This window comes from Cibotium barometz, chromosome 19 (genome assembly GCF_041138505.1).
Source record: "Cibotium barometz isolate CiBa-2024 chromosome 19, ASM4113850v1, whole genome shotgun sequence".
Taxonomy (NCBI): Eukaryota; Viridiplantae; Streptophyta; class Polypodiopsida; order Cyatheales; family Cibotiaceae; genus Cibotium; species Cibotium barometz.
This window is the reverse complement of record NC_141064.1, coordinates 45,145,972-45,218,060: the sequence shown is the minus strand read 5'-3', so window position 1 is coordinate 45,218,060 and position 72,089 is coordinate 45,145,972. Positions and strand designations below refer to the sequence as shown.

General features: G+C 44.4%; 1 protein-coding gene across 4 annotated transcripts; it reads left to right on the top strand.

The window, feature by feature from the left end:
* The first annotated feature begins 17,552 nt into the window (after nt 1-17,552).
* LOC147628654 (pre-mRNA-splicing factor ATP-dependent RNA helicase DEAH1-like) lies at nt 17,553-63,818 on the top strand. 4 transcript variants are annotated; one of them, XM_086813858.1, is made up of 4 exons: nt 17,553-21,193; nt 21,341-21,386; nt 31,108-31,236; nt 63,549-63,818. In XM_086813858.1, exon 1 carries the CDS (start codon nt 17,871-17,873, stop codon nt 21,030-21,032), a length of 3,162 nt encoding a protein of 1,053 aa, XP_086669984.1. In that variant the 5' UTR covers nt 17,553-17,870; the 3' UTR covers nt 21,033-21,193; nt 21,341-21,386; nt 31,108-31,236; nt 63,549-63,818. The 4 variants fall into 4 exon arrangements, with proteins under 4 accessions (XP_086669984.1, XP_086669986.1, XP_086669985.1 ...); XM_086813860.1 differs by lacking the exon at nt 21,341-21,386; XM_086813859.1 differs by lacking the exon at nt 31,108-31,236.
* Nucleotides 63,819-72,089: the final 8,271 nt, after the last annotated feature.

The window sequence follows — 72,089 nt, the reverse complement described above, 5'->3', positions numbered from 1 at the left end:
CGTGGATGAAGATAGAGAAAGACTTTTCTAGAGAAAGATCCATGGTGTTCCTCACCCCTTTTAGCTCTACAAAAAGTGTTGTATTAAGCCTTTGAGCCCATATGATGAACTCAAGCTGAAATTTGTAAGCCAAAAGTAGCTATAGGGCCAAAGTAGCCTAGCACAAGGGGAGAGAGAGGAAGAGTGAATTGTATCCAATCTAGTTTGGAGGTGGGTATGGCATTGGTAGTGGTTAATAGTAAGGGGTTTTGATAAAAACGAGCACTAGATTATGTACCAGTTAAGGAGAACTGGATTATGTGTCACCGAATTTTATAAATGAGCACTGGATTATGTGTCACCAATTTTGATAAACGAGCATTGGATTATGTGTCGGTTTGAGGGACATTTGGTATATGGCTAGTGTTGAAATATACAAGTGAATAGGGTGTGTGAGGGAACAAGCCCTTATAGCAAGAGGCTATAAAAGAGAATCTGTAAATGTGAGAGAACCTGTGAAAAGGTAAGAAGTATCTACTGGAGAGAATAAAGGGTAGCATGAGGAGATTTAGGAGGTGTGGAGATATTCTGGGAAGAGGTGGAGAGAATCAAGCAGCAAAAGAGGTGGAGTGAATCAAGGAGAAATCAGTGGGATTAGATGACTGGATGTAAACTCTATAAATTGAGGCATTGGCCTAATGAGAATTTGCTATTTTTTATCATCCATGCCTACATTAAGCTATCAATTAATTGCTCACTAATCACGTCTTAATTATCGTTTAATCTCTTTGTTAATGATGTTGATTCTAGCATTTGATCCACCATAGCTCATCACATTGCTGCAAATTTAACATGGTATCAGAGCCTAGCCTAGAATCCATCAAATTTATGAGCCCATTATCTTGCTAATCACCTAGCTAATCAAGATTAGTAGATAATCAAATTTTACCTCTTCTTTTCAAAGAGCTTCTGTACCCCCAGCTAGTGGAGGGGCTTGATCTCCCTCCAGGCTTAACAATAGTCTCTAAGCTCTTAGCCATACATAGTCATACTCCCAAGGCTTCAGCCCATTCAAACAAATCGCCAAACCACCGCCTACAACTGCAAAAATTCGCTAATTTGCTGGCGCCTGTTTTTTGAGGGAAAATGAGATCTTGTCTACTCCAGATAAAATGGCTCTAATTCCTCTTGGCCCTAGGGGTTTTCAAGGGTTCTCTACAAGCTGGTGAAGATAGATTTTGATTTGATCAAGTCTACAATGAGATCCAAGCTCTTCATCAAATCTGCACAGCAGGTGAATTTGGTAAAACAGAGATTAAGCATTCAATGTTTGGTCCAATCTTGTGTTTCTTGGCTTAATCCTCTACTACACTAATTGCTATTGACTTCAAAGGATTTGAGCTCATTTGAACTCTAAGGCCTCAGATCTAGACTCCCCGCATACTCTGTTTTTTGTATATAAAATAGAGGATTAATTTGCTAATCAATGATTAACAGCACTAATCACTATATTTTAGTGCAATTGAGGGTTCAAATTAACCATTACGTATCTGATACAGATCCCTATAACTTCAGATTGCAATTCAGAGATGGTTTGATACTCCACCCATTTCGTACAGATTTGTTACCCTTGATTTAATGTAATTTTTTGTAAAATTATGCTGATAAATTTGTGGTAATCATCATCTTGCATTTAACCCACACACAAATTCAAGTTATTCACAGCCAGAGTTACATTTGGGAATGTGCATAAGAATGAATGCTATATGCATTATGTATTGGGCACATTACATCATTGTAAAAATGGGATCAGACACTACCCTTGTCCAGAATAAGGCAAGACCTCCCGCATAGATCAGACACTACCCTTGTCCAGAATAAGGCAAGAGGCAAGACCTCCCGCATAGATTTGGGTTTGCATTGCATAATGACACAAGATAAACATCAAAAGCCCAAAAGAACTGTCAACAATACATTAAAACATGTTGCTCACATGGAGCAAGAACTGCGGTCAAGCTCTCATGGCCCCAGCCCCATGACCATGAAAGAAGATGAACATCTCTTTCCAAGAGGAGGATCAACACTGAGAAGAAGAGCTAGAGGAAGCATTGAAGGAAGACATGGACGCGTGAAGAAAATCTACCACAACAAGAAGACTGAAAGAAGAGGAAGACATGGACGCGTGAAGAGAAGCTGCCACGACAAGAAGACTGAAAACAAGAGACGATGTGAGGCTCCAAGAAGTGAGGAGCCATGTGAAAATCTTTGAGAGAGAGAGAGACCCCACAACCCAATGTAACCTGCCCCAACAGAGTAAAACCACCTCTAAGCCACCGATGATGTAGGCCATGTGGTAGATGTATGTGTGAGCACTTTAGTCAAGGCCATGGGCACTTGTAGTAGCCTTGGACACACATAGAGAGAGAGTGTCAAGGACTATGAGTTTAGGGACTTGAGGCACTGGTCACGGACTATCAAGTAAGAAGGAAACTTGTTATAGGGTCCATGTGTGCTAGGATTATTCACTTGAGGGGACGTGTGCTAGGCACTATATCCAAGTAAGAGGGAAACTTGGTATAGGGTCCAGGTGTGCTAGGAGTATTCACTTGAGGGGAGGTGTTGAAATATACAAGTGAATAAGGTGTGTGCAAGAACAAGCCCTTAACAAGAGGCTGTGTAAAAGAGAATCTGTAAATGTGAGAGAACCTGTGAAAAGGTGAGAAGTATCTACTGGGAGAGAATAAAGGGTAGCATAAGGAGATTTAGGAGGTGTGGAGATATTCTAGGAAGAGGTGGAGAGAATCAAGAAAAGAGGTGGATTAAATCAAGAAAAGAGGTGGATTGAATCAAGGAGAAATCAGTGGGATTAGATGCTTGGATGTAAACTCTATAAATTGAGGCATTGGCCTAATGAGAATTTGCTGGTTTTTTATTACCCATGCCTACATTAAGCTATCAGTTAATTGCTCACTAATCACATCTTAATTATCATCTAATCTCTTTGTTAATGATGTTGATTCTAAAGCTGCCATAGTAGTATCCCTGTACTCTGCCGCCTCAGTACTCAAAATTATAGCAGGTAATTGTTGGGCTACTTCTTACTGCTCAAAATCATAGCAGCACTCCTAAATGATAACATAAAGCCACTAATAGATCTCATGTCTGCAACGTTACCAGCCCAATCAGCATCTGTGTACCCATGTAGCTGTATCTCTATACTAGTCTCATAGAAAAGTCCATAGTCAATTGTGGACTTTATGTACCTGAGAATTTGTCTAGCCGCATCCAAGTGTGGCTTCCCTGCATAAACTAACTCACAAGTCCAACAACATAGCTCAAGTCTAGCTTAGTAATGGTTATGTAGATCAAGCTACCCACTATGCACTTGTACGTAGTGGGGTCCTCCAAAAGCTCACCTGTATCTTTGAAAAGCTTTGTGTTCTACTCCAATGGCACTAAAATAGGCTTACAACCTGTCATACCGTACTTGGACAACATGTCCAAGCCATATTACCTCTACAATAAAACAAAATTCCATGAGAGGTGATCTCACCACCTCTATGCCCAAGAAATACCGCAACTCACCCAAATCCTTCATCTCAAACTTTTACTTCAAAAGCCTCCTAACATCATGTATGTCAGCATCACTATCACGAGTGATAATCAAGTCATCCACATAGACGACTAATAGCATGATCCCTCTATTTGTCTATTTAACATAAAGTGAAAAATCTACATTGGATATATGAAATCCAATGGTAACAAGATCCACGATCTTGTTTGACCATGCTATGGGTGCCTGCTTCAAGCCATACAAGGCTTTGCATAACCTGCACACAAAATTTGGGTGTGATCACTCTCATAACAACCTGCTGGTGGCTACACCGTGTATACTTCTTCTTGCAAATCACCATGCAAGAAGGCATTATTAACATCCATATAATGTAAAGACAAACCCTTTGCTACAGCCATAGCAATGACAGCTCTCACGATTGCCATTCTTGCAACCGGGCTAAATGTCTCCTCGTAGTCAATGCCATAAGTCTGTGCATAGCCCTTGGCACAACCAATTTTGCTTTATACCTGATCACTGAACCATCGGCATTATGATTGACTTTATACACCAACCTACATCCAATTTTCTTCTTTTCCTTAGGCAAAGGCACTAACTCCCATGTTGCATTTGCATCCAATGCTGCCATCTCCTCATTCATGGCATCTTCTTATTTCTTATTTCTAAGTGTCTGCTCAAAACAAGTGGGCTCTAACTCTTGTATTTCTTTAACCATGTAAGCATAATGATGGGCTATATATCCATTATATCTCAATATGTCAAATGGGTACCTAACCCTCGTAGACATGCGTACACCTGGATCACTGCTAGGTGTCCTCAAAACAACCCTAGTTTTCCTTACACCAGGAGTAACCACAGATGAAATGTCAAGCTCCTCATCAAGGCTCTGCTCAGAGCCGCTAGAATAACCATCCACATATGAGTGACTTGCTGATAGATTAGCCACAAAATGTTGATCTACCTTTTTCTTCCCTTTGCGTGATACATATGTACTTACATATATCCTCAACCTGCCTGACCACCATGGACTAACATTGGATCCATTACTAAAAGACTCTCCAAGTCCACTAAGCACCCATGATTGCTACTCTATATGTGGTGCAGCATCGACACTTCTTACATCTGTATCTTCTGTTGCCTTCACCACTGGTGCATAACATCTCCTCATCTCGTCAAAGACAACATCTTTGCTCACTCGCATCTCATGAGTGGTAGGGTTATAACCTTTATTCTCCATATCATAACCAATAAAGATGCATTTTGCTGCCTTTGGATCCAACTTTGTTCTTACTTCATCAGGAACATGCACATATAAAATACACCCAAACACTTTCAAGTGAGACACATCTAGTCTTATGCCTATAAACTTCTATTCAGGTGTCATACCATGAACATCTGCAGTGGGTGTCTTATTCATAATGTACACATCAGTTTTACTATTGCTTTTGCCCAAAAATAATGTGGCATTTTCTTTTCAGCCATTAGGGCACGTGCCACTTCCGTAATGTGCAATGTGCCTATTTTTTCTTTCTGCAACACCATTCTGTTGTTGTGGAGTGTACCTACATGTAAACTGTCTCTTGATTCCTTACTTTCTCACGAAATCATTGAACTCATTGGATAAATATTCTCCCCCACCATTTGATCTCATGCACTTTATCGGCATGCAATTTTCCTTCTCGGCCAAGACTTTAAATCTTTGAAAGTGAGCAAACACTTCACTTTTCTCCTTCATGAAGTAAACCCACACTTTCCTAGTGTGGTCATCAATGAATGTAACATAATACCTGTAGCCTACAATTGCTGCAATCTTGGTCGGGACCCATACATCTGAATGTATAACATCTAATGGCCTTGCATTGATATGCTTTTCATGTGGGAAAGCATGTTTGGCCTGCTTACCAAGCTGGCATGCTTCACATACTTTATGCATACCATCAAACTTAAAATTTGGCAAACCTACAATAATATTTTGGGCCTCTATAGACTTCTGTATATTCACATGATCAATGCGCTTGTGCCATATATCAATATTTGCAAAAATGACACTTGTCCCATGCAAAAACATGGCTCCCTTTACCTCTGTCATATTCACATCCAAAGTAAACATCCTGACATTTATTTTACCCTTTATAACCAAGCGACACTGATTTTTGAAGTGTTGCACAAAATATCCTTCAGGATTAAACCTCACTTACAAACCCTGCTCAACCATCTGTCCAACAAAAACCAGTTTCTTTTTAATATTTGGAACATGAAGTACATCTACCAAGTACTTCATTTTGCCATCTTGCATAGACAATGGCACTTTACTAACATGCGCAATGGGATGCACAGTATCATCACCTGTTTCTACATAACTTCGTTTTTCCATTTTTTGCATATCTCTAAGTCACTCACCATGACTGGTCATGTGGTTAGAGGTGCTAGAATCCATATACCATATATCTTGAGATCTTGACATGGTCTTGAGTGGCTTGTACTCTTTGCCAAGCCCATTCAAATAGACACTCACCGAATCATCATCTTCTAGAAATATATCGATAGACCCAATGGATTCAACAATGCCCTTAACCTTTAAAGCATACTCATTAATAGACATGCTTTTCTTTTCCACAGTATGTAGCTCTTGTTTTAGCTATAGTTCCTTGCCTTTGTATTGGTTTGAAACATCTACACTAGGTTCTGCCATGCAAGTGCTAGAGTGTTAGCATCCTGTAGTATGTGTCCTATCCTTGTGTCTGTGACACTGATCTTGAAATCCAATACATGACTTTCCTTGCACCCTCATTCCAATCCTTTAATGCCTTTATATCTACTAGAGTGGCATTCTCTTGAGACAACTCTAGAGGCCCCTCATTGTCTCCTTCGACATAGTCCCAAAATCCTTTACCCATCAGGATCAGAAACCTGCAAAACAGATAATTCCTGTATGCAACATGTAACACATCAGTATCTTCTATAATTGCTACATTGGTTCTTCAACACAACCTGTATGTCACCAGATTTAACCAGAGTACATGTACATACACCCAATATCAACAATACATGAGATTTCGACCAAAGACAGTTCTCTACTAGAACTTCCCGCCAAAACTGTCAAAAATACCTTGCAGTGACCGAACGAAAATCGAAATGCACCTGAAACGCGAATCTGGCTGCAAAGCTGTAGTACAAAGTATTACGTACCACACAGGCACCTCCAAGTCCATGTACCGCTTCTTTGCTTGCTTGTTCTTTCCTCTTGCTTGCCTCCTTAGCTCTCACACGAACCAGAGCTTTGATACCATAAAGAGAATGTGGGGGAGAGGGAGAGCTGAGTTCCTTGCAAAAGCAAACACACACACACAAGAGAGTTCAAGACACAAGAGAGATGGATGGCTGAATTTTCTTCTATCTTCTTCTCTTCTCTACAACCATATAACTAAAAGATAAGAGTACATACATAAAGGGAAAGTACTCTCTTACAATAAGATACAATGGTCAGTCCATAGTGTGAACCTGACTATATGAGCTGGCGCTATAACTATGCCATAACTCTAGCACTCCAAAGTGGCTGTCACATAGCCTGTTATCCACTGACAGCATATTAACCATTAACTCACCAACCATGCCAGTGTTATAAGTGCAAACACTATCACCCAGGCGGGTCATCAATGTCTGCTAGTAGCACTAGTTCTCAACATGATCATCATATGTGCAAGTGTAAATAAATTATGATACACACAGAGTTAAGAAGTCCAGTTATCAACAAACCCATTCCATCTTATTTACAATATAGAGATATTAACGATTCTAAATTGTATAAGTATAAAAAGTGTCTGTATGGAACAAAGCTCCCAAGAGGCTCCCCTTATGCCTAGGGACTCTCTCAAGGCTCAAGGGGAAATCCTCTGGAATTTGGAGATAAATAGGAGGAAACGGATGGGAGTATATCCAAAGAAGGACGCCATGCCATATGCATTTGGAAAGAGCTATGGATGTTCTGGTGGCAAATTCATAGATCTCTTTGACAAAAATGATATGGGAGGATGTGGATTCCTCTGGACCTTGTAAACAAAGTGATCGCATAGTTATTGTAAACATGGGGGAGATGTGGATAAAAAATGATATGGGGGGATGTGGATTCCTATAGACCTTGTAAACAAAGTGACTGCATAGTTATTGTAAACAATGGGGGAGATGCGGATAACTTTGGGGCCTTGTAAATACAGTGATTGCATAGTTCTTATAAATGATGCATTTGTAACTTATGCATATAATGTGAAAAGATTTGTAAAGCATGATATAGCATGATTTGATGTTGCATAATAAGATGACTCTAAGAGGTCAAATTTGTTTTTTTCCACTCCATTATGGTGGGTGATGGGCTCTCTACTCTACTGCTGCTATGGTAGATCATGTGCTTTTTGCAGACGTCCATTATGGACAACCATGTTACCATTGCGGTGGGAGACCTATTTCATAAGTCACTAGTAGTCACTAGTGTTGAGATTTATGGTGCCTTGTACACTAGAAGAGGCAACGAGTGAGTATGCCTAGCATTAAGCCACATCATCAAAGCTATTATCCCCTAAAGCAAAGCAAGTCCATGTTGTACTCACCTCATATAAAAGGGGGTCTTTCCAAGCAATGAATCAATCAATCACATCTCAAGCTTCTCTATGATTACAAGTCTTAATCTTGTAACCTAATTAACTTGAGTGCATTTTCAACTAGCGCACGCACACACACACACACACACACACACTCACTCATGAGATAAGTTCCCTTCGTTTCTATCCACCTTATCTCACGTTCTTCATCATCACCTCCATGGCTATGGAGAGTTCTACGTCCATGTGTTCTAACGTGGTATCAAATCTAGGGTGAGGCTGTCCATTAGCTTAGGTTTAGCTCTCATCAATCTCCCCTCAACTATACCTACATCAATCTCCCCTCAGCTACACACACTCATAATGATGAGTTCCCTTCATTTTTATCCACCTTAGCTCACCCTCTTCATCATCACTTCCATGGCTATGGAGAGCTCTTGATCCATGTTTTCTAACATGGTATCAAAGCTAGGGTGAGGCTCTCCTTTAGCTTAGGTTTAGCTCTTATTAATCTCCCATTGGCTACACATACATTAATCTCAATATTAGGCTCACTAATCCACCCTTATCCACTAGTAGTTCAAAATCACTAAGCTTTATTCTCCTCATTTCCTCCATCATTAGCCAAGCCATTTTGGGGTTAGCTCCCCTCCACTACAAGATTTGATCAAAATCCTCGACATCTGTGTGAATCGATGCTACAGTCCCGATAGGTCTTTCAGTTTGTTTTTTTTCCTTTCTCACAATTAGCCCAAATCCTCTTAGGAGTGTTTTAGTCATGCTATGAGTTATCCACAAAACAAGCCTTGAAGCATTTGGTTCAGCAAGAGAAGTAAAAAACCTGTTTTGCAAAATCAATGCATTCTAAGCTGCATTTTTAGGCTAGGGAAAGTTATTCTCATCACCCTATGTAAAAAGCCCCATCATCAAAATCATTTTTTATTTGCTCAACTAAGCCCTCCAAATTTGCAGCTTACGAATGTTTGTTTACAACTCTTAATCACAATCATTAAGTAAGGATTAGCAAAATTTGAGCCAAAGTGACTTCAAAATTGGACCATTGGGGTTGTATTCAAGTCAGAGAAGCCCTCTTTCATACTCAAATCCACTATAACTAGTTGCATCAGTCAATTTAGGCAAAAATTCCTCGTATCTAAGCACTATTTAGCTAGTTAATTTAGGCATAAATTTATCGTATGGGTCAAGGCACAATAGGGTGTCTAAAGAAGTACTATTTTGGCCAAAAATAAATGGTACTCTTTTGGTACTAATGTTGTACTTATGAGTAATTTGATAGATTTTCATTTCAAACCAAAGTATTATTCGAATTTGGCTATGTTGAATGAAGATTTGGCTATGTTGAATGAAGATATGTATAAGATAAAAGACTTAAAATTCCTTTTTTACATGGAGCTGTTAAACTTTTGTACTTTCTTGGTAAAGAGTATATACACCTTAACATGCTTTGACTTGTATTTAGGCACTTTTAGCTACTTTTAGCTCATTTCTTTTCATTGTTTTTTCCACTACATTAAGCATATGTCGTTGCATTAAGAGACGACACTGCCTAAGTGTAAAATTGGGTAAGACCTTTGCAAAATGGCATCAAGCATAATGAGTCAAGTTGAAAGATTCATTGGGAAAGGGTTCCATACTTGGGCTACACAAATGAAGTATCTTTTCATGCACAAAAAGCTATAGAAACTCATTAAAGAGAATGCACATGCTAATCCTAATGATGAGTGGGTAGAAAATGATGAGTGGGTAGAAAATGATGAGCAAGCACTTTCACTCATCAGGTTACACCTAGGGCCACACCTTATCAATCACATAGACTCCAAGGAGCACACTGAAGATGCATGGGATGAGTTGAGTCAAGTGTTTGGGGCTAAAGCCAAGAATAAAGGAATCCATCTCAAAATAGAATTTAATGGGCTAGAAATTAACTTTAGTGAGTCACTAGCTAATTTGTTAGCAAGATAAAAAGTTTAATGACACAACTAGATGGCATAAATGTTAAGATAGGATAAAGATTCTCTTAAAAAGCATGCTAAAGAGTACAATGCATTGGTAACTACACTAAAGAATTTTCTAGAACCAACCTTTGAAGGATGTGTCTCCTCTCTTCTTGAAGAAGAAAAGTAGCTAAAGCAAGGAAGCACAACTGTGGAACAAGCACTCTCCAACAAAACCACCAAGAAATGCTTCCACTGTGGAAGGATGGGACACTACCAAAGCGAATGTAGACTCAAGCACAAGCAAAGTGCAACCATTGAAAGAAGCTGGGACATAAAGAAGAGGAGTGCAGATTTAAGAACCAAGAAGACAATGACGTGGAGTCTTCATCAAGCAAAGAGGAGATCTCCAACTATAGATTCTTCTAAGAGCTACATCAACAAAACCTCACTACCCCAGCCATTGTTAAAAAGATTACCAAATGAGTAGACCTAAATTTTATTATTTCCACCACACCTCACCATCCTAAGTAGCCATGTTGGCACTAAGGGGGGTGTAGGCATTCACACCTTACCACCTTAAGTAGCTATGTTGGCACTAGGGGGGTGATGACATGTAACACCTCACATCCAACCACCTTGCAGTAGCCTATCCATCAAGGCACTAAGGGGGTGTGTTGAGATTTGTGCTGCCTTGTGCACAGAAGAGGTAGGAAGTGCGTATGCCTAGCATTGAGCCACATATCAAAGATGTTATCCCATAAAGCAAAGCAAGCCCATGTTGTACTCACCTTATATAAAATGGGGTCTTTCCAAGCAATAAATCAATGAATCACATCTCAAGTTTCTCTATGAGTATAAATCACAATCTTATAACCTAATTAACTTGAGTGCATTTTTAATTAGTGCACACACACACACACACACACACACTCATGATGAGTTCCCTTCATTTCTATCCACCTTAGCTCACCTTCATCTCATCATCATCTCCATGGCTATGGAGAGCTCTAGGTCCATGTATTCTAACAACTAGTACTCAATACATTTAGGGATCTGCAGATTCTTGTCACACACCATTGCTGGGATGATGTGATTGAAACTCGAGGGTGGTGGAATTATAGAATGGAGTCTTCTTATTTATTAACATGTAACTTTGGGTGCATTTGAGAATGAACATTGTGTATTGTGAATCATAGTCTCTAGTGTGTTTTAGAGTGGTTGTTTTGATCATATCATCATGATTGTGTTATGTGTTGACATGCTATTTTTATATTTTTGTGGATATTGCACATGGTCTTATGTGTGACAAGGCTTCAAGGATGTTGAAAGCTTTGCTTATGTATTTTCATTTTGTGAATTTTCTTTCGCTACTAATAACAAAGGTTAAGTGCAATTTCTATAAATGAGTAATTTGGAGCCTCACTTAGAGTAAAGCTTAAGCTTCATCTTCCATGGTGGATGCTACTTCCTACAACAACTCTCTCTCTCTCTCTCTCTCTCTCTCTCTCTCTCTCTCTCTCTCTCTCTCTCTCTCTCTCTCTCTCTCTCTCTCTTGCTGCGCTTATGTGCTGTGTGTCCGCCCCCCTTTTCCCACCCGGCCCTTGCTCAGGCCCCCAAGGTAGCAACTAGGGGGAAATAGCCACAATGGACCTATAAGAGTTGGAGGCATACATCAAAACAGTGGAGAACAACACCAAGAAGTTATTGGGCGAACAAAAGAAGGTGCTGGGCAGGGTTCTGAACCAACACGAAAAATAATTGGAAGCCCAAGTGAACCACCAAGAAGAGGTGATTTAGATGTTGAAAGCGACCCGGCTACAACAAACAGGAATGCCAGAGAGGCTGCCCCAATAATAGGAGAACTTCGGGCAGAAATGGAAGCCCTAAAGGCTACGGTCAAGGACCATACAGTGGAGGAAGGGGAACTGAATATTCAGGAGGGTTTAAGAAGGGCACAAAGGTGTACATGGGAGATGATCTCACTCCAGCACCAGCATAGGTGGCACACCGGCATGAGGCGATGGGTGGCAACTGTTCATGAGGCCCACAGAGCAGGCAAGTGGGCTATCTACAGAGAGAGTAGAGTAATTATCACTCAGCGCCGTCCCAAATAGGGCCGCGGGGTCAATGAGACCAAACACCTGAGGTTGGTAGTATGGAACTGCAACGGCATGCTGTGGTCAAATCCAGGAGGCTTGAGCGAGATTCTCACAGGCAGGGATGTTATTTTTTATACAGAGACTCATCAGAGCCCTGAGAAGGGCTTACCATACATAGCCGGGTATGAGTGGGAGTTAGCTTTTCGAGGCGAGACCCGCACATCAGGAGGAGTACATGGCTCTGGGGGGTAGCTGTCCTTTTTAGATCCCATCTCCGACAGATTCTCGGCATCGTTCGGACGGATGAGGATGCACGGTATCTTTGGGTGCGGCTACAGCTTAGCAGTGAGAGAGTCATCCACATTGCTCTGCGTGATTTTGCACCACGTCACTCCCCTTATGCCGTACAGCATGGCCAATAACCATACTTACCATTATATGGGGATATAATGGAGTTCTCACAGTTGGGGAAAGTCCTCCTACTTGGGGATTTCAATGCCAAGACGAGAAGTCAACAGGTCCCACTATTCGATCTAGACGACCCTATCAGACTACAGGAGCTGGACATCACTACTAACAAAGGGCTGCAGCGATCATCATAGGACCGTGAGGAGGTCAGAGTGTATGTGAGATATTTCTTAGAGCTGGGAGCTGCATATGGTCTTGTTATCTATAACGAGATGTCCTGATGGCCCTCCTCCGGGCCCTCACCTCCTTCCCTGACTCAGGAGGTACTAGCACTGTGGACTACCTTATGGGATCTTTGGCTTTAGCATACCTTCTCCCCGACTTCTCCATTCCACCACCCCCTTTTGAAGTTGACCATGCCTATCTCTCTTTCACTCTTACCTGCACACCACTCATCCCTCCACCCCACCACCCCCCATCTCACATTACACTCAGGTCCTTTTTTATGAGACGAGCTTGACCTTGTTTACTCCAACCACATCTACCGCCAACTCTAGCATGTGGAACCTACTGTCCCCCTATCCACCGTGTTATATGCACATTATGTGTGCATATACTAGGAGGCTAACCCACATTAGGCTTGTGAGCATGGGAGCATGGGAACAAGCTTTAGTGGAGCATGGGTTAGGACTAACCTTTAGGGTTAAGGTTAGGGTCAGGCATCCAAGGGTCACACATGGGAAATGGAGAGTCAAGAGTCACTTGAGGGCCCTCCTATATAATAGGGACATGGGGCACACTCAAGGGAGGCTTGGAGGCTTGGAGGCTTAGGCTATGGTCTCTTGTGTAGAGGTCCATATCTACTTACTTACCATTTCACACTATAGCTACATGCTATTGGATTGGAGTTATACCTCTTGATGGTATGGGACATCAAGGTAGAGGTATGATGTATTTCATTTATAATTCATGTGTGCATCCATTGGGCTCGGGGGTGGTCGGGTGGTTGAGTTTATGCCTGATTTATGCATGTTTATGCATAACAATTATCTAGAGAGATCTTAGGGTTTTAACAGTGGTATCAGAGCAATCTCTAATTAATTATTGATTTTTTTAAGTAAATTTTAATATTTACTAATAAAAATATTATTTTATTGATTTATGTTGATGATTTGCACGTGGATCGTTGATATGGCGATTGGAACGCGTGTTACTACTATTCAATGGACGAATCGACGTTGCGGGGGAATTTCGTGAGTTTAATACTATTTTTTATGGTTTAAAATGAGCATTAATGGAAATGTTTACAAAAATACCACATATTTTATTGTGGATATTTTTGGTAGAATGGATTTCCTAAATTTTTAGAATTTTAAGGAATTTTTTCCTAATTTTTTAGAAATTTTTTGAGCATTTTTATGATTAAAAATGTAATTTTTAATACAATTTTGTGGGTTTTTCCCGAGGGTATGTGATCAAATTTTTGTCGATTTTCTGCTGAAATGCAGTAGGGGACAGCATGTTGATGCATGAAATGCTCTCCCGTGTGTGTGGGACCCTCTCCACCTCTCAATTCTGATTTTTCCTCTTCCCCGTGTAAATTTCTCTCAAAAGGGATTTTTAAATATTAATCATAATTAATGTTTAATTATGATTAGGATTAGTTTAATTAAAAAGATTAATTAATGCCTAATCAGCCTCCTCTCTGACAGAGGAGGGGGTGGAGAAAGCCATGGAATGGTGTGAAGGAGAGAGGAGAATGGAGAGGGAAGAGAGAGATCCCTCTCTCTCAAATCTACGCACAGGCACGGGGGGGGGGGGGGAGGGAGGGGGGGTTGGGGGGCGCTGCAGCAGCCGCTACGAAAAAAACACCCGTCCCTAAATAATCAAAACCATTAAGCTTAATTAAGCTTATGAATTTTTTTAAATGAGTTTTTTAATTTAAAAAAAGCTTTTGATTTTTTTCAAAAAAAAGCCTATAAAAATAGAGAAAAATTTGACATTTCGAAAAAAAAAATCTCAGGAAATTTCTGAAATTTTTTCTCTTAAAATATTTTGGCTTTTCATCTTCCGAAAGACCTTTGGCTTTCTGCTTTCCCGAAACCTTTTGGCTTTCTGAATTCCGGGAAATCTTTTTGACCTTCCGTATTCTGGAAACTTTTGACCTTTCACATTCCGATTTTTTTTTTGGTCTATTCATTTTCTTGAAACTTTTGGCTTTCCGTATTTCGGGAAAACCATTGGAATTTCGAAATTTTTTGACCGTTCGTATTCTTATGTGTTCGTTAAAAATTTTAAAAAATTCATGAAAGTTAGTGGAAAATTAGACAAAGGTTATTTTAAATTTCGGAAAAATGTAGGATTGGTGTTTGGCATGTGGTGTGTCCATTCGACGCTCGTGACCATTCAAATTCCTTAAAAAATATATTTTTTGACCCAAAATTTTAAAAATCCATTAAAATTAAAAATTTTCATTGGATTTGAGAATTGTCGGGCTGAATTGGAAATTTCGTGAACAATGGGATTCTCAGAAAAAATTAAGAATTTTTAGAAATTATTTTTAGAAAACCTAAAAATTGGTATTTTTAAAATATCAATGGTATTTTGGCAAATTAAATTGCTAAATTTGGTTTATTAAATTGCTAATTTTTTTTTGAAAAAATATAGGTTTGGAATGCCATAAGATAGGTTTGGTGGAATTTAAAATTATCATATTTTGAGGCCCTAACAAATTAGGAAAAAATCATGATAATTTTTTTTTCTCGAGAATTTAATATTTTCGAGGGCTATTTAATGTTGAAGTACGTTTTCTCGTGTTGACATTAGATAAATGCGGGTTATTCGCATATTATTAATACAATTGCACCTCGTATTAGTAGTTATTTTTGTTTGGATTAATTCTAAACGATGTTTTCATGATTTTTTTACCTTTGTTTAGCCATTCTTTTTGGACATGTTCCTTAAGTTTTTCAATGATCGCTATAATTTGCGTTCAAAGTGTGTTTCACCTTTGACACTTGTCCATGATAATTTATTTTGCACTTATTTAAGTGTGGTTTGTGCTTAATTTCTTAAGCCTAAAATAAATTCTATCATGGGTCAGTTGATCGGTTTGTTTTGGTGGATTTTATTGGATGTTTTCAAAGTTTTATTTGCACTCATCAGGTTCTACCTAGATCACTTGTGTCTAAGGGTTTTTTAGTGATGGCTACACACATGTGTTTTCACTTGCTTACTTTGGAGTATTGCTTGAACGACATCATGTTCATATACTCCGGATTGATAAGTTGGCTACCAATTTTAATGCTTCTTTTGGCATGATTAATGACCATTAGATGGCATGCATTGATTTTTATGATCAACTATGGTTTTCATGGATTCGAGGAGCTTCTATGCTTTTATCCATGGTTTTATAAGGATCTTTTGATCTTTTGGATAATATCATGTGCTTTGAAGGTAACATTTGCCTTTATTTTTGCACGTAATTTTGGAGTATATTTCTTGTACTCTTGTACATATTCCAACTCGGATACCTAGTTGCTTATATATCTAGGTGAGTTATTTTTCTACCCTAACTTTATTGTGTTTTGGATAGTTATCATTAGAAAGGCGCCAATAATTCAAATTCTTTTCTAATGATGTACTCGAAAAGAGTTATTCCTTGATGTAGTCTCGGGAATATAGAGACAAGTTTTAGTATGTGAAAGTCTGGGATAAGGCCATCTTATTCCTTTTATAAAGGATTTTATTCATATTTCCTAGACGGCATACTAGGGAGTTTCAAATTGTTAAGGTATGTATGGGTGGTATCATGGTGGTATGGGACGCTAGTGATCCCTCACATATATTATCTTATGGGATAATTTGGGCTCAAGATTGTTGCGTTACTTACATCACTTAGCATGTTGACCTCAACATTCAAAGACAATATCATTTTCTAAATTGTTGCGTTACTTACATCACTTAGCATGTTGACCTCAAAATTTGGATTTTTCCTTTGTTGGCATTTCTTTCTCTAGTTCCGTACTCCCTCCTATATAATAGGGGCATGGGGCACACTCAAGGGAGGCTTGGAGGCTTAGGCTATGGTCTCTTGTGTAGAGGTCCATATCTACTCACTTACCATTTCACACTATAGCTACATGCTATTGGATTGGAGTTATACCTCTTGATAGTATGGGATATCAAGGTAGAGGTATGATGTATTTCATTTATAATTCATGTGTGCATCCCTTGGGCTCGGGGGTGGTCGGGTGGTTGAGTTTATGCCTGATTTATGCATGTTTATGCATAACAATTATCTAGAGAGATCTTAGGGGTTTAACACACCCTTACAACACAGCTCACCACCATACTCTACACATCCGCCACTACTTCTCTCATCTGCACGCGGCGAAGCCACCTTGCAGTTCCATGCCCCAGAACTATTGGTACGACGACGAATGCTGGGCCACACGCTCCCGTCTTAAGCATGAGGTATAGATTGGGCAAATCACGAAGCGCCAAGCGTAACTTTCTCAACGGCTCACCCAACACAAGAAACGGGAGTTCTATGCTCGAAAAGAGGATGAGTTATACCGACTTTTCTTAGGGCTGAACTGCAAAGAGGCATGGAGGAAACTTAGAGAACATCGCCCTCCCACCCCTATCACCTGCTCGGACACATGGCACTCCTATGCACGCTCCCTCTATCATATCCCCCATTAGCCACCCCTACCCCCACCACCAGATCCCCGACGCACCACCTCCAGCTCCTTAAGGGTTATGACACTTTACTATGCTAACCAAAGAAAGATAACCGGTACACATATCTCACATATATGCTCTTTGACATCGTCTTGCAGAATTATGGGGGAATGTCACATTTCCTTATTGTTATAGCTTTAAGGGAAGACTTGTGCTACCTTCTTGCCATACCTTGTGTATGGTCTTTCATTTTTCCTGGTTTTCCTTGAGATTTTTCACTCAATGAAGGTTTACTTTGGCTGCAAGTCATTGAAACTAGATTTTGATATTTTATTTTAAATCGTGTGTATGTGATTGTTAGAGCGTCCACAAAGGAAAGCCTGCCGGTTTTATATTCAGCAAGCGTAACCAGGCTCAGCTCTGTGATGGCGATTCGGCCCTTGCCTTCAGCTTCTAAATCATAGTTTGCCTGACAGCTTGCACGGAATTTTTTCTGCTCTGGGCTTTTGTTCCGTATCATAGGGCTTTAATTTTCAACACAGAAGAAAATTTCTGCATTCCTGGGATCGCCATGCCAGACGACAAGCAATTGCGCGACTGGATCTCAGACAATCTTCATGCACTGCTAGGCTATTCCTTGCCTGCTCTGGTCTCTTTTCTGTCAGGGATTGGCAAGCGAGCAGTATCTACCACAGAGCTCGCCACACAGTTGGTCGAAAGTGGCCTCCCATCTTCTTCTGATACCCAGAAGTTTGCAGAAGAGCTCTTCAGAAGGTTTCCCCGTAAAGCCAGTGGGCCAAATAGCTACAAGCAAGCTGAGCGTGAGGCGATCGCACTCGCCCAAAAGCAGAAACAGTATCAGTTGTTAGATGCTGATGATGATGATGGTGATGATGATGACCCTGCTGCCGTAATTGTACCACCGCCTGCAAAAAAGGCAGAAAAACGCATTAGGAAGAGGGCGGCTCTGGATGCCTCAGATGATGATGATGAGGATGCTGCCAGATCATTCAAAGAGAGAAGAGTCCAGCGTGGTGATGATGACGACGATGATGATGACGATGAGGCAGAAAGAGAGAGGGAAAGGGAAGAAGACCAGAGAGAAAGAGAAGAGCTAGAGAGGAGACTGAGAGAGAAGGATGAAGCAGCCACAAAGAGACTTATGGAACCGAAGATGAGCTGGAGACAAGAAGAGGAGGTGAAGAGGCGTGCTGAAGCAGAAGAAAGAAAGGAGCTGCTACCATCATTAAGAGAGGTTAGTAGGCAAGTTTACTTGAAGTCAAGAGAGCAGAAAAAGCTAGATGAACTCAGGGATGCAATTGAAGATGAGCAATACCTTTTTGAAGGTGTGAACCTCACAGCTAAAGAAAGGGAGGAAATGAGGTACAAGAGAACTGTTTATGAGCTAGCCAAACAAAGAGCTAAAGACATTGACAACATTGTAGAGTATAGGATGCCTGAAGCCTATGACAAGGAGGGGGGTGTGCAGCAAGACCGGCGGTTTGCTGTAGCTCTAGAGCGCTACAAGGATCCCGATGGTGAAGAGGAAAAGGTCAATCCTTTTGCTGAACAGGAAGCTTGGGAGGAGCACCAGATAGGCAAAGCAACACTTAAGTTTGGTGCAGTGAACCGGAAAAAGCAAGAAAGTGATTACGAGTATGTTTTTGAAGACCAAATAGAGTTTATCAAAGCTGATCTTCTTGAAGGACATAAGTACCAAGATATGGAAGTAGAGGAAGCTGAAGAGAAAGAAAAATCAGCAGCAAAGTCAGCCCTGCTGCAACTGCAGGAGGACCGGAAGATGCTACCAATTTACCCTTACCGGGAGGAGCTACTGAATGCTATCAATGATCATCAAGTTCTTGTGATTGTTGGAGAAACAGGTTCAGGAAAAACAACTCAAATCCCACAGTACCTTCATGAGGCAGGGTTCACTCAGAGAGGCAAGATTGGCTGTACACAGCCTAGGAGAGTTGCAGCCATGAGTGTAGCTGCACGTGTTGCACAGGAAATGGGAGTGAAGCTTGGCCATGAGGTGGGATACTCAATCCGGTTTGAGGATTGCACCTCAGACAAGACAATTCTGAAGTATATGACAGATGGAATGCTTCTTCGTGAGTTCTTGAGTGAGCCAGACTTGGCAAGCTACAGTGTTATGATGGTAGATGAGGCACATGAACGGACACTTTCCACTGATGTTTTGTTCGGCTTAGTCAAGGATATCACTCGATTTCGACCCGACATCAAGCTTCTCATATCAAGTGCCACATTGGATGCCAACAAATTCTCTGATTATTTTGACAGTGCTCCTATCTTTAACATTCCTGGAAGGCGGTATCCTGTTGATATCATGTATACAAAAGCTCCTGAGGCAGACTACTTGGAAGCAGCTATTGTTACTGTCCTGCAGATCCATGTCACACAGCCACCAGGAGACGTGTTGGTGTTTTTTACAGGGCAAGAAGAAATCGAGGCTGCGGAAGAGATACTGAAGCTACGAACCAGAGGTCTGGGTACTAAAATTGCTGAGATGATCATCTGCCCAATCTATGCAAACTTGCCTTCAGATTTGCAGTCCAAGATTTTTGAGGATACTCCTGAAGGAGCCAGGAAAGTAGTACTTGCCACAAATATTGCTGAAACTTCTCTCACTATTGAAGGCATAAAGTATGTGATAGATCCAGGATTTTGTAAACAGAAGTCTTACAATCCACGAACAGGCATGGAGTCGCTGATAGTAACCCCCATTTCAAAAGCTGCAGCTCAACAGAGAGCTGGTAGGGCAGGAAGGACATCACCTGGTAAATGTTTTAGGTTGTATACTGCATGGTCTCACCAGCATGAGATGGAGGATAACACCGTTCCTGAAATTCAGAGAACAAATCTAGGGAACGTTGTTCTGATGCTGAAAAGTCTAGGCATTAATGACCTCATCCATTTTGATTTTCTGGACCCACCTCCTGCAGAAACCTTGCTTAGGGCCCTGGAACAGCTGTATGCACTGGGAGCTTTGAATGACCGTGGGGAGCTGACAAAGCTTGGACGGCGGATGGCAGAGTTTCCTTTGGACCCAATGCTTTCAAAAATGATTGTGGCATCTGATAAACACAAGTGTTCAGAGGAGATAGTGACAATATCTGCAATGTTGTCGGTTGGAAACTCTATCTTTTATCGGCCCAAGGATAAACAAGTTCATGCAGATAATGCAAGGATGAACTTCCATGCTGGCAATGTGGGTGATCAGATAGCTTTGCTCAAGGTCTATGAGACTTGGAAGGAGACAAATTACTCAACACAGTGGTGCTATGAGAATTACATACAAGTAAGGAGCATGAAACGAGCTCGTGACATCAGAGATCAGCTTGAAGGGCTGCTTGAACGAGTTGAAATTGAGCCTTCTAGCAGTCCAAATGATATTGAAGCAATAAAGAAGGCCATTACATCGGGTTTCTTCTATCACACAGGGAAGCTGCAGAAGAATGGCTCGTATCGTACAGTAAAGAATCCCCAAACCGTGCATATCCACCCAAGTTCAGGCCTTTCTGAGGTTTTGCCTCGCTGGGTGGTATATTTTGAGCTGGTTAACACAACTAAAGAGTATATGCGACAGGTTATTGAGATAAAACCTGACTGGTTGGTGGAGATAGCTCCACATTACTACAAAATGCAAGATGTGGAAGATGCTGGATTGCAGAAGCTGCCTAAGGGAAAGGGGAGGGCCAACATGGATTGACCACTGAGATGACATGCATAAGCATGAGTGGAGATCTCAGAAATACTTCAATGGAAGGCTGAGTAGCTGTAGATCCCAAGCCCAGAGCCAGTTTTTGGCTCTCTTCTGTATTTTCCAAAACTTGGCATCCTTTTCATGAAAGATTTTTTAATGGATGAGAAGTAAGTTGAAGCAAACTAGCTGTTGTTTCATCAATAGAGTGTCTTTTGATTACATTGAAGAAATTTGCTTCTGTGTCAACTTGTCTCAATGCCTGCAGAGATCTTCATAAGCAATGAGCATTTAAGCTTAGTTTTGATACTGTACAGGTTCTCTATCCGTAACACTTCGACAAACCAAATGCATGGATTTTAGGTATCCTTTCTGTAAGATCTGTGTGTCTTTTGGTCTGTATGATCTGATTCTTTGGGCCCTTACACCTTTTTCCCAGTGCAAGTTGAGTGCTTGTGGTTTTGATGATGTCGGTTAGGTCAATGCAATATTGTGGAAAGGTTAAGTAATCTGGTGTTAGCAAAGAAAGCCAGTTGGTAAGCCCTTTGTTTACTCTCTAGGACTTCAAGGCAATTGCAATTGTTTAAAAGATGAAGAGACAGCAGACTCCTACATACAACATATATATCTTTAGAAGTACCAAATGTGATAGAATGCAACAAACAAGTTGAAAATGCTGTATCTTTTCACACATGAAGGTTGATGGGTAAGTTGCATGATGATCAATCGTGCGGCAGATTACTGAACACTTGTGTCAGCCATGCATCTCTTGACATACGAGCTTGCATGGCATTGGGAACTGTGTACCTGCTGGCTGGTGCCTTTGATGCTGCCTGTCATGGCCCTGTGAAAATGGAGCAGTACAAGTGTGGGCATGGTGGTTGCAGAGTCAGAATATTTTATGATTCACATGGGGGGTGCCCGGACAGAGTTTAAGATGTGTGGACATCCCTAGGTGTGAAGGGGGGAACTAGAAACATTAAACTTTAATGTTTATTAAAGTTTGCCCCTAGGCCTTAGTGGCCCTAAGGAACTTATTAAAGTTTGGGGCCCTAGGGATTATTTTGGGGAGGAGCCACTTTTGGAGTAGTGCTTCTCTCTCCTCCCCCTCTCTCTAGCTTTTGGGAAAGGAATCGTGGAGTTTCTCAAGCGCATGTTCTCAAGCGTGGAAAAGAAGAAGAGAAGGATCGTTGGAGAAGCCGTGCTGCTGTTGCTGATTTTCTGAGTGCAAACCAGCCGTACAGCACTGTACGGCCAGATTTGCTGCAAATACCCTCTTTCTCTTCTGTTTGCTGGCTGCACATAGGAGCTGCTGCAAGGAATTCTGCTGCGCACAGGGTCTGGTCAGGCTGTACCAGCAGGTACTTTAGCAGTACCAAGCTGTACGACTGCCGTACAGTGTACGGACAGCCAGGTACAGCAAGTACAGTTGCTGCAGGCGGTGCAGTGGACAGGCCTGGTTACTCAGATTCAGGCGACCAGAATCAGGACAGCAGGCTGTTTGTGCAAGTACAACTCCTGGCACGTATCCCGAGGTGGTACAGACGGGTACAGTGCTGATTTTCAGATCTGTATTTTCAAGGACAGCATAAGAGTGAACACCAGGAGGAGGATACAGGCAAGTACAAGCACCTGTGTGAAGCAAGGTTGTGGATACAAGTGCCTGCAAGTACAAATTGGTGCTGTTGCTTCCTCCAGTACTGTTTCACGAGCTGAACTTGGTAAGCCTTGTTTCCGTTCATCTATCTCTCTTTCTACTGCTTGATGTCTGTTGCAGATATGAGTTATCTGGCCCCTTGTGAGAGGAGGGGTATGGCAGATTGACAAGGGTTGAGACAGAGTTTGGACAGCACATGTATGTTTGAGCTGAGATGATGTATCATGCACTTGAGTTATGCGAGATGTATGCCCATGGCTGGCCTGCTTAGTGATCTTGGCTGATCAGAGGGAGGCACAGTGTGTTATTGTGGAACACAGATCTGTGTGCATAGATCCTCTGTGCTGAGAAGGATTTGTGGGCCGTCAGATTGGACTTACAGGTGTAAACTCTAGGCTGATCTTTGTGTTGTACTCAGCCATTCATTTTATTATAATTGAATAAAGAAATACCGCAAGGGGCGCCAAGCTTTGGGGCCAACAGGTGTCGTTGTGTTTTCAGATTTGGGCACTCTAGCTCCAATCTGTGTTCTTTTCACATCTAGACTACAAGTGGACGGGTGACTGCTAGTCTACCGCACTCTGGTTTTCTATCAGAGGCCGGTTTCAAGGTTCCGTTTGCCGGGACCAATCATTAACTTTCTGAAGGGGGTGAGCTCGTGGTTGCTTCGAAGAAAGCCATCGCTGAAAATTCAGCAATCATGTCTGATACAGAGGAAGAGTACTTCTATCATGAAGAAGAAGAGCAAGAGACTTCTCCTGAAAGAGATGTATCTGAGGATATTTTTGCAGGAGAACAGGCTGCAGATGTTGAGCCTTATGAGGATGTAACACAGCCAGAAGATGTGCATGGTAAAGAGGATGATGATGCTCGGTTCAAAGATCGCTTGGCTAGTGTTATGGATACTTTTATGCAGCTCACACAGAGTGAGAGATTTGCTGAATTTTTGAGATCTCGCACAGAGCCCCGCACAGAGCCCCAGAAAAAGAAGAAAAAGGTTCATTCGAAGAATCTTCCTCAGGGTCATAGTGGTGCCATCCCACAGGAACCATCTTTTGGCCAGTTTCCGAATATGCAGCATGCTTATGGAGCAAACTCTCAGAGTTCCTTCTATGGACAGCCACCTATTCCTCAGCAGAATATGCATCCAGGTTATTTTGGTGGTGGCTTGGTGTTCCAATCCATGACTGGGGGTTATCCTCAGGGAGGCATGGGTATGTATGGGCCTTTTGGAGCCAATTTTCAGCCTGGCATGCAAGGGAATATGTATGGTGGTATGCAGTCCGGTATGGCTGGAAATATGTTTGCAGGCATGCAACCTGGGATGCAAGGCAATATGTTTGGTGGTATGCAGCCAGGTATGCATAATGGAATGTATGGAAACATGGCTGGAATGTATGGTATGCCTGGTGTGGGAATGGGAAATGTTGACCCAATGATGGGTATGAATGTTGGGGGCAGCAATCTTGCGAAGCCACTTCCATATGATAATCTAACGCCTATGGGAAAGGCGAAGGATTACAAGGAAGGGGGAGCTGCAGTGAAGTTTGACACTTTCAGTGGGGCCAAGGATAAATTGAAGGCACTTACCTTTTTACAGCAGTTTGATGCTGCTTTTTCTGGTGGGAATTATACAGAGTCCTCTAAGGTGAGGAAAGCTGCCACTTTTCTCAAGGGCAATGCTTTGCAGTGGTGGTCTACTCTTCTTTTGCAGGGCATAGCACCCACCACATGGGTCCAATTCAAACAGGTTTTCTCTTCCGTATGGCTCACATCTACATTTGAGGTGGATGTTATGACCGCATGGCACAAGCTGGATGCTTCAAAGTGTGATAGTTTGGAGGATTATAACAAGAAGTTTTGGGAAGCTCTACTCCCAGTGACTTCTTATCGTGCCGTGCCATTATCTGAGCAGGTTGAGAAGTATTGTTGTGGGTTGCCCAAGGAGGTACGAGATTACTGTATAAAGACGAGTAACGAACATGTCACAGATGATTGAAAATGCTATGACAGCTAATGCGTTACTCACAGGTGGTTCATCTGGGTTTAAAGGCAGTAAGAAATTGGGCAAGAAAGCTGAAAAATTTGGGCATGCTTCTCGTGATGCTAAAGGGTCTTCAGAGACAAAGTATAAGAAGTTGCCAATGCCCAAGAGGACTTCTGAGGAAAGACAGGCTTTGAGAGATGCTCAAAAGTGTTTTTACTGTACTGAAGAGGGGCATATGTCATTCAATTGTCCCAAAAGAACGTCCAATAAGGACCCTGACAATAAAGGAGAGCCCAAGCCAAAGAAACCAAAGCCTTCTGCAGGCTTAGTTCCTGATCTTGTGGGGGAGCAGCTAGGTGGTGAAGCTACAGAGTTGTGCAGGGCATGGGGCAAAGTGAGAGATCAGAATGCTTTGATCTTCTTTGACACAGGTGCTAGAGCCAACTTCATTTCACCAGATTTGGCTGGCCGATTGGGGATTCGCGCAGAGGAGATGGGGCCGTTACATGAGGCAAATATGGCTTGTCCAGGGTATGCAGAACCCGTTACTCCTATCATTGGGAAGCTTCGGCTTCATTTGCAGGGTTATGTGGACAGCGAGGAGTTCTTCATCATGCCTTTGGATGGCTGTGATGTTTTGTTAGGGATGCCATGGTGCCACAGGGTACATGCGGTGGTGGATACTTACAATAGGAAAATTACTCTGACTCATAGAGGGAAAGAGCATGTTTTGGATGTAAAACTCAAAGGGGAATCTGTTCCTATTGTATCCGCTTCGGCGATTTCATCAGTAATGAAAAAGCATCTTTCCGCGTACTTGATTTATGTAAAGGATGCACAGGATGATGAGTCTAAGTCTAATTTGTCAATGTTAGATAAAGACAGGACTGATTTCTTAAGTGGGTTTCAAGACTGTTTTTCCGAGTCATTGTCAGGAGAATTACCTCCTGAGAGGCCAGAAGATCATGCCATAGATCTGATTCCTGGTAGTACTCCACCGAATAGACCGCCATACCGTGTTAGTGCAGCCCAACAGGAAGAGATTATGAGTCAGGTGCAGGAGCTTTTGAATAAAGGGTTGATACAGCCTAGCTCATCACCCTTTTGCTCACCTGTGCTCTTAGTGCAGAAGAAGGATGGTTCTTGGCGCATGTGTATTGATTACAGGGCGCTCAATAAGAATACCATCAAGAATCGATTCCCCATACCGAGGATCGATGACATCTTGGACCGCTTACAGGGCTCCACAGTTTTCAGTCGTATTGACTTGAAAAGCGGGTATCATCAGATACGCATTAGACCCGAGGATGTGCATAAGACAGCATTCCGAACCACGTTTGGGTTGTATGAGTTCTTGGTTATGCCCTTTGGTTTGACAAATGCGCCTGCCACATTTAACAGAATGATGGACAGGATTTTCAGGCCTCATAGAGAGTTTGTGGGCACATTCTTTGATGATATGATTGTGCATTCACGAACTGAGGAAGAGCATAGAAGGCATTTGGCCATTGTGTTTGCAGAATTCAGAAACCATAGGTTGGTGGTTAATGGCAAGAAGAGTGAGTTCTTTTTGCAGGAGATACATTTCCTGGGGCATATTGTGTCTGGTCATGGAGTCCGTATGGATCCAGCAAAGGTGGAAGCAATACTTAATTGGCCAGCTTTGAGGACCGTGCATGATGTATGCAGCTTTTTAGGATTGTGTTCCTATTACAGGCGTTACATATGGCACTTTGCTGAAATTGCTTCGCCTCTTCATGCTTTGACGAAGAAAGCAACTCCGTTTAGATGGGCTAATCGGGAAATTACAGCATTCAAAAAGCTCAAAGAAAAGCTTACTTCGGACCCAGTATTGGTGTTACCGGACCTCCGAAAGGCTTTTGTTGTCCAGTGTGATGCATGTGGAAGTAGCATTGGTGCAGTTCTCATGCAAGAGGGACATGTTATAGCCTATGAGAGTAGAGTTTTGCAAGATGCTGAGAAGCATTTACAGGTGTATGAGAAAGAGATGATGGCTGTAATTCACGCTCTTTCTACTTGGAAACACTACTTGCTTGGGGCTGATTTCACTGTACAGACAGATCATCAGACCTTGCGTTATTTCCTCACGCAGACTAAGCTTTCAGAGAAGCATATGCGTTGGGCAAACTTTTTGTCAATGTTTCACTTTCAGATTGTGCATGTGGAAGGCAAAAAGAATGTAGTGGCAGATGCTTTGTCACGCAAGCCACAGGTCTCTGCAGTTTCACTTGCTTATCATCATGAGCTTGATGAAATGAAAGAGCAGTATGCCCATGATGAGGATTTTGAAAGGTTGTATGATCAGATGTCTGAGGGTCAGCGGCATGAGCACTACACTCTCAGAGATGGGTTTTTATTGATGCATGGCAGACTGTGTGTTACCAGGCCATTGCGACTCAAGGTTATGATTGAAAGTCATGTTCCACCGTATGCAGGTCATAGAGGTATTGACGCCACGGTCAAAGCAGTGGAGACTTTCTTTTATTGGCCAACCTTGAGAAGAGATGTTGATGCCTTTGTGAGGCAATGCATCGTATGTCAGAAGGTAAAGTTTGACCGTCAGAAGACACTAGGGTTATTACAGCCTTTATCTATTCCGGATAGACCTTGGGAGAGCATTGCCATGGATTTTGTATTTGATCTTCCACGGACACAAACGGGAAATGATGGCATCTGGACTATCATATGCAGGTTTAGTAAGCAGGCACATTTCATTCCCGTGAGGAAGACAATTAAAGTGGATCATATGGTGAAGTTGTTCATGGCGAACATCTTCAAGTATCATGGCTTGCCTACGTCTATCATTAGTGACCGTGATCCACGGATGACGAGTTTGTTTTGGAGAGGGTTGTTTGACAACATGGGTACAACTCTCAAGTTTTCATCGTCATTTCATCCACAGACAGATGGTCAGTCAGAAGAGGCTAACTCTACAGTGTTGGATCTTCTCAAATGTTATGTGTCAGAGCACAAGCAACAATGGGAAAAGTATCTTCCTTTGGTGGAGTTTGCATATAACAACACTGTACATAGCTCGACAGGCAAGGCGCCTTTTGAGATTATAGAAGGAGGGAAGAAGGTACCACCCATTTTGCATACAAAGGATAAGATCTTTGAGGCTGATCAGTATGTGGAGAGCTTGGATGAAGCTTATCGGAGAGTTAAGTTGGCCCTCCAGAAAACTCAGCTGAAGCAAAAGAAAGCCGCAGACCGTCACAGACGTGATTTACAGTTTGCATTGGGTGATTGGGTTCTTTTGCGTTTTGAAAAGGCTAGACTCAAGAAGATGAAGGGTAAAGAGCGCTTATTCCCTAAGTTGAGCATGCGATATTATGGGCCTTTTCAGGTTTTGGAAAAGATTGGTGAGGTAACCTATTGTTTGAAGTTACCAGATCACTGGAGGATTCACAATGCTTTTCACGTGAGTCTTCTTAGACCTTTCCGTGGGGATGTGCCTGAGGATGTATCAGATGAGGCTCAGCCGGAAGTTGAGGAACTTGATGAGGTTCTGATTCCAGAGCAGATACTGGCACATAAAGAAAGGAAGGTACGAGGTAAAGTTTCCCGTCGCTATCTTGTGAAGTTCAAGAACTATTCACCGATGGATGCGAAGTGGATGGAGGAAGGTGACTTAACAGATTCACCTCAGGTTTTGCAGCTTTATCTCGATGCCTTTGAGTTAGAGCCGACTCTTATTGTGGCTCATTCAGGTTCAGCAGAGCATGGGTCTGGAGCATTACCTGATGCTCAAGAGGGGGGTAGCACCTCCACTCCCTTGATACAGACAGGCTCAGATGACATCTAGAGGTCGCTTGGTGCAGTTTTTATCTCACCCGAAGGTACTGAGGCTGACAGTACATCTGTTTATGGGACTTCTATGATATATGTGTACTAGTCACATGGACATTTTTGTGGATATGTATGGTTCACAGTGGTATACAACTTGGACTATTACTATGCCATTGGTTTGCAGTGAATGTTGATACATGTGTATGGCTCAGAGAGATTGGGACGCTGATCTTGCCATATTGTATATTTCACTTTGGATATTTTGATGCATCACCAGAATGCAATCGAGAACGCTTGCCATTTTTCAAGAGGGGGGTATGTCATGGCCCTGTGAAAATGGAGCAGTACAAGTGTGGGCATGGTGGTTGCAGAGTCAGAATATTTTATGATTCACATGGGGGGTGCCCGGACAGAGTTTAAGATGTGTGGACATCCCTAAGTGTGAAGGGGGGAACCAGAAACATTAAACTTTAATGTTTATTAAAGTTTGCCCCTAGGCCTTAGTGGCCCTAGGGAACTTATTAAAGTTTGGGGCCCTAGGGATTATTTTGGGGAGGAGCCACTTTTGGAGTAGTGCTTCTCTGTCCTCCCGCTCTCTCTAGCTTTTGGGAAAGGAATCGTGGAGTTTCTCAAGCGCATGTTCTCAAGCGTGGAAAAGAAGAAGAGAAGGATCGTTGGAGAAGCCGTGCTGCTGTTGCTGATTTTCTGAGTGCAAACCAGCCGTACAGCACTGTACGGCCAGATTTGCTGCAAATACCCTCTTTCTCTTCTGTTGCTGGCTGCGCATAGGAGCTGCTGCAAGGAATTCTGCTGCGCACAGGGTCTGGTCAGGCTGTACCAGCAGGTACAACAGCAGTACCAAGCTGTACGACTGCCGTACAGTGTACGGACAGCCAGGTACAGCAAGTACAGTTGCTGCAGGCGGTGCAGACAATTGCTGGACAGGCCTGGTTACTCAGATTCAGGCGACCAGAATCAGGACAGCAGGCTGTTTGTGCAAGTACAACTCCTGGCACGTATCCTGAGGTGGTACAGACGGGTACAGTGCTGATTTTCAGATCTGTATTTTCAAGGACAGCATAAGAGTGAACATCAGGAGGAGGATATAGGCAAGTACAAGCACCTGTGTGAAGCAGGGTTGTGGATACAAGTGCCTGCAAGTACAAATTGGTGCTGTTGCTTCCTCCAGTACTGTTTCACGAGCTGAACTTGGTAAGCCTTGTTTCCATTCATCTATCTCTCTTTCTACTGCTTGATGTCTGTTGCAGATATGAGTTATCTGGCCCCTTGTGAGAGGAGGGGTATGGCAGATTGACAAGGGTTGAGACAGAGTTTGGACAACACATGTATGTTTGAGCTGAGATGATGTATCATGCACTTGAGTTATGCCAGATGTATGCCCATGGCTGGCCTGCTTAGTGATCTTGGCTGATCAGAGGGAGGCACAGTGTGTTATTGTGGAACACAGATCTGTGTGCATAGATCCTCTGTGCTGAGAAGGATTTGTGGGCCGTCAGATTGGACTTACAGGTGTAAACTCTAGGCTGATCTTTGTGTTGTACTCAGCCATTCATTTTATTATAATTGAATAAAGAAATACCGCAAGGGGCGCCAAGCTTTGGGGCCAACAGGTGTCGTTGTGTCAGATTTGGGCACTCTAGCTCCTATCTGTGTTCTTTTCACATCTAGACTACAAGTGGACGGGTGACTGCTAGTCTACCGCACTCTGGTTTTCTATCAGAGGCCGGTTTCACTGCCTGGTTGATCTTGTCTGCTCTCATTGGTACAGCCACAACTTCATATGGATGATGGGTGTAAGCGTATTTTGCAAGACCTTTAAGAGTTGTCTCATTTGGATGGGTGTATGCGTATTTTGCAAGACCTTTAAGAGTTGTCTTCATATGGATGATGGGTGTACAAGACCTTTAAGAGTTGTCTCATTTGGATGGGTGTATGCGTATTTTGCAAGACCTTTAAGAGTTGTCTTCATATGGATGATGGGTGTATGCGTATTTTGCAAGACCTTTAAGAGTTGTCTCATTTGCCAAGAACTTGATTCCCATCCTTGTCCATACTGTGATTTGGGTTCCAGGCTGCTCAACCTGGCTTCTGCTTATAAGTGGTACATGTCAGTGGGCAGAACTAAGGCATAAATGTTTTGAGGGTGGAATGCCAAATTTTTAGCTTAATTACCTTGGTCTATTTTGGCATCTACCCACTTGACTAGCCCATAACTATGTAGTCACCCTAGCTTCCAAGAATATAGGATTTGTAACATTCAGCTTGCACATGACTGGTAAACTGGGTACATCTACCCACCTGACTAGCTCCCTAGTTATCGTAACTGTAGTCACCATAGCTCCCAGAAATACAGGATGTGTTAACATTCAGCTTGCACATGACTGGTATACTGGGTAATGCATGACATCAAGTGTCCATGACTAGTGGTGTGTCTTCTGTGCTTGAGAAACTTGAAGATGCTAGTACTCACAGGGGAGCATGATTTGAGCTGCTGTGAGCTTTAGAGTGATGCATTTGAGAGCTGATGGCAATTTCTTGGCAAGGGTTTTCAAAAACTAGACCTGTAATCCTCTAGCATCCACTAACTTGGGTTCATCCTTTTCTGGCAGAGCACTCAACTCCAGTTATGATACTCCACAAGGTTGCTCTCGAATGGAACATGGGATGCATCAACCTTCCCGAACTGCATGTGTCTCTACTTCATGATCTTCAAACAAACCCAATCTCTGGCTTTGAAGGTACTATCCGAACGATGCTTGTCGGTCTCTCGGGCTTGCTTTGTTTGTGCCTTCCGTGTTTCTTCTTGGACTTTCTGCAACATTTGGTCTAGTTTCTTAACCACTTGATCTGCACCATAATTCCTTGTGGAAGTCTCGAGAGCTCGGGTCAGTGGACTATGCCACCTCAAAGGGAGTCTGCTTTGTCAACGTGTGCACTGGATGGCATTCTCCACCACTAGCAAGGGTTTGATGCCCTTGACAGTAACACCTCAGCATAGTGGTCATAATTTTGTGAATGCTCTCAGCATAGTGGTCATAATTTTGTGAATGCCATCAGGTTGGAGATGGAAAGTGGTATCACGCTCCAGTGAACTTTGGATCCCTATCCGAGATGATCCTCTTTGGAAGGCCATGTAAGCAGAACACCTCTCGGATGAAAAGCCTGGCCACCTCCTAGGCACCTGCATCTGAATTGCAAGGAATAAGGTGGATCTGCTTAAGCAACTGATCAATGACGGGAGGATACAATGATTTTGGAGCCTCTGGCACTTTGGCAATCCAATTACACATTTCAACTCTAGAACTGGTAATGAGTGAAGCATGCCAGTGGCTGCTTTCCATGTGTTTGGCTGTGACTTCTAAAAGACCTTGCAGAGTTGTACACATTTTGATGCGCGTCTTGCTTCACGTGAGGCGAAAAGGAAGAGACAAGATCATTTTCCCAATGTAGGGTCCTCGCCGCGGTGTCTTGAAACTGAAACACCATGTTCTTCCTTTTTTTTTTTCCCTGGGAAAAAGATCTTTCTATCAGTTAATAAAAAACAGCCACAAAGGGCTAAATACAACCAGCGCCTGTCTACTGCAGGCACCTCCATCTCCTCTCAACAAGGCGGCTGTGTGTGCGTCCCCAGTCAGGCAGCCATACAGGCTGCGCTGCCTACCACAGCAGGCGGCTGTGTGTTCATCTCCAGCAGCTGTGCTCCTACAGCTAGGCGGCCGGCGGCGACTGTGCTCTGCAAACAGGCGGCTACTTCTCCATCTCCAGCGGGCTGCTCAACCTATCCATAGGCGGCTACGCCTCCTCTTCCTCCACAGCAGGCAGCTGTGTCCTGCACAGCGGGTGGTTGTTCTCCTTTATAGGCGGTTGTGCCTCCTTTACATAGGCGGCATCTCCTTTCTTCAGGAGGTTATACTTTTCCCCAGGCAGCTATTCCTCTCGACATGCTGCTGCACCTTGGTGTCTCTCTCAAGTAGCTGCACACAAACACCTTGGGTATTGGTCTTCTATCAGCAATCTACAAGTAAGTGAATTTCAGATTTAAGTAAAGAACTTTGTGGTAAATCTGATAAGGGATTCTCTCTACGGCTAACACCCATTCGGTGCCGGGTAGTCCAAGCTTTTGGAGAACCGCGGTCCAAAGGTGCCGAGATCGGGAGAGCCAGGCGTTAGTACGGGAGCGCCTGTTTGTGCGTGGTCCTGGAACACCAGTGGGGCGCTCTCTGCGGAGTCCAGTGAAGGCACAGGACCGTAGAGACTTGACCACTCAAGTGGTCGCTCTACTTCGAGCCTTTTGTTTGGTACTGTATTCATTTGTACATGGACATCATGTGGTTCTTGGAACCCATGGAGCATTGTATTTGTTAAATACTCCCAATAATATATCATATATTGAGGGGGGGGGGAGGGTCGGCCCGTTCCGGCCCCAGTGCTGGTGTCCATCTATTTCATTCCATTTCATTTCAATTTCAAATTGTGATATTAAGTTGTGCTATTACGCGTGTGGGTGTCCATCGGAGTCATCAAAATGTGGATGCTATGACTAATGATAGGTTGAATTTTCTTCATGCATTCAACGACTGTTTTGCTGATGCATTGCCAGGTGAATTATCTCCCCAAAGGTCCGAAGATCATCGCATAGATCTTGTGCCAGATAGTTCTCCACCTAACAAACCCGCATACTGTGTGAGTGCCGCACAACAAGAAGAGATCATGAAGCAAGTAAATGAGCTTTTAGAGAAAGGTTTGGTTCAACCCAGTTCCTCACCTTATTGCTCTCCTGTGCTTCTTGTTCAAAAGAAGGACGGATCATTCCGCATGTGTGTGGACTATAGAGCTTTAAATAAGCTTACCATCAAGAACAGATTCCCAATTCCGCGTATTGATGACATTTTGGATAAGCTTGATGGTTCGTCTTGTTTCAGCCGACTTGATTTGAAGAGTGGTTATCACCAAATACGAGTGGTGCCACAAGATGTCCATAAAACTGCATTCAGGACAGCCTTTGGATTGTATGAATTTTTGGTAATGCCTTTTGGTCTCACCAATGCTCCTGCCATGTTTAATCATATGATGGATAGGATATTCTGACCCCATCGCAAATTCACAGGAGTATTCTTTGATGATATCTTGGTTTTCTCCAAGAATGAGCAGGAACACAGAACACATTTGGTCACAGTGTTCGAAGAGTTGCGGAAGCATAAACTTTTCATTAATGCCAAGAAAAGTGAGTTTTTCCTTTCAGAGATTCATTATTTGGGACACATTGTATCCAAGGATGGAGTAACAATGGATTCTGCAAAGATAGAGACCATTCGGAATTGGCCAGAATTGCAAAACGTACATCAACTACGTAGTTTTCTGGGATTATGTTCATTATTTGGGACACATTGTATCCAAGGATGGAGTAACAATGGATTCTGCAAAGATAGAGACCATTCGGAATTGCCAAGAAAAGTGAGTTTTTCCTTTCAGAGATTCATTATTTGGGACACATTGTATCCAAGGATGGAGTAACAATGTATTTTGCAAAGATAGAGACCATTCGGAACTGGCCAGAATTGCAAAACGTACATCAACTACGTAGTTTTCTGGGATTATGTTCGTATTATAGGCGTTTCATAAGGCATTTTGCTATGATAGCCACCCCTCTACATGATCTCACAAAGAAGAAAACCACTTTCAAATGGACTTCAAAAGAACAGGATGCCTTCTTGCAGCTCAAGCATGCTATTATATGTGGTCCAGTATTGATTGTTCCTGATTTGTACAAGTCATTCGTAGTTGAATGTGATGCTTGTGGTGATTGTATAGGAGCTGTCCTAAATCAAGAAGGGCATGCAGTTGTATACGAGAGCCGTCGTTTGCATGATGCTGAACTTCATATGGATATCTATGAGAAAGAGCTCTTGGCTGTAATTCATGCCTTAAAGATATGGAAACATTATCTTCTTGGGGCTGAATTTGTAGTCAAGACAGATCATCAAAGCTTGAGTTACTTTCTATCTCAAACAAAGCTTTCAGAGAAGCAGATGAGAATGGCAAATTTTCTTTCCATGTTTCATTTTCAAATTGTACATACTCCAGGAAAGAAAAAGGTGGTGGCAGATGCATTATCCAGGAGGCCTTATGTAGCTGCAGTCTTAGTGGCCTCTCATCAGGACTTATCTGCTATGCGTGACTTGTATCATTTGGATGCTGATTTTTGCCATATATGGACTGATTTGATGGCTGGTCATTCACATGCCTCTTATGTTATCAACGAGGGTTATCTTATGAAGGATAATTGCCTATGTGTGGTGAAGGATTTGCGTCCAAAGGTTATGGAAGAATGTCACGCTCCACCTTATGCTGGTCATAGAGGTATCATGCCCACTACACGCATGATTGAGAGAGATTTCTTTTGGCCAAGCATGCGTAAAGACATTGAGGGTTATGTACGTGCATGTATTACTTGCCAGAAGGTGAAATTTGATTGGCAAAAACCTCCAGGTTTGCTTCAGCCATTGCCTATTCCCTCGCAACCTTGGGAAAGTATTACTATGGATTTTATTATGGACTTGCCTAGATCCCAGCATGGGAATGATGCTATTTGGACCATTGTGGACAGGTTTAGCAAGCAAGCAAGCTCATTTCTTGCCCGTCAAGAAAACCATTAAAGTTGATCATATGGTAAAGCTTTTTCTTGCTAATATTTTCAAGCATCATGGTATGCCTAAATCCATTGTTGGGGATAGAGATCTTAGGACTACAAGCCTCTTTTGGAGGGCTTTATTTGATAATATGGGTACTAAACTTGAGTTTTCATCAGCTTATCATCCCCAAACGGATGGCCAAAGTGAAGCTGCAAATTCAGCCGTGTTGGATTTGTTGAAGTGTTATGTGGCAGATCAAAAGATTGCATGGGAGAAGTATCTTCCACTTGTTGAGTTTGCCTACAACAACACGATTCATGTGCCTATTGATGCAAAGTGGGTAAATGAGGATTATTTTGTTGACTATCCACAGTTATTGCAAGCATATCTTGAGGCTTTTCAGTTGAGGACAACTCTTTAGAAGCCCGAGGGGATGTCACCAATTGGTCGACCATTTGGTCCATCTCCAGTTTTTGTGTCTCGTTCACTTGAGGCCAGGCCGGTGTCTCATGTGAAGAGGCTAGTATTTTTGCTTGACATGGACTGGAGCCAGACTGGTGCCACCCGTGTGTTAGCAGGATGGTGTCGTATGGTCGGGAGCCAGACTGGTGCCACCCGTGTATGACCTGGACTGTGTTCTATCCATGGGATTGTCACGCCATGGAAGAGCCAGTGTTTGTGCCGTGTCTTGCCTATGGGACTCACTCCATAGGGAGGCTCGTGCCTGGAACTGTGCTTTACCTATGGGACTGTCACTCCATAGGAAGACCAGGATGTATATTTTACGTCGTGCCATTTTTGTGCGCGACAGATATTTTGTACTTGTTCCATGAAAAACGGGAGATATGTCCATGATACTATTTGCACATGCACTCTGTTTTGCATGTTTGAAGCTGTTTTCGCATGACTTGTATTTTTGTGTTTGCCTGTTTGACGTGTCACTTTTGAGCGGGGACGCCTGCCAGTGAGTCGTGAAGTTTGCTCTGTCTTTTGACGAGTTTTGTTGCGTGTGAACAGGTGGTAAGTGTATTGCACATGTTGATTTAATAGTTTATTTTCTAACCTTTCATTTTATGAGCTTGTATGTTCACATTCACTTAAAAGTGGGCGCCCACTTTGGGCACCCACTTAGGGGCCAAGGTGGGGAGCCACACTCAACTCGTGTGTGTGTGGGGGTGGGTGCATGGTCACCTACCCACACCACCATGAAGCTGGCTGCCCACATGCAAACGTGGGGAGCCAGCCAGCTCTAATTGTTTACTCCCCTCCAACACCTACAAAATAAGCGATCACCCTTCTGCTGGGGACACACACAATCGTGCGCTTCCATCTCCACCACCTCAACAGCCGGCGACTCTGTTCCTCCACGCCTCTTCAGGCTGCGCCACTTTTCCCCTTCAGACTGGCGGCTGAGCCACCCCATAGGCGGCTGTGTTCTGCATACTGGCGCCTCCTCCACTTCAGAACTGCTGCGCCTCCTTTCATCAGGTTGCGCTTTTGCAACTCCTTAGGCTGCTTCTGTCCTGCAGACGGCTGTACCCTCTGCTGGCGGCTACGCTGGTTATCCAGTGGGCTACCCACTACACAACAGGCGGCTGCGCAGGCTGCAGCCAGGTGTTACACCTCTCAACAAGGCGGCTGCTTCATCTCTGTCCAGCAGGCTGCGCCTGTCTACTGTAGGCACCTCCATCTCCTCTCAACAAGGTGGCTGTGTGTGCGTCCCCAGTCAGGCAGCCATACAGGCTGCACTGCCTACCACAGCAGGCGGCTGTGTGTTCATCTCCAGCAGCTGTGCTCCTATAGGTAGGCGGCCGACGGCTGTGCTCTGCAAACAGGCGGCTACTTCTCCATCTCCAGTGGGCTGCTCAACCTATCCATAGGCGGCTACGCCTCCTCTTCCTCCACAGCAGGCATCTGTGTCCTGCACAGCGGGTGGTTGTTCTCCTTTATAGGCGGTTGTGCCTCCTTTACATAGGCGGCATCTCCTTTCTTCAGGAGGTTATACTTTTTCCCAGGCAGCTATTCCTCTCGACATGCTGCTGCACCTTGGTGTCTCTCTCAAGTAGCTGCACACAGACACCTTGGGTATTGGTCTTCTATCAGCAATCTACAAGTAAGTGAATTTCAAATTTAAGTAAAGAAATTTGTGGTAAATCTGATAAGGGATTCTCTCTACGGCTAACACCCGTTCGGTGCCGGGTAGTCCAAGCTTTTGGAGAACCGCGGTCCAAAGGTGCCGAGATCGGGAGAGCCAGGCGTTAGTACGGGAGCGCCTGTTTGTGCGTGGTCCTGGAACACCAGTGGGGTGCTCTCTGCGGAGTCCAGTGAAGGCATAGGACCGTAGAGACTGGACCACTCAAGTGGTCGCTGTCACCATTTGGCCACCCAAATGGTTCACTCTTGCTTTCACACTATGTACATATTGGATTGGTGTCCATGGCTTATGGAATATGCCTATGCAGGTGATTGACACGTGTCATGCTGTACAGTTGGATATGATATTCCGCTGGGACTTGATGTTATCATGCCCGGAATATCTGGAGGACTTGGCTTTCCGCTGGGACTTGTGCCTTTGTGTACATGCCCGGAAACGCCTGGAGGACTTGGCTTTCCGCTGGGACTTGTGCCTTTGTGTACATGCCCGGAAACGCCTGGAGGATTGGCTTTCCACTGGGTCTGGTATTGCGTATACTTGCCTGGAAACGCCTGGTCTTATATGGTTTCATGAACGGAAATTGCTCATGCCAATGCTGCATTGCATAGCATCTTTATGTGCTTGCCTGCAAATGAAATTGCATGCTGTTTTCATGCCTGCATGACCTATGTGTAGTTCTGGGCTAGGGGACGCCCGCCCGTGAACCGTGCGTGTGAAACTGTCTGCTGACATGGTTGTGTGGCATGTGAACAGGTGGTAAGTATTACCCAATCTAGGCTCAAATAGCCCTTAGGACTTAGCCAATATTTATAAGTGAGTGCGTTCCCACTTCATTAAAGTTTGGGCGCCCAAAAGTCACTTATAAATTATGACCGCTTCCAAGTTCACACTCACTGAAGTCCCGATACGGACAAGACTCAATGTCCAGGACCTGATCCTCCCTTTTTACTCATAAATGGGCATCTCCCCATGTCCCTTCACCTGATTGGACCCCAATTCACTTACTTATTAAGAGAAATTCGTGTTTTCTCTTCATGAGGATTTTTGGAGGCTGAAAACTCTGTTTTTCCACCATTTCTCTCCATTTTCCAAGCTCTCCATAGCCATACCCAACTTGCTAGGGTGTTTTCAAAGCTTCCAAGAGTGTTTCCAAGTGCTAATCACTCTCCTACTCACTCCCAATGACTGAAATTCAGCAAAACAGCTCTCATTTTTGCTGTAATTTCTGGTCTTTTTGCTGAAAAACCCTAATTTCAGCCTTCCTTTCTCAAGTTGAACCATAGGGGAAGCTTTCCCAAGGTTCCCTTCATCCTCTTGAAGACTTTTGTCGCGAAGGATTGCGGCAAATCAAAGATATCAACACTTCTAAAGCTTCCAACGCGAAGGCTTCCGCTTGCAACAACTTCTATGAAGACTGGTAAGCTAATTGGACAATGTGTTGTCATTACTTACTCAGTAGAAGGGCAGGACTCCTTGTTTAGCCGCCCTGTGTAGTATTTCTCTTGTCCTATGTGCTCTTGAAGATGTTGCTACCTTGCTTGGTAGAACATAGAGCCAATGGTAGAGAATATGGGCACTGAAGTCGGGCCGGGCATCAAGGCAGCTCCTTGGCTATCTACATCGACATACCATTGTTTTCTAAATGCTGAATTTCATATGCATTGGCATGGAGGATTTGGCAATGGATGCCCGTGAAGCTATGTATCGAATTTCTCCAATAGTAATACAATTTACTCACGGGAGGGGTCGGCCGTTCCGGCTCATTGTGTGCCTCTTGTCAATTCAGCAATTTACTTCTTGTATTTGAGCAAGTGTCCTTCAAATCTTAGTGTATTTAAGTGTATTGATTAGCATTGTGTTCAACCAAGTTACGTTGGTATCAGAGCATACGGTTCTCTTTCACTTCTATCGTGAGAGACGATCACCGTGAACACTAGCTATCTCTACACTTAGAACATTATGGACAGCCATACAATGAATGTTGGAGATGCTAATACAAGAGGCAGGGACAATGAAATGCATGCCTCCAATGCTTTACAGGATGAGCAAACTCATGTGGTGCACAATAGGGAACATGAATATGTGGGACAGCCGTCTCGTGGCAAAGAGAAGATGCAAGAAGAAGAGTCGATAGTCTTGAGGGCTGAACTTACTCGTATGCAGGCTCTTCTCCAAGCACAACAAGAAGAATTGAATCTCTATCGCCGCGAGGATCCATTGATACATGACAGTTTGAAGACCAAGAAAGCTGAATCTTATATGGATCATGCAATGGCAATGATTGCTCAAGAGTTGCACATGCAACCAAGGGATGCAGCACGTGCATACTTGGCTCGTACCGAGGATGCCTATGCAGAAAAGGCAACCATCCCACATGTCTTGGAATCCCCACAAGTGCCCGAACAAGAAGTTATGTCTAAGAGGATGAATCTCCATGCTATGGGAGAGGAACAATCAGTGACTTCACGCCATGCAGGAATATCTCATGTAGCCCGTGAAGGATACAATGTTTATGGCAGTGGTCAAAATGTATGTCAAATGCCATTGCCGGCTGAAAATGTACATGCACAACACATGCAACATGGGCTGCAATTTTCTGTTGGTGCAGGTATTCCGCGTATCTCTCATGCCACTCATGCCTTCGAGTGTGCTCGTGAGGGAGAAGCTATGGCTGAAAATGTATCAATGCATGTTGAGGGGCCAGCCATGCCTCATGCTTACAGGGCACATGTATCTATGCCTTATGCATCACCTTTTGGTCCAAAAATGATGCCAATTACAGGGACTGTCCCAATGGACAAACATGGGGGAAAACATGTTGAGATGCACACACATGCATCAAAGTCTCGTGACTTCAAAGCCGGAGACAAATCTGTGAAGTTTGACACATATCATGGAGAATATGATGCATCAAAGGCACTTGCTTTTATTGCCCAGTTTGATATTGCTTTCAGTGATGAGGATTTCACTCAGAAATCCATGATCCGGCATGTAAGCATGTTCATGAAAGGCACTGCTGCCCATTGGTGGCTCACGGAGAAGCTCTCACCGAATCCTGTTAGATCATGGAAAGAGTTCAAGGAGAGGTTCTATGCTCAATTCTTGCCTCCCAATGCATTGAATGAGATAACAATGAAGTGGGATTGGGTAAAGCAAAATGAGGGGGAATCGGTAAATGCATATGTACAAAAGTTTTGGAAAGTGCTTTTGGAGGTGTCTCCATTTATGCATGTCACCGAGGTGGAAAGGAAGAGAAGGTTTCAATCAGGATTGCAACCCGTGTACAAAGCGGGATTACAAATGTATCCTGGTCATACCTTACACCAATTAATCGCAGCCGCCACCGCCACCGAGCAATTGGAACTCAAATTGAGTCAATCCAATAAGGCTAAACCCTCATTTCAAGGCAAAGAGAGGGCTGTCCAAAACCTGCAAAATGATGGACAGCCACCTAAAAGGGACCAAAACCAAGCCAAATCAGGTCCAAAAGCTGAAAATAAGTTTGCTAACATGCACCCTTATAAGCCGGCAAACTTTGGTCTTAGTGCTGAGAAGAAGGAGCAATATATGCGTGAAGGCAAATGCTTTACTTGTGGCAGCACTGAGCACATGGCAAGAGCATGCCCAAATAAGAAGAACAAAGCTGAAAATGCTAATGTACCGAAGCCTAATGTGCATATGGTTCCGGATGTGCAGGGCAACACTTCACATGATAGCAAAGATAGGGTTGTATGTAAAGCTTGGGGACAGCTCAAAGATCAACCTGCTTTGTTCATGTTTGATGATTGTGCATCGGAGAATTTCATATCCACTCAGATGGCAGCCGCTTTGGGTATTGAAGTGGAGGACATGGGTCCTCAAATTGAAGCAGGGGCTGCCTTTGTTGGTAGAGAAGTGCAGGTCATGCCTATTTTTGGCAAGTTGCGCATACACATTCAAGGCTATGTGGATCATGAGGATTTTCTTGTGGCGCCTTTGAATGGCTGTGATGTATTGCTTGGAAAGCCTTGGCATACACGTATTGATCCGTGCAAGGCTTACAAGACTAACAGGATCACCTTCATGCATAAAGGCCGAGAACATGTAATTGATGCTGGTGAAGAGGGTGATACCATTCCCCTTGTATCTCATGTACAAATTAAGAAAGTAATGAAAAAGAGTGTTTTTGCGTACTTGATTTTTGTACGAGATCATGTTGAGAAAAATAATGTACATGTAAACACTCTTAGTAATGATAGGCTGAAATTTTTGCAAGAGCACAATGATTGTTTTGCTGATGAGTTACCAAATGAGTTACCACCTGTACGACCGGAAGATCATCGCATTGATCTTGTGCCGGGTAGCTCACCACCTAATAGGCCAGCCTATCGTGTAAGTGCATCCCAAAAAGAGGAGATCATGAAGCAAGTGAATGAGCTTCTTGAGAAGGGTTTGGTTCAGCTAAGCTCTTCTCCATATTGTTCACCCGTCCTCTTGGTTCAAAAGAAGGATGGATCCTTTCGTATGTGTGTGGATTATAGAGCTTTGAATAAGCTTACCATCAAGAATCGGTTTCCGATTCCACGCATAGACGACATCCTTGACAAGTTGGATGGATCGGCATGCTTTAGCCGAATTGATCTCAAGAGTGGATATCATCAAGTGCGTGTAGTGCCTCAGGATGTACACAAAACTGCTTTCAGGACAGCATTTGGGCTTTATGAGTATCTTGTTATGCCTTTTGGTCTTACAAATGCCCCGGCTACATTCAATAGAATGATGGATCGCATATTCCGTGGGTACAGGAAATTTACAGGTGTCTTCTTTGATGACATACTAGTCTTCTCGAAGACCGAAGAAGAGCATAAAGCTCATTTGGCTATTGTTTTTGAAGAGCTCCATAAGCATAAACTCTTCATAAATGCAAAGAAGAGTGAGTTCTTCTTGTCAGAGATACATTATCTTGGGCATATTGTGTCCAAAAATGGAGTGCGGATGGATCCTGCAAAGATTGATGCGATTCGGAATTGGCCCGAATTGAGTTTAGTGCATGAGATCCGTAGTTTTCTTGGATTATGCTCTTACTACCGCAGGTTCATTCGGCACTTTGCATGGATTGCTTCTCCTTTGCATGATTTGACAAAGAAGAAGGCCGTGTTCAAATGGACTAATGTAGAGAGAGATGCATTCCTCACATTGAAAGATGCAACTACTCATGGTCTAGTGTTGATCGTTCCGGATTTGCAAAAGCCTTTTTGTGTGGAATGTGATGCATCTGGAAATTGCATAGGGGCTGTCCTTAATCAAGAGGGACATGCCGTGGCTTATGAGAGTCGTAGATTGCATGATGCAGAGCTATCTCTTGGCATTTATGAGAAAGAGCTCTTGGCTGTAATTCATGCACTTACTATATGGAAACATTACCTTCTTGGGGCTGATTTCACTGTGAAGACAGATCACCAGAGTTTGAGATATTTTCTTACTCAAACTAAATTGTCAGAGAAGCATATGAGGATGGCCAATTTCCTCTCTATGTTTCATTTTCAGATCTTGCACACCCCGGGAAAGAAGAATGTAGTGGCCGATGCATTGTCACGAAAGCCGTATGTAGCAGCTATCTCGGTTGCCTCTCATGGGGACTTGTCTACCATGCGTGATTTGTATCATACGGATGCTGATTTTGCCACTATTTGGGCTGATTTGATGGCTGGTCATGCACATGCCTCATATGTGATCAAAGAGGGTTATCTCATGAAAGATAATTGCCTATGTGTGGTGTCTGACATGAGGCAAAAGGTTTTGGATGAGTGCCATGCTCCTCCATATGCTGGTCATAGAGGCATAATGCCTACTACGCACATGATTGAGCGGTATTTCTTTTGGCCAGGTATGCGGAAGGACATAGAGGCACATGTACGTGCATGTATCACCTGTCAAAAGGTCAAATTCGATAGGCAAAAGGCACCAGGTTTGCTTCAGCCATTGCCTATTCCCACGCAGCCATGGGAAAGTATTACAATGGATTTCATTATGGACTTGCCACGTACCCAACAGGGTAATGATGCAATTTGGACAATTGTGGACAAGTTTAGCAAGCAAGCTCATTTCTTGCCGGTCAAAAAGACCATCAAAGCTGAGCATATGGTTAAAATATATCTTGCACAAGTGTTCAAACATCATGGAATGCCGAAGTCCATTGTGGGGGATAGAGATCCCAGGACTACAAGTCTCTTTTGGCGGGCCTTATTTGATAATATGGGTACCAAATTGGACTTCTCATCAGCTTATTACCCTCAAACGGATGGGCAAAGTGAGGCTGCAAATTCAGCTGTGTTGGATCTCTTGAAATGTTTTTTTTTTTTTTTCCGAGAAAAGATCCTTTCATTAGTTATATAAAAACGCCCATAGGGCTACAAAAGATCTCTCCTGCTCCTAAGAGAGAGAAGAGCAACGAATACATAATGGCAGCCCGGGAGACTCTCCCTAGGTGCTGCAAAATACAAGCATCAGTATCAAGAACTGAGCGGCTAAATCATACAATTGGGGGGGGAAAGAGCCAAACAGGTGGCCTATAGTGCCAACGGGGGGATCCCGTGTGTAAGGTGTAGAACGGGCCACAGCGCCAAGTGGTGTGAAAGGCCTGGCGCCGTAAGATCGCCTCATCCGAGTCTCCCCGGATGCGGTCGTACTGTCCTCGCAGGGTGTGGATCAAACTCCTGCCAAATCCCCCGTACAGTCTCTGCTGGTGGCTCCAATCTCCCCTCAAAGGCCGTAAAGCACCGAGCCCTCCAGGTGAACCAGATGGTGAGGCTGCTGAGGAGCTCCCATCGTAAATCCCTCTCCTGTGTCCAGCTGGCGGACGAGAAATCCGGTGCCGGAACCAGGCGCGGCTGGCCCCTAATAAATCTGATGGCCTGACTGCCCTGCTCCATCTCATAGCCCATAGCAGGCCCTGACGAAGTCGACCAAGCAGCGGCACCCCATGTAAACACACCCTCTGGAGAGAGGGGGGCCAGAATACGCAGCATCCGCAGCCAAATCTGCTGTGCTTGAGGGCAGTCCCAAAGGCAATGTCTCTGTGTCTCCATAGGGTGGCCGCATCGGACGCAGGCCGCCGGAAGACCGCTGTAAACAAGCCAAGTGCCAACTGCTGAACCCCTGTGGGCGACCAGCCACTGAAAAGCCGAGATCCTGCGGGCCTGCCGACTAGCCCATAGCCGAGCCCAGAAATCCTCCAGGAACTCCTGTGAGAGTCCCTGCAACCGCCAATGCCCCGCTGCCGCTGGAGAAACCGTCCTCCTTGCCGTCAAAATATGCCGTCCCGAGCCGAACAGTATACTGGAAAAAGGTGATCTCTGTGGCCTCAAGGGATGCATAAGGATCATGCCACTCGTACTCCCTGGGGTCCCACTGTAGCCGGGCCAAGGGGCGCGCTGCATATGCCCATACGCGCCCGAGAAGCGGCAGCCACTACCCGAATCCTCTGAAAGGTGCACTCTGCAACCAAAGGCGACTCCTCCTCCACTCTCTGGAGTCTGCCCTCATCCTGAATCTCATAGTAGAGGCATCTGCCATCCTCAGTGCTAGCTCTGACAGCAATCAGGATCTCCAACTGTGTAAAGGCTCCCATCCACCGTGGGGCCACTGGCTCGAGAGGTGTGAACCACTCCTCTGTGAGTGCCGCCTGTATATCATCCCTCATAATCAACCCCCCTCTGAAGTGACTCAGTCTCTCCACCTGGATCTCCTCTGGTAGACTGCAGAAAGCCTGCCAGTCTCCAAAACTACGAGCTGGGCCTGCCGCTAAAGGTCCCCAGGCTAGACGAGGCCGAGAACCCAGCATATGACCCTGCTCCGTACGAACCGCTGGGCTCCAGATGAGCGGCTGCCTGGCCCGCTCCTCAACACAAGAAGGAGGCCGCTGAGAGAGCCCCGGTCTCAGCAGCTCCCAAGCTCTCAGGATACTCAGAGCAAATCTGTCCTCCCATCCTCTACTGAGGCCTGTCCTCCTCATCTATATGAAGATCCAGCGAATCTCTGGTGCCCAAGTACCCCCTGCAGGGGGCGCCTGAGCCTGCAGTCGCTGCAAGAGGAGCTCTTTCCAAGGCTCAGCGCCTGGAAGCAACCCTCGAACAATAAGCTTCCCCAATAAGGCTCTGCTCTGATCGACTGGATCTATAATGCCCAAACCGCCCTGAGCCAGCGGAAGTGTAATAACTGCCCATGCAACCTTTGCCCGAGCTGGCTGACCGTCCCGCCCAGACCACAGAAAGTTCCTGATCAGCCTCTGTACCTGGCTGATGCAAGAGCTCGAGAAAATCCAGCAAGACGTAATGTACCACATGGTCGCTAACAGCACCTGATTTGCCACCACCACCCTCCCAGCCAAGGATAGTCGAGCTGTACTCCAAAACAATAGCTTCTTCCGAATGCTCAGAAGAAGCGGGGCAATCTGCTGCTCAGGTGACAAATCGAGGCCAATCTGGCATCCCAAATACCGCACTGCTGTGCCTGGAGGAATCCATCCAAAACCGAGGTCCGGGCTCCATGCCGGAGTGGGAGCACTACTGATCCAAAAGGCCACTGTCTTGCGCCAATTGATCAATGCTCCCGAAGCTGCACTAAAAACCTGGAGCGACTGCTCAGCCCGATTAAGATTGGCCTCTTGGCCATGCAAAAATAAGCCCGTGTCGTCTGCAAACTCAGCATCAAGCAAATCCTCCCCTCGGACTGGGAGCTGAAGTCCTCTCAAACCAACCTCCTCTGCCGTCAAATACATACTCATAGCCTCCGCAAAGAAGAGAAAAAGGAAAGGGGCGAGAGGACACCCTGACGGACTGATCTGGTCAGCTCAAAACTCGGCCCCTGTCCTCCTGCAATCAGCACCTGGCTGCGAGCTGTGGAATACAGAGCTGCCACCCCTCTGATCCATCCTGGCTCAAAACCCAGGCGAAGCATAGTGCCCTCTAAGAATCCCCAATCAACTCTATCGTATGCCTTCTCAAAATCGAGAAGCATCACGACCAAGTCCTCTCCAAGAAATCTAGCTCGGGCCGTCGCCTCCCAGAAAGTAAAGATGTTGTCAAGGATACTGCGCTCCTTGACAAATCCTGTCTGAGTAGCATGAATCAACTCCCCCAGGAAGGGTTGGATCCTCAAACTCAAGGCCTTTGCTAAGACCTTGTAGACAGTATTGAGGATCGTAATAGGCCTCCAATGCCGAATGTCATCTGATACTCCTTCCCCCTTGGGGATAAGATAGATCAAGCCCTCTGAAAAGCTTTGCGGCATCACCCCAGTATCCAAAACATGCTGAAAGCCCCTGCGGAGGCCTGGCCCCAAAAGGTCCCAATAGCGCATAAAAAAGGCCGGCGTCAGTCCGTCCTCCCCTGGGCAACTATGTCGCGGCAGGACCCTCAAGGCCTCGGCAAGCTCAATCTCTGACAGAGGCGCACCTAGAACTGTACGCATATGGTCTGTGACCCTCCTCTGCACATGGGCCCACACAGTCTGTCTGCAAACATCTCGATCCTCAGTGGCAGGCTCCGCTGAAAGCAGGTCACTATAAAATGCAGTGGCAATGGCTCTGATCTCCCCGAGCTCAGTAGCTACCGATCCATCCGGTCTACCAAGCTGGCGGACTCCTGCTCGCGCATGACGGGGTCCAGTGATCTCAAAAAACTCCCCAGTCACTCTATCACCAAGCTGCGTCCACTGAGAGGCCTGACGACGATAGTAAAACTCATGTCTCTGCTCCTCTACCTCTCTAACCTCCTGGCGTGCCTGGCTCAGCTGGGACGCCACCCACTCACATGTAGGCTGCTGCTCCTGGAGGCGCTGTAGCGAAGCAAGGCTGCGTCTCAGCCGTTGCTCCCGCACGCGAATCTCTCCCAGTCGTGTCAAAGCTGCAGCGTGAAGAAAAGAGCTAAGATCAATGAGTCCCTGGGCACACTGGCCCGCTGCATCCTGGTCAGAGCACTGACTATCATGCCAGATCCTCTCAATGTCCTCAGCGAGACTGGGATCTGCAAGTACCCTCTCTGGGATCCTCAACTGCAAGCTGGGCTCCCGTGTCCCCTCCTCCAATGTCAATATAACTGGCGCATGATCTGAAAGTGAGGTGCCGGCGAGAATGCCGACGGAGCCCCCTCGCTCCCCTAACCAGTCGCCCACATAAAAGCGATCAATCCGTGATAGATTAGTCCCTCCCTGCCGGCGATCCGACCGAGAGAAACTAAGACTGTCCTGAGACCGGGAGAAAGCCCCATGCTGCCATGCATCAGTGATCCTCAGTGACATGCAAAACCGGTCCCAAGCTGCAAGCTCCGTGCCGTGCACTGTAACATGACTGCCTCCCACCCTATCTGCCGGGTCCTCAAGCATGTTGAAGTCTCCCCCAACACACCAATGTGCGGCCTCTGGCAATGCATCTGTAACCTGCGTCCAGAACTCTGCTCTGGCACTAGCATGATTGGGCGCATAGATGTTGAGCACACCCAATAGCTCATCATGCATCCTCAGAATGACATACTGTGCTCTACCCGGCACAATAATCCCTCGATCCACAATGGCCTGCCGCCATGCATCTGCAATAACCATGCATACTCCTCCCTGTCCACCCAAAGGACCAAACCCTGCAGACCAAAAAGTGTCCCATCTACCAGGCATCACCGAACCATATCTCCGGATCCTGCTCTCACCCAAGTGGTGCTCCTGCATCATCAAAATGTCAATGCTGCCACCAACCAGGCATCTCTGAAGCTCCTGCCTCAAGCAACCTCGATAGCGTATAAAGTGTGCTCCGCCGAGGCCCTGTACATTCCATGAGATGATCCTCATGGATGCCCTGCTGAGGTGGATGCTGTCTCAGCCGTACGACGGGCCTTCGCAAGGCCCTGTACATTCCATGAGATGATCCTCATGGATGCCTTGCTGAGGTGGATGCTGTCTCAGCCGTACGACGGGCCTTCGCAAGCGGCTTGGATGGAGAGTAGTCCCCATCCGAGCGGCTGCGAATCTGCCCAGCCGGTGTACTGCAAGAATCCCGGATAAGGCGCCAGTGGCTGTGGCCCATGGCGACTGCCTCCTGCTCTGACAGAGAAACCTCGTGTATACTCACATATCCAGGGTCGCGTGCCAAGTCTCATGCCAAGTCTGCCACTATGCGCACGACCAAATGCCGAATCCCTGAGGTATCCACACTCCCGGGATCCAAGAAAAAATGAGCCAACTCCCAAAGTCGACCTATCACATCTGTCACCTCCAGATCGCTCATGTGGTGAGAAAACTCAACTGCCTGAGTCTTCAAAGTGCTGAGAGCGAGCTCAAGAGTCCACTCCCGATCACAAGGTCCACATAGAGGGAACGAGAAGGCCACCGCTGAGTCTAGTGCCTCCTCCCCTCGGGCCGGAGGTATCACTACATGAACTCGAATGGGTGCTGGCTCATGGGGGCCCTCTGCTCCAAAAAGTCGTGTGAAGGAATAATCAAAGGCCTCCGAGCGCTGTCTAATGCCAAGGCGACTCAGCCGACTGCGGATAGATGAAATCCGTGAGGCCCTAATCGGCATAGGTCTCCTCTGTGATGCTCGAGCGAGGTCAGTGCTCAGCGCTCTCCGGACTGCAGGTGAGCGCCAGGGAACTGCCAGGGTCTCCCGGGAAGGTGAGGCGGGCGGAGGGGGAGGAGGGGGAGGCGAGGGAGGTGGAGAGGGAGCCGCTGCCGAAACCGGAGCGGGGGCGGGAGGAGGCGATGGTGGAAGCGAGGCAGCGGGAGGGGACGGGGGTGGGGGGGGTGAAGGAGGGGGAGCTGGCATCTCCTGGTCCTCGGTCGCTGCAGGGGTCTCCTCCTGAAGGGGAGCAAAGCTGTTCCTCACGGGAACCCAGTGAGGCTGAGACTGTGGCTGCTGCTGCAGCGGTCTCTGGGCGAACTGCTGAGGCTGTCTCCCTCGGTGGCACCCCTGTCCAGGCTGCCACTCCGAGGTCTCTGTGGCCTGAGCAGGTGTCCCTGAGGCAGCCTGCCGAGCCGAATCTGTGGGCGGGCCATCAGTAGCCTGCTGCTGTGGTGAGGGTCGAGGTCTCCTGCGAGGGCAGGCCTTGGCCAGATGACCGACCTGCCTGCAAATGAAGCACTGGTTCGGGAGCCCCGAGAACTCCACTCTCTGATCTATCCACCCCCCCCCTATCCTAGGTAGCTGAATGACCTTAGGAAGGGAGGAGATGTCAGACACCAACACTCTGACCGAGGGTAGCCCAGCTGCTCTGGCCACCACTGAAGCAGCAGAGGGGCCCGTCTCTAGTACCGAGCTCACTAGTGCTCCGAGCCTGGAGAGGAGCGGAAGATACTCCCGGCGGAGACCAGGGAAACAAATTGTAATATGGAAGAGGCGCTCTCCCTGCTCCGCCGCTGCTGGGTCAAATCCATGCTGCCAAGGTCTGAAGAAAGCCCGAGCACCCCTGATGTCCAGAGGACTCATGGCAAGGACCTTGGCAACGCTCTGGGCGGCCTCGAACTCGATCTGATAATGGCCCCGGCCCAGGAGCTGTACATCCAGGATCTTGCCCACATCTGCAAGAAGGCGGGCCTGAAGAAGATCCATGATCTCCCCTCTGCTGGGGCGAGTGCCGACTATACGGCAGATGGTGGAATGAGCCTGGAGGCGTTCCACCTCTGCGGTGAGGCTCGCTTCCTCTTCCGGCGAAAGAGAAAGCCTGATGGGGATGACCTCGGGGGCGGGCGAGGGGGCTGCGGATGAGTCCCTCTGAGGCGAGGCGGGAGGAGTCTCCATCAAAGTCTGAAGCTCAGGCGAAGGCGAGGCGAAAGCGGAAAAACCTGCAAGAAACGGGCTGCACACCGAGAGGCGGAAGACCGGAGGAAAAGGGAAAAAACACAAAACCCCTGGGGGTGGAAAACAGCGCGAATGAGGGGGGGGGGGGGGAGTGGGCGAAAAGACGAAGGATAAAACCAGGGGGGGGGCGGGGCGCTGCTGAAGAAAGGCGAAGAGGCTAGGCGGGGGGAGGCCAGCAAGCGGAGAGGCTAGGGGGGGGGGGGGGGGGGGGGGGGGGGGGGGCAACGCGAAAAGAAAAAAGGGGGGGGGGGGGCAGCAACGCGCAAGGAAGGGGGGGGGGGCGGGGCGCTGCTGAAGATAGGCGAAGAGGCTAGGCGGGGGGGGGGGGGGGGGGGGGTGCGAGCAGGCGGAGAGGCTAGACGGGGGGGGGGGGGGGGGGGGGCGAGCAGGCGAGGAGGGGGGGGGGCGCAATGGCGAGATGAGGGGGGGGGGCGCAGCAGCGATGGCAGGCAGGCGGGGGAAGGAGAGGGGGCGCAAGGGAGGGCAGGCGAACAGCGAGCAGCGTGCGCAGGGTGAAGGCGGGAGCTTCAGCGAGCAGATCCTTCTGAAGATCTTGAATCTGGTAATGATCTCTTGAAATGTTATGTGGCGGATCAGAAGTCTTCTTGGGAGAAGTACTTACCGCTTGTGGAATTTGCATACAACAACACGGTGCATGCATCTACGGGAAAGGCCCCGTTTGAGATTGTTTATGGTAAGGTGGTTTTGCCACCCATCCTTCGCACAAAGGATGAGATATTTGCAGCTGATGAGTATGTAAGAGACTTGGATATTGCTTTTGCTCAGGTGCGGACAGCCATTGCAAGGTCACAAGACAAGCATAAAAAGGCTGCCGACAAGCATAGAAGGCAATTGGATGTTAAAGAGAATGATTGGGTATTGCTGAAATTTGAGAAAGCAAGACTTGCAAAGAGGCCTGGCAAAGAGGGTGCATATCCTAAGCTTGCAACTAGGTACTATGGACCTTTTCAAGTGATCGAGAAGATCAATGAAGTGGCTTTCAGATTGGCATTACCTAGTCATTGGCACATACACAATGCTTTTCATGTGAGTCTCCTTCGCAAGTATGTAGGGCTGGAGCCCAGTGAAATGGTCATTGAGGATCCACCAGAAGTGGATGAACTTGAGGAGATCTTGTAGCCAGAGCAGATTGTGTATCACAAGGAACGCAAGCTTGCTGCAGGCAAAGTTATGAGGCGTTACCTTGTGAAGTTTAAGAACTATCTTCCCATTGATGCTAAATGGGTAGATGAAGAGTTCTTCAAAGATTGCCCGCATGTGCTTCAGACATATTTGGATGCATTTCAGTTGCGGACAACTGTTTAGAAGCGGGGGGGAATGTCACCATTTGGCCACCCAAATGGTTCACTCTTGCTTTCACACTATGTACATATTGGATTGGTGTCCATGGCTTATGGAATATGCCTATGCAGGTGATTGACACGTGTCATGCTGTATAGTTGGATATGATATTCCGCTGGGACTTGATGTTATCATGCCCGGAATATCTGGAGGACTTGGCTTTCCGCTGGGACTTGTGCCTTTGTGTACATGCCCGGAAACGCCTGGAGGACTTGGCTTTCCGCTGGGACTTGTGCCTTTGTGTACATGCCCGGAAACGCCTGGAGGATTGGCTTTCCACTGGGTCTGGTATTGCGTATACTTGCCTGGAAACGCCTGGTCTTATATGGTTTCATGAACGGAAATTGCTCATGCCAATGCTGCATTGCATAGCATCTTTATGTGCTTGCCTGCAAATGAAATTGCATGCTGTTTTCATGCCTGCATGACCTATGTGTAGTTCCGGGCTAGGGGACGCCCGCCCGTGAACCGTGCGTGTGAAACTGTCTGCTGACATGGTTGTGTGGCATGTGAACAGGTGGTAAGTATTACCCAATCTAGGCTCAAATAGCCCTTAGGACTTAGCCAATATTTATAAGTGAGTGCGTTCCCACTTCATTAAAGTTTGGGCGCCCAAAAGTCACTTATAAATTATGACCGCTTCCAAGTTCACACTCACTGAAGTCCCGAGACGGACAAGACTCAACGTCCAGGACCTGATCCTCCCTTTTTACTCATAAATGGGCATCTCCCCATGTCCCTTCACCTGATTGGACCCCAATTCACTTACTTATTAAGAGAAATTCGTGTTTTCTCTTCATGAGGATTTTTGGAGGCTGAAAACTCTGTTTTTCCACCATTTCTCTCCATTTTCCAAGCTCTCCATAGCCATACCCAACTTGCTAGGGTGTTTTTAAAGCTTCCAAGAGTGTTTCCAAGTGCTAATCACTCTCCTACTCACTCCCAATGACTGAAATTCAGCAAAACAGCTCTCATTTTTGCTGTAATTTCTGGTCTTTTTGCTGAAAAACCCTAATTTCAGCCTTCCTTTCTCAAGTTGAACCATAGGGGAAGCTTTCCCAAGGTTCCCTTCATCCTCTTGAAGACTTTTGTCGCGAAGGATTGCGGCAAATCAAAGATATCAACACTTCTAAAGCTTCCAACGTGAAGGCTTCCGCTTGCAACAACTTCTACGAAGACTGGTAAGCGAATTGGACAATGTGTTGTCATTACTTACTCAGTAGAAGGGCAGGACTCCTTGTTTAGCCGCCCTGTGTAGTATTTCTCTTGTCCTATGTGCTCTTGAAGATGTTGCTACCTTGCTTGGTAGAACATAGAGCCAATGGTAGAGAATATGGGCACTGAAGTCGGGCCAGGCATCAAGGTAGCTCCTTGGCGATCTACATCGACATACCATTGTTTTCTAAATGCTGAATTTCATATGCATTGGCATGGAGGATTTGGCAATGGATGCCCGTGAAGCTATGTATTGAATTTCTCCAATAGTAATACAATTTACTCAAGGGAGGGGTCGGCCGTTCCGGCTCATTGTGTGCCTCTTGTCAATTCAGCAATTTACTTCTTGTATTTGAGCAAGTGTCCTTCAAATCTTAGTGTATTTAAGTGTATTGATTAGCATTGTGTTCAACCAAGTTACAGTCGCTCTACTTCGAACATCTACTTCGAGCCTTTTGTTTGGTACTGTATTCATTTGTACATGGACATCATCTGGTTCTTGGAACCCATGGAGCATTGTATTTGTTAAATACTCCCAATAATATATCATATATTGAGGGGGAGGTCGGCCCGTTCCGGCCCCAGTGCTGGTGTCCATCTATTTCATTCCATTTCATTTTAATTTCAAATTGTGATATTAAGTTGTGCTATTACGCGTGTGGGTGTCCATCGGAGTATATTCCCACTTGACGGGATCGGTTTTCAGAAACCTTCTCTGAAGAAAGGGGCTGAAAAAAAATCAGCAAGTCCTCCTCTTAGGGTGTGCACAGCAAGAAGAAAGGGAGGGAGGGTGGGAAACTGAAAGGAGAGGAAGAAAAATCTCTCCAAGATGTAGTTCCCTGTCCTCAGCACCTAGAAGAGGGCTTCAGCAATCAGAAAAATCAGCAATCTTTGTTGAAAATTCAGAAATACAACAGTCCCAAGTGTCAGATGAAGAAAATGCAGCACTCTTGAGGAAGCCTCTGCTCCCGGAAGAAAACTAGCACCTTCTACGCTGAAATCTGCAGAAAACGCAGCAAACTATCGAAGCCTTTGCTCCAAAACAGAAAACGCAGCTTTCTTCTGCTCACAGGTCAGTTTTTTTCTCTAATACCATGAAAGAAAGTGAAGCAAATAGAAAACACAGATGTAGGCCCAAGAACTAGACCTGTAAATGCTGGAAATTGATGTTTATTGCTGAAAACTGAGCACGAGGGAAGCCCATAGGTTCTGTACAATTGTAACTGTTGGCTATAACAAACAGAGAGCTGGTCGTGTTCTGCAGAAGGCTGTAATCTGTGCGCTTTTGGTTGTGCACCACGGGTGTTTATGCTTTTTGGGACTCTCCTGCATGCTTTTGTTGTATGTAGCTGTAAACAGCACTACCTTGGATGAGCAGTCGACTCTGAGAAGAGTGGGGTGAACACACGTGTGACTGGTGGTGAACTGTAGTGTGCCTTTTTTTGGCTTCCGGACAGCACTTCCTGCTGTTACACACAGATGGAGGCCTGATTGTGTTGTGTTGTACCCAGCGGAGGTCCTCGTGTGCATATATACAGGGTGGACAGCAAGGCTGTAGGCATGGGCGCACTGCAGGATCTGCTCGCCATCTGAAAAAAGCAGGTTTTTATAGTATTTTGTGCTTTGTTTTTTAAAAAAGTGCTTATAAACATGGCTTTTTCTTCAAATTTGTGCGTAAAAAAGCATTAGTTTTTTTGGATGTTTTTGGGTGCATGCTTTTTGAAGGAAACTTGCTTTTTTTGGGACATGCTCGAATCAGCCCCTTGTAGCCCACGATGGTGTTGATGACCATGCTAGGGTTAGGGTTAAGCCAACTATGGAGGTTGGAACAGTTCCATCGTGGAGATTCTGTAGAGAGATAGAGAGAGAGAGAGAGAAGAGAGAGAAAGATAGAGAAAGAACAAGGCTCTTAGAGATAGAGTATTTGTACGATTCAATGAAGCTTGATTAGATGTTGTGAAAAGCTTACACCAAGTATATGCTTTTATAGGCTTAGAGCCTTATCTTTTGACCCAAACAAAAACTCCAAACAGTGACACATGGCAAGGTCATTGACATCACTGCTTGAACAAACTCACTTTCAAGAACATGTATCCTTTGCCGAGAGGATGGATGACTTGGGTAGATCGTCTTCAGGGTCCTAAGTCTTTCACCAAGATTGATCTACGGTCAGGCTATCACCAAATAAGGATTAAACTTGAGAATGTGCCTAAGATTGTATTTCGGACACGCTATGGCCACTATAAGTTTTTGATCCTACCTATTGGATTGACCAATGCTCCTGCTACTTTTTATCAGATGATGAATGATTTGTTTCGTCCATGTTTGGGAAAGTGGATTATTCAGCTTGGTGTATGTCTCTACACATGACCATGTGGCAGATTTATTCACAAAAGCTCTTTCCTCGTGAAAAGCTTGAAGCTTTCTACAAAGCTTTAAGCTTATTGCCTCTCGGGGATTGATCAACCATATCCCTATACATGTTCACATCATCATTCCACGGGGGTTGTAGATATCTATGCCATGGGTAGGGTGTGTGAACACTCTAGGACTAGTGGGGGCACTTTTATCCTCGCTAGGAAGTTTTTTCCCCCGTGAATAGGAACACACTCTATCTCACTTTTGGGAGTGTGTGTGAAGCGACTTTTGTACTTTAGGTCACTCTCACATATCTTCTGTACTAGCATTGTGGTACACTCAAGTATTGTGCCTCTTTCTTGCTCACGACTGCTTCACTTTGTGTGTGCGTGTGCACGCATGGCTACAAACCCTAACCGTAATCCCAACAAACAAGAGGGAGATGGCAGTCCTCCTTAGTGTGGCCGTGATTTTAGCACTTTGTACACCAAACATCCGTCTGTAGTCCGGATCCGTTTATCATCGTTTACCCTCCGGCAAGCTTGGCTAAGGCAGCCTTCAATTCTTCACGAACATCCACTGCTTGCTTCTTGCCTTTCTTTTTTTTGGGCTTCTGCTCTTCTTTGGTATCCGAATCTGAACTTGAGTCCGAGTCAGAAGTGTCTTCTTCAGATTTTGACACACTGAAGACTCCTATTCTTTCTTTTCCTTTCTAAGACTTCTTCTTCTTTTTAGGCTTTTCCTTAGGATTCTCTCTTCCATCATTGCTCTTGCTACTACTTGCTCAAATGCGAGAGTTTCTTGATGAGATGATGCCATGGCTGTTTGGGTCTTTTCTATTGAGTGAGTCTTTGCAGCTGCACTTAACAATTCTGTGGTTGTCTTGTCCTTGCGGAATCTCTTCAGGAAGGCACTGTTGATCTCATCAAACTTCTGGAAGTGATCAAGACCATGCTGCCCATATCAACCGGTTGCTTTACCACCCAATGTTGTTCCGAAGAACTCTATTTCTGGGCTATTGGAGCTCATGTGGCAAAAAATGTGGTTTCGAATGAGAAGATAAGAGCGTCCGGGTCTTCATCACTCTTTCCCTTGAACTTTGGGTATTTTTGTCACCAATTTGGTCCACTCACCAGTCTTGAATAGTGTTTCACACATTGTCTAGAACCAAGGTGTGAACGGGGATTTTCCATATAAGAAAGCTGGAACATTTACTGGCAAAGTTTTGCTTGAAAAGATGGCTACAAAACCTGAGCAATATGGGATTTTCCTATCAAGTGACTTAAAGGGTTTACGAGTCAACAGGTTCACACATCACGGAAGTGTGGCGGGGCTTATTATTATTTTGGGCATGCATATGTGGACAGAAGGATGCGCCTAAAGCAAACTTGGCCATCAAGCTTGTGAAAAGCATAAAACCAATATTTTTGGCACATCAGTTACTTTTGGCCATAAAAGGGAAAAAGCACATCAAAAATAGGGCAAGTTGACTTTATAAAAGCATGGGAGGGCCTTTGTGGAGGATATGCATGTGCATCCATCCACTTACACAGGATTGATGATACCGATTCGAGCAGGCCGGCAGCAACTTATGCTCTCTTTCTCTCTTCTGCGTTGATCTGTCCGTAAGTAGCTTGTCCTCCTCTCCGCAGCGCTGGCCATACACTTAACCAGCAAACGACCCGTTGCAGTAGACGTCTCTCTCTTCCTGAGCGCTGGCCGTACCCTGCAATGGGTGGCTGAGTGCTGGCCGGCGGGGTTCTTCTTGTGCTGTCCGTACGACAGCTGTATAGCAGGTACAGCAGCGGTACAACCTTCCTCTTTCTCTTGCACAGGTTGTTCAGAGGACAGCAGCCAGGCAGTTTCTTTCATCTCTCTTACGCAACGGCAGATTCTTCTCTCTATCATATGGCTGTACAGCAGGGCCGTACAGCGCTGGTCGTACAACAATCTACTCCTCAGAGGCTGGTTGTACAGCAGGATACTCTCTCTTCATCGCTCCCTTCTGGCCACTGGTTCTGGGGCTGATTTAGAGGTATCGGGGACAGCTCTGAGAGCCCTTCTGGGCAGATTTGAGGTTCCATTCTGGGGGGCTATTTTTGCACGGATTTCGGGGCTGGATTTGGCACCGTACCGGGCTGTTGCTCGAGGCTGATTTGCACTGGTTTATGGTGCTAGTTTCTTGAGCACGTGTTCGTGGAGCTGTGGAAAATCCGGTGCAAGATTGCACCCGCACCTTGGTTTGGTTGTAACCTTTATTCTTTGGAACAACGAAGTTCCTACGGGGGGCTGGCCGTTTCGGCTCAGTGTAGTATTTTGATATTGTTTATGGTTATTTCCGCTGCGTTTTCATATCTTTGTTTGGCATCTGAAGTGTCTGTATATTGTTCCGGGTCCCCGTTTGGTTTCATTGGTATCAGAGCTTAGGCTTTCTCGGAAGCAGAGGCTTCCTTCCAACAATGAGAAAGAGAAAAGATCAGAAGTGGAGACTTCAGTGTTCAACAGTTTAGCTATTGGGCTTATGGGAGCAGTCATGTGTCCAAAGCATGAGCAGTAGACAGCTTGGCATAAAGATTTATGGATTCAAAGAATTTATCCTCGAAGTATGGAATTGGTTTTATGTGCCCATGTTTAGCACTTGTTCCATATGGACTATTCTAGATTTTAAATCAAATTTTGTTCAAGCGAATTATATGGAGCTATATCTCAAGTGGAGAATGTTTCTCATGTCTATCTTGAGATGTGTTTCAGGAAAGTTATTTCTTTGAAAGGCGTGTGGAAAACATTCTGATTCTGGAAAAGGCTTCTCTATGGTTTTGATGAATAGTTTATGGTTTTGGTCTTGTGTATTGGAGGCTCCTAGCAGTATGGGATGCTAGAACTGTCGCCTACACATGGATCTCATATGGGGAGTATTCTAGTGGTATGGGACGCTAGAATAACTATGAACTATTTATCAGTATCATGGATTGGTTGGTTCTAGTCTATGAGCTGTTTTGAAACCAACATGGCAGGTATTCTGCGCTCGTATGGTTGGTCGAAGATATGCAGGACTGTCTTGGACAACAGAGTGCCAATTGAGCTTCCCTGGCTTGTGTGAACATGTGCCTATTTTGACGACTTTGTAGAGAAGGATTTCTCACATCGATCATGCCATGGCACATTCCTTTTGCATGTATGAAACCGGCCTCTGGTAGAAACCAAAATGCGGTAGACTAGCAGTCACCTTTCCAAAAGTAGTCCAATCAAATAACAAATGAACAGGAGCTAGAATGCTCCAGAACAGAAAGGAAAACGATACCTGTTGGCCCCAAAGCGTGGCGCTCCTTTCGGTATTTCTTTATTCAAATTCAATGGAAAGTTTAACTGAGTACAACAAAGCCAGTCATTCAGGGAAAGTGTCATGAGAATATATTTTAAGTCCTCTAGAAAAATATTATTTATCTCCTCTTGAGTAATTTGGGGACGCCTAGGTTACTCTTGCGTCATGCCGGCTAGGTTAATATCGTGGGTGACACCACTATAAATATTAATACGTGCGGTATATGACGTATGTTTGAGGCCACCTATGATTATTTCAGTTAGGTTTGTATGGCAGGGTGATTCCTGGGGTACTATCACCCTGGGGTACTTACGCCTGGTAGTCATGAGTTGGTTATGATTTGTGCCTATTTAATATTTGTGGGATTAATTTAATTATTAATTGGGCTTATATTTTCAGATGATGAAGACTATGGGAATTGAAGAGTTTACTTTGGAAGAAATGTCTTGGTTCATCACATTTCATTTTTGGCAAGTATAGTAGCTTGCAACCTTAGCAAATGATTTTTTCATTTTGAACTTTAGGAAAGATACATTTATAATGTGGAATTTATTAAAGCCTATGGCTTTACCTTAGTCCCAATATTATATACTCTATTTTTGTTAAAGAAGAGTGCCGTGCTCTCTAAAAGCACATTTTGTATATTTTGGGGGCTATGGCCTAATTTTGGTGGAAAGAAAGCTAATAAAGAAATACTCTTGTGTGGGGAAAGGCCACGCACAAGAGAGGGGAAGATTGCACCCAACATGGTCTATTGAGCTAAGTATTTTAATTTTGTTAAGTGTTTGAATTTCAATTGATTTGTTTTAGTTGAAGCTTGCAAAGCATTGGTTTTTATGGTTGAATCAATTCTTGTGAATTCTCTACTCTTCCACAATCTATCCTAGAATAAGATTCCGGTTGCAGAAAGTAAACCTGCATGTCCAATCTGGCAGCCCTCAAGACCTCTTAGCATAGAGGATTCACATACAGATCTGTGTCCCACAAAAGCAACACACCGTGGTTTCCTCTAATCAACCAAGACAACACAACAGGGCAGCCTTGAGCACACATCTGGCTGTTCCATGAACATGGCTTCAAACTCAACCTAAATACAAATCCACTGTCCAATCTCTGTTTCCACCCTTCAAACTGCCATACCCCTCCTCTCACAAAGGAAACAACTCTGTAGGAGACATAAGCTAGTGGAAAGAAAGAAAGAAAGATATGTTCAGAGTTTACCAATTGTTATGCACAGTTCTGCATCGGAGGGATTGACCGTACCAGTCTGTACTAGCAGCCGCCTATATCAGCGACTCTGCAACACACGTGTGTACCTGTTTGTACTTTCCCTCCTGCAACCGCCTCAGAACTGTACTTGTAGCAATCCTTTTTATGCGCCGCCTGTACCTGATGATGCGCCGCTTGTACCTGATGATGTGCCGCTTGCAGCTGTGATGGGCCAGATCCGTCCAAGTAAATCACCTTGGGGTGCACCTGTGTTGCTTAGGAGAAAGGACAATACTTGGAGAATGTGTATAGATTACAAGAGATTGAACAAGCTGACCATTAAGAACTGTTATCCTCTCCCTAGATCAGATGACCTGATTGACCGGTTAGTAGGAGCGAAATATTTCACGAAGATAGATTTACGTACTGGCTATCACCAGATACGTATTCATGAAAGGCATGTCGAAAGAACCGTCTTTCGGACTCATTACGAGTTTCTCGTATTACCTTTTGGGTTAACCAATGCTCCAGCCACTTTCTAGCAAATGATGAACGATCTTTTTCGTGAACATTTGGGGAAATTTGTGGTGGTGTTCCTGGATGATATTTTGATATATAGTCGTACTCTTGAGGATCATGTCAGACACCTCACGATTGTCTTATCTATTTTAAGACAGAATCGACTATATGCTAAATTAAGTAAATGTGAGTTCTTTATGACAGAAATCATTTACTTGGGACACAAGATCACTCGAGATGGATTGAGCATTGACTATGATCGAGTTCAGAAGGTTCTGGACTGGCCTATACCGCGAACAGTGAAACAACTTCGTTCTTTTCTCGGTTTTGTTGTTTTTCTTCGGAAATCTGTACGGGAGTACTCTCAGCTCACACTACCGATGACCAACTTATTGAAAGGTCGTGGACGTAAGTCAAATCAGCCTATCACTTGGAATAACGATTTGCATATGGCCTTCAGACTTTTGAAAGATAAAGTCAAGGAAGCACCTATCTTAGCATTACTTGATCCTAGTCGGCCTTATATTCTTGAAACTGATGCCAGTGACTATGCTATCGGGGCTGCTCTATTTCAAGATGGTAGACCGGTTGCTTTTGAAAGTAAAAAGCTAGACGACACTCAATCTCGTTGGCCAACCTTTGAGAAGGAGCTTTATGCTGTGATTCATGCTCTCAAGGTTTGGAGACATTATTTATATGGCTCCAAGTTTGTGGTATTGACTGATCATCAGTCAATCAAGTATGTGTGTGATGCGTATGATTTGAGAGGAAGGAAAGCTCGTTGGGCGGAGTCAATGCAAGATTTTGATTTTGAGATCCGTTATCGAAAAGAGTCCATGAATAGTGTTGCAGATGCGCTTAGTTGAATTAGAGAGGTGAATTCTTTGTCGTTCACCGAGATTTATACTGACTTATTTCAGTCATTGAGAGGGCTTTGCAGGACTGATAGTTATTTTGGTCCATTTTGGCAGAAGATCCAGGACGGGAGCTCATTGATTGACCAAGACTCAATGACTGAGCAGTCTACCATTCAGGCTGCAGGAGGCCAGTGGTGGTGGATGATTTGGAATGGTTTACTATTCCGTAATGACAAAATTTGTGTACCACAGATCCCGGACATTCGGTCCAAGATTCTTAAGGAGTGTTATGACGTCCCTTCTGCTGGACACCCTGGGATACACAGGACACTATCGTTAGTGAAACATACTTTTTATTGGCCAAAGATGAAAGGGTATGTAGAAGATTATGTTCTCGAGTGTCAAATTTGTCAGGCAAATAAAGCTGAACGCTTTAGACAGGCTGGGTTGTTGCATCCTTTGCAAATCCCAGGTAATAAATGGGAAAGTATTTCCATGGATTTTATTACCAGATTGCCAAGAACACATCAAGGCCACAATTCTATTTGGGTTGTGGTAGATCGCTTGACAAAAATGGCTAGATTTTTACCGACCCGGAAGACGATTACAGCTACGCAATTAGCACGACAGTTTATCGAGCAATTGTTTAGACTGTAGGGGTTACCGCAGGACATAGTCAGTGATAGGGACTCTAAGTTTACAAGTGATTTTTGGAAACTTGTTTTTGAGAAGTTCGAAACAACTTTGAATTTGAGTTCCTCTGATCATTCTCAATCTGATGGCCAGACTGAAAGAGTGAATTAGATTTTCGAGCATATGTATCCAAAAGACAGAGTTCATGGGAGGATTATCTTCCTATGTTAGAATTTGCATATAACAGTACTAAGCATACGAGTACAGGGTTTAGTCCTTTCATGCTTATGTATGGTTTTTAACCTAGATCACCTGTTACAGTTGGATTCTCAGGACTTCAGCATGATGCAGCACGTAATTTTTTGCAAGATATGCAGAAAATGTTACAAGTTGCAAAGGAATCTATTAGAAGTGCTCAAGACCGAGACAGATTCTATTCTAATAGACATCGTTCGCCCAGAGAGTTCTCTGAAGGAACGATGGTGTATTTGCGAGTTCCGAACGATTCCGAGACTTTACGGACAGGTTGATCTCCGAAATTATCCCCTAGATACTGTAGACCATTTCGTATTACACGACGGATTGGTTCAGTTGCATATGAATTGGATTTGCCTTCTCATGTGAAAGTTCATCCTCCTGTATTTCATGTCAGTAGACTTAAAGAAGTACTGGGTGGAGCAGATCAGTTAGTTACTCCTTAAGAAATTATAGATGTCGAGGACATGACATTTGTTCCGCACGAACCTAAAAAGATTCTTGGATTTTGTGAAAGAAGATTGCGTAATACGCTTATCACGGAATACAAGATCAAGTGGAAGGATCGTGTTGAGGAGAACGCTACATGGGAGACATTGACTACTCTTCAGAGATATTACCCTGGCTTTTTAGTGAGCTCAGGAGTGAGCTCTTAGAGGAAGGGGAGTATGTCATGTGCACAGTGTGTATCTACCGTGTGCTACACGCACGCAAGACTAGCTTTGAGGTTTGGGGAAGCTTGGAACTAGGCAGGCTGATTGGTGAGCTGAGTTAGGGAAAGACTAACGGGCGGGCACCCAAGTATGGACGGGCGGGTGTCCAAGTGTGGACGCCCGATGACCGGCCAAGAGCCTATAAACGGGTGGCCAAGGTTAGTTATTGGGATATAGAGAGTCTCGCGAGTTTGTGAGAGCTCTATGGTCTTGGAGCCTGGATCTAGTGCAGACGTGCGCCTGCTTTACGCAGCCGAGGCCGGCAGCAATCTCAAGGCCCGCGAGGGCAGCTTCGTGGCAGTATGGGACGTCGCGAGGAGGAGATTGGTCGGTACGTCAACTTAGTTAGCTCAGCTCGTGGCTCGGTGGGGACAGCCAAGACTGTGGGCTTGCCCACGGCTGTCATGGTTGGGAGGTGAGTCAGGCCTGCACCCCCTTGTTTGTTTGTTTGTTTGTTTGTAGGATTCGAGTCTCGTACCAGGAGCGTTCTATGAGGAGATCCGGTGGGGATTTGACAAGTCCCCAATCCATTCCTGCCCTAACTCTGAACACTGTCTTGGTTCATTCTTGAGAAATGATTCTGGCACTCTCACATCACCCCTTGGAGGATAATCCTCCCTTGGGACCGTTGCCCGAGAACCTATCTGGCTCAGAGGATTGCCATTCCCTTTGGCTTTGTGGAACACCACCAACAAACCTCCTGGGAGCTCTTCCCATTCCTGTGTTGGGAAGCAGCAGCATGCAGCGATTGGACTTTTTGGGCGGAGCATACAGTTTCATCATTTAACTGTGCAATGGTTTGCTGCTTATTTGAGATTGCCTCTGGAGGGGCTTTGCAGTGCACCAGCGGACCACAGGTGCTCTACCCCTCTTGAGATGCATACAAGTCTGCAATTCTCGCTAAGAATACTTTTTGTTTTTTCAAGAACACATCTGTTTGTTTGGATATAACAGATTTTAACAATCCTCGTCATGCCTAGCTGGTATCTGCTTGCAGGATCTTACCATTTTCGAGAGATGCAACAAGAGGGGTGTAGGAATTGAGAAACTTGCTGAGTAAATTTAGTGTTGAGGGATATGCATCCTTTTATCATGTGCAGCACTAATTGTGTAGTTCATCTTGATCACATCAAATGTAAGATTCACATTCTCAAGTGGTGGGCTTGATCATTCCAGTGAAATGCAAGTTTGTCTGTACAATGATAGGCAGGTCACAATACTTCAGATGCACCGAAGAATCAATGCAACAAGTGTTTTTTGACTGAAAGATGTGAGGCTTAGTTTTGTTTGCTTAATTTACCCAAGATGAAGTCATGGCTGACCATCATATTGTTTGCGCCAGCCAATGTGAGTCTTCTTGACTTCTTTCCACGATGACTTAAATACTCAATTTTGACAATGCCAGCTCTCATTTAGGCAACAAATGTGGTTAGGTAGGTGGGCTGTCTACGCTATGACTAGAAGAGGATGGATCTCCGCATCGCTATCAAAAAATGCAAGTCTTGTCTGAAAAACTTTGCATGTCTAGGTTATTTATATGTGGGGTTTGGCTGGTCAAGCTATTATTCGGGTTCAAGACTCGTGCTTTACTGTGGCTCCTTTCATTTAGCTTGTTTGCTAGAAATTCTTTTGTTGTGGTTCAATAAAGAATTTGTGTGTACACGTGTGTGGGTGTGTGATTTAGTTATGTATTTGTCTAGTTTTGCAAGTTATTATTATTTCTTCTCGGGTGTTCTATATTAAGCTTTCGTATTTTTGATTTGTTTGTTTTTAGTGATTCTCTTCTTTCTTTTAAAATTATTTGTAAGTTCAGATTCAATTGGCCTTATGATGGTATATATATTGCTTTGGATGCATATGAAGTGTGAGGGCTATTCATTTTGTGATATTCATATGATGGGTTTTCATTTTGTGATTACTTTGGATGTATATGAAGTGTGTTCAGATAACTAATGTGCATTTGTGATTGCCTGTCGGAGAGGCCTTGCACAATCAATATCCAAGGTAAGGCTCAGCTTTGTGGTTGGGTAGCATTGTCTCCCAAGAAGTCATAATTTAAAGAGATCTTTCACTTGTGTTCGAGGTTAGAAATTGTTACACCAACATGCAATTTCATGATTGTTACACCAACATGCACTCTACTATGGAGTAGATTTTTCTATTCGAATTTTTTGTTGCATCCACACCAGCCACATATAGTTTAATATAAAAAAATATGTAGGCTATCTTGTACCTTTGATTGAAGCTAAATATGTCTAGCACTTCATGTGTCCGCTAGGAGATGGCTTTTCCTTCTATGTAGTAGCTAGCTAACACAACCTTTTCTATATATGACTTCTACCATCAACAAAATATGCCTCCAATTGATGAATCCATGAGTATAAAGCTATGAGGTTGAGTTTACCATTATACTTACGATTACCATTATACTTACTAAAGTTCACCCTTTCGTAAAGGTGAGTCGAAGAAGTGGCTAGTACCATCCTTGCCGCTCGTACTCCTCCCATGTGTCCTCGTTGTTCCTCCTATGGTGTGGCAATGCGAGGTGTTGCTTGTGTTTGAAGCTACTCCCATACCTATAAATCATGTAAAGCACGGGCTTGTTGTGTTAGCTCCACAATGCAGATAGTCGAAGCAGATATGCAAGCATGCACGACTTCTATACAAGCCTTGGAGATACGGATATCTCTTTAGGATACCTCGATACCCATTACCCCCTTCTCCTTCACCTTTGCGGGGCTGGACATCCTCTTGAGAGGAGTAATAGTACTTGAATGAGTAGACTAGCACGCTACAAGCACAAACTCTTGGAACATGGTGTTTGTATCACCACTTGGTAACTTGGCTTCTTAATGCAGTCATTGGAAATAGTTTGTTCAAGGATCTGGTGTTCTCTCTTATCATCAAATTTGTTATAGTGGGAGTGGGAGTGGTCAAGTTTTTCTTGACCGCAGTAAAAGCATCCACTATGTGTGTGGGAGATATTTCTGGTTGCTTCCAGAGACTATAAATCAACCGCCCTTCAAGGGATAGGAGTGACACCAGAATTTGAGTGCTATTGGTGTCAAAACCAATCACAAGTGAAAAAAATCTTCTTTTTCTTGGGGCTAAATGTCTTCACCAAAAGGCAAAGCTCTGATACCATTGTAACATGTGGAAGCTTATAGAAAGGATTATACTTTGATAAGGAATATTCAACACCTTAGTTCTTGATGATTACACAATGTAGCAGGATAAGAGTGCAAGAAGAGAGAGAGAGAGAGAGAGAGAGAGAGAGAGAGAGAGAAGAAGAAGAAGAAGAAGAAGAAGAAGAAGAAGAAAGACAAGGACACCTGATTGGTTCCCAAATACGCTCCGAAGGGCCTCTACCAAGGACTATTGTATTTTTTGCTTTATTGAGTGATGAAAAAGACTGACTTCTTGGAGATCTTCCTTTGCTATAAATATGCTACCTGAAGATGACCTAATTCTTGACCTTCAAGTTCACCTTGCTTTAGACTCCCGTTAGCTATCTTTGGTTGTCTTGGCCCTTGGGAGTATTTCAGCACTTACGAATAATGAGGTAGATTGGCCCTTGACAAGCCCATGCTATTATGACACTAATTGCTAGTCAATTTGCTAAATTGGTTGTTGGCATGTGTAATAAGCTTAACAACCTGAATTTACTATCATTAATGTGGTGCTTTTCACATATGGTCAATTAGGGCTACTCTTCTTCTGCCCATAAGGGCTGGCCAACCATGGCCTATGCCTCCTAGAGGCTAGCTGACTGTGTCCCCTACTTGACAATGTATAGGGGCTTGTGTGCACCAAAGCCATGGCCCATGGGTTGCCCCAAAGTTGGCCTAGGTAGCATGGGTAAACCCATTTCCCTACACTACATGCTTTCTACATGCATCTATATGCTCCCTATGTGCGCTTGAATTTGGCTACAAGCCTATCAATGCTTGAAACAATATGTCATCATTGTAGAGGGTGACTCAATAGTACGGTCTGGCACTTCTCCATGTGTAGGAGGACATGTACACTTGAACATGACTATGTACGGGACTATGTACGGGACTTGTACACCTGACCATGGATGCTTAAGAGTGTAACCTTGGCTTACTTGTCCCAGACTAGGGCTCACAAGGGGCAAGTTACCACTCCAGGTCCTACACCTACTGTACATATATATCCACATGGCATCCAAGTGCATGATGCATGTGATAACACCTCTCTAGCACCTTCCTTAAGCACCAAAGGTGTGCTTTCCATTTGGAATTAATGCATATGTCATCCATGAAGACTTCAAGAAATGTCAGGAGATATTGCACATCACTCTCTGAAGAATCCCTGGAGCATTGGATAAGTCAAAAGGAATAACTCCATATGCATAAGGGCTCCATACTGTTGCAAAGGTTATACGGTCTATTTGGTTATATATTCGGAGAACCTATCTAGGAAGTTGGAAGCTTCCCTCTCCAATACATGCTCGCAACAGGGGATAGTGGTATTTGACAATGGCTATGTTCACCTTTTTGAGGTTAACACAAACTCCAATCTTCCTTTAAAATAAAAAAAAGGCACTATCACTATGAGGGATACCCATTCCATACGTTTAATCTCAAATTCAACATTGGCTTGCTATGCCTAGACTTATTTGGAAGACTTTTTTGGCTTTGAGAATGACTTTTTTGCCAACCTTGGCTTTGAGAATGACTTTAATTTCCTCCTTGAACATCCACGAGTATTTAGGATTCATTTTGTAAGCTATGTGTCTCGAAAGCTTAGCCCCTCTACAACCCGAAGTATTTAGTTTGGCCCCCAATGGTAGGCCTCCGACTAGCATGTGCCGTAGGAACATTTTCCCTTGATATGAAATCTTAGACCACCGGCCCTATAAGATTACTTCCTTCCACCATGCCCTACTTTTCCTGATGTTCTATACCCTATTAGCCTTCTCAGTGATCCAGTGCTTATCTTCCACCACATATGGTACACTTGATTTGTTGTTTGTTGGACAATGTCCAAAGGCTTTTTAAATGCCCAATCTAACCAAGGTTGCTAATCCTCCAACTGAGGAATATCACCAAACGATGTAAGGCTTGCCCTCACCTTCTCCCATAACTATACATATCCACGTGGAACCCAAAAATATTGACGGATTTTTCGAAAAGACAATAAGTGGCCTCTACGTGGCAACAAAGCATCCATGATTCTGACTAGTCTCAATCCACCCATTCTATTGAATTTTGGCCCCTTAACAAATTTGTCAGGCCACTCTAGAAGTTGTGAAGTAGCCAACACCTCACCTACCACCATAGAATTCAATTCTCTCTCTCTCTCTCTCTCTCTCTCTCTCTCTCTCTCTCTCTTCTTGCACTCTTATCTTGCCAGATTGTGTAATCATCAAGAACTAAGGTGCTGAATATTCCTTATCAAAGTATAATCCTTTTTGTAAGCTTTCACATGTTATAATGGTATCAAGAGTTTTGCCTTTTGGTGATGACATTCAGCCCCAAGAAACAGAACACATTTTTTCGCTTGTGATTGGTTTTGACACCAATAGTACTCGAATTCTGGTGTCACTCCTGTGCCTTGAAGGGCAGTTGGTTTATGGCCTTCGGAAGTGACCAGAAACATCTCCCACACACATAGTGGATGCTTTTATTGCAATCAGAAAAAAACTTGACCACTCCCTCTCCCACTATGACAAATTTGATGGTAAGAGAGAACACTAGATCCTTGAACAAACTATTTCCGATGATTGCATCAAGAAGCCAAGTTACCAAGTGGTGATAAAAACGCCATGTTCCAAGAGTTTTTGTGCCTATAGTGCACCAAGGGAAACATATGCGGGCATGCACGACTTCTATACAAGCCTTGGAGAAACGAATACCTCTTTAGTTTACCTCGACACCAATAACCCCCTTCTCCTCTGCTAGTCATCATCGAGATTCCTTCCTAGATATTTGCTTAGGCTACATCCATTGCAGAGCTAACACAACAGGCCCGTGCTTTACATGATTTATAGGTATGGAAGTTAGAGCTTCAAATACAGGCAACACCTCGCGTTGCCACACCATAGGATGAACAACGAGGACACATGGGAGGAGTACGAGTGGTTCCTTGTAGCTCTCAATGCAAGGATGGTACTAGCCACTTTTTCGACTCACCTTTATGAAAGGATGAACTTTAGTAAGTATAACAGTAAACTCAACCTCATAGTTTTATACTCATGGATTCATCAGCTGGAGGCATATTTTGCTGAGGGTAGGAAGTCATATATAGAAAAGCTTGTGTTAGCAAGCTACTACATAGAAGGGAAAGCCATACATTCAGTCTTAAAAAATTCCAACTTTTGGGTTGCTGTCTACGAATGGGAGCAATTTGTCTCACACGCTTCAAGAAGCAATTTTACCACCTTACTATCTTGAGTGGCTCGAGGATGAGTATCGGGGAATGTGCCAGAATAGCCAAAATACATAGCCAGTGCTCGAATTTGCTAATAAAGTCACTCACCTAGCTTTATAGTTGCAAAAATCAGATGAGGACAAGAAAGGTCAATTCTTATGGGGGTAACTTCATGGATTGGTGGTACAAGAAGCATTGTCTTTGACATTCCTTTCCAAGTGTTTCAAAAAGAGTGGGAAAAGAATTAAATCTCTTTTTAATTTTGTTTACCAAAATAACCTTTTTGTAACTAAATCTTGGAGACGCCATTGTGTGTGGACTCCTCTCTCTAGAATCACGACATTGTTGTGTGTGCGTGTGTGCGCGTGCGTGCAAGGATGGAGTTGCAAGATGAGCTGCAAGTTGAAGGCATTAACTCCATGGAGTTGCCAGAGGAGCTGCACAACTCTCTCTCTCTCTCTCTCTCTCTCTCACATGTGAGCTTGCCTTTTCTCTTTCCTCCCTTCTGCTTAATGTGTTCTTCTGTTTACTATTTGCACTATGGAGCTTAAAGACCTCGTGGCCCAGAGTAGCCAAGGAAGCAAAGCTACCAATGAGGGTCTACCCTGGGATCTTTTAGCTGCTCCAAGAACTTGAACAATGCACTATGTTACTCTAGACTAGAAGGCTCAAAGGCTGGCACAAGAAAGGTGGTAAGCTTAGTCCTTGAGGAGCACAACATTATAAGAAGGAGGGGCAATGTTTCTTTTATCATATAAAAGGACATAATTCTAGGGCATGCCCTAAGAGGACCCCTACATAGACCATCACACCCACCTTGATAGTTTTTGTGGTGAGCTAGTCTCCCACACCAAACACCCAAGTTATTACTAGTCGAGCTCCCGTTTGTTTGTTCCATTTTCATCGGGACCATTAAAATATGTCTAAGGCTCCTGTGATCATAAAATGTGAGACATGGATACCTAAATTTTCGGTCATTATTAGCAATATCCGAGCTAAACAATAGATTTGGAAAGGTGCATAGTGTGCAGTGATCTATGTTTACACCACTTAGACAATTACTAGTGCTTTTGAGAAGTACAAGGCCATGGATGAATGGTTCTAGAAGATCTTTCTTTGGGAAAACCTTCCTCCTAAGCTGACCACAAAATTGAACTCCTTCCAGGTTTTGAACCCTGAACCAAGTTTCCATATCGCCTTAGCAAGAGGCCATGGAGGTGGAGCTGGATCGTTAACTCCATGAGTTGTTGCAATTTGGTTTCATACATTTGGTTTCATACACTCTAGTGTGGCTTCATTCACAGCGCTGATTACTTTTTGTTAAAAAGAACAATGGATCCTCTCGACTTTTGTGGACTATCATGCTCTCAACAAGTTGACAATCAAAGCAAGTTTCCAATGCCTCGGATTGGCTACATATTAAAGAGGCTGAATGGAGCTAGGTGTTTTTGAAGGTTTACCTAAAAAGTGGGGTACCATTAGGTACAAATTGTGGATGAGGACATCCCCAGACTGTATTCCAAATTGAACAAGCCCACTATGAGTTCATGGTCACGCCCTTTGGTTTGATACATGCCCCAGCTACATTTAACCACATGATGATGCATGTGTTTTGGGACTTGGCAAGTGTGTCTTCATCTTCTTGGATGACATACTATGAAGAGAAGCACGGCATTAACATAGAGAAAGTGATGAAATTGCTAGAAAGAAATGAGCTATATTTTAATGAAAAAAATGAAGCTTTATCTATACAAGGTTCATTACCTTGGATATATAATCAGTGTCAAAAACATCCAGTTAGATCTGACAAAAGGTGGCAAAATCTTGAATTGGGAGATCCCAAAAACTGCTTATGATATTCAATTGTTTATGGGCATTTGCCAAGCATATTCCACCCACATTGGGATTACAGGTTTTCAAGGACCTTGAGGTTACATTCTTTGAGGCTCCTTGCTTAGCACTAGCCTCCTGAGATGACTTGTTCCAAGTGATCAAATTGATGCGAGTAACATTGCTATTGGAGTGGTCTTACCAATAGAATACATGTCCCACAAGAAGCTAATTTCCTATAGAGAGGAACTACTCAATCTATGATCGGGAGCTCCATGTGGTGATACATGCCCTAAAGCATTGGAAACATTTCCTCTATAGGCACGACTTTCAGGTTCACAGAGATCACCAAGCTTTGCATTGGCTTTAGATGATGCCAACACATGCAAATTAGAGTGATCGTTAATACCGTTAGAGCCAGATTTTACACCAGTTTGGTGGAATGATCGAGTACCTTCTAGGCAAGGCCAACCTAGTGGTGGTCGACGCATTTAGTAGGATAGGAACCATGTCCCATGTCTAATCCACATAGATGGATCTTGTGGGTATAAAACTAGAGGAGATGTAGCACAAGTATGCAGACTATATGCAATTTGGTGCTCAGTGGGAGCATGCATTTGGATGTCACAGAACCATGCCACTTCTTGATACATGATGGTTTGCCTTTCTACAAAGGACACCTCTGTGTATTAAAACAATTCAAGTAAGTCTTCTCCATAATGCCCATGATGCCATTAACAAGCAGTCATAGGGGCATGAACTCAACTTTAGAGAAGTTAGAGTGGTATTTTTACTGGCCCAAAATGAGGGGAGACATGTTCAAACATATGCAACACTGTTTGATTTGTCAAAAGGTGAAAGATCCCCCATAGGAAGAAGATAGAGTTGTTATCATTGCCTATTCTTGAAGGACGTTTCTAGGATATCTCTATGGATTTTGTGATGAACCTGCCTCTTAATTCACGTAAGCATAATATGTAGTAGTTAACGATTGTTGTTGATTGTTTTAGTTTGTTATGCTTACTCATGCAGGGATAATGTTACTACCGAGGATGTTGTTAGATTGTTCTCATCAAGCATTGGTACCCCATAGTAGGTGGCATACCTAGGACCATTCTATTAGATCATGATGCCAACTTTACCAGTCATTTCTAGAGGGCATTATTTGATAACTTTGGGACTAAGTTAAATTTCTCCAGTGCATTTCACCCACAAAAAGATGGCCAGACAGAGATTTACAATCACTTGAGCATTCTACATGCTCAAGTGTTATGTCCACAATCAGCAAAGTAAGTTATATTAAATGATTTTT

Excerpts from the sequence above, each read along its gene's own strand:
- LOC147628654 (XM_086813862.1), top strand. The coding sequence starts at position 17,871 with ATGCCAGACGACAAGCAATTGCGCGACTGGATCTCAGACAATCTTCAT.